The 60,948-nt window shown below is 39.7% G+C and overlaps 2 protein-coding genes across 2 annotated transcripts in view; both read left to right on the forward strand.

Moving 5' to 3' along the window:
- Nucleotides 1-10,133, forward strand: part of snrpa1 (small nuclear ribonucleoprotein polypeptide A') — a 13,418-nt gene extending 3,285 nt beyond the window's left edge. The window contains exons 3-9 of the mRNA XM_030725188.1: nucleotides 746-824; nucleotides 1,186-1,232; nucleotides 1,329-1,431; nucleotides 7,736-7,815; nucleotides 8,294-8,369; nucleotides 9,394-9,487; nucleotides 9,840-10,133. Coding sequence (XP_030581048.1) covers nucleotides 746-824; nucleotides 1,186-1,232; nucleotides 1,329-1,431; nucleotides 7,736-7,815; nucleotides 8,294-8,369; nucleotides 9,394-9,487; nucleotides 9,840-9,994 — 634 coding nt within the window. The 3' untranslated portion in view covers nucleotides 9,995-10,133. The remainder of the gene's footprint in view (nucleotides 1-745; nucleotides 825-1,185; nucleotides 1,233-1,328; nucleotides 1,432-7,735; nucleotides 7,816-8,293; nucleotides 8,370-9,393; nucleotides 9,488-9,839) is intronic.
- Nucleotides 10,134-30,163: 20,030 nt separating this feature from the next.
- On the forward strand, nucleotides 30,164-60,596 carry LOC115777281 (mucin-5AC-like). The gene is made up of 31 exons (XM_030725127.1): nucleotides 30,164-30,239; nucleotides 30,839-31,097; nucleotides 31,586-31,700; nucleotides 34,203-34,287; nucleotides 35,117-35,223; nucleotides 36,007-36,217; nucleotides 36,315-36,440; nucleotides 38,135-38,281; nucleotides 41,349-41,466; nucleotides 41,929-42,067; nucleotides 42,257-42,367; nucleotides 43,338-43,407; nucleotides 43,725-43,862; nucleotides 44,056-44,220; nucleotides 44,370-44,464; nucleotides 44,546-44,672; nucleotides 45,717-45,953; nucleotides 48,801-48,910; nucleotides 49,009-49,160; nucleotides 50,627-50,765; nucleotides 51,048-51,158; nucleotides 51,430-51,606; nucleotides 51,799-52,038; nucleotides 52,400-52,556; nucleotides 52,697-52,825; nucleotides 55,316-55,463; nucleotides 57,299-57,486; nucleotides 57,845-58,158; nucleotides 58,947-59,127; nucleotides 59,783-60,192; nucleotides 60,369-60,596. Exons 1-31 carry the CDS (start codon nucleotides 30,164-30,166, stop codon nucleotides 60,594-60,596), a joined length of 5,010 nt encoding a protein of 1,669 aa, XP_030580987.1.
- The last annotated feature ends 352 nt before the right edge of the window (nucleotides 60,597-60,948 follow it).

Below are 60,948 nucleotides of genomic sequence, written 5' to 3' on the forward strand. Positions count from 1 at the left end.
GGTGTTGGAAAAATTCTGTAAAACTTGGTGTCAAATATACTCTTTCCTATCTATTAAACATTGTATTGTCGCACTAATAAAAATCCAACCATCCATTCTCTTCCACTTATCCTTTTCAAGATCAGGGGAGGGCTGAGCCTATCCCAGTCACCATAGGTGAGAGGCAGGGTACACCCTGTAATAAACAGATGTACCTGTATACTGGAATTTATAGGGTGCAATAAACTGAATTGAATTAGAATGTGTACTGCACTGCATGCATGCAAAATGTACATGCCACCACACTGTACAACAGTGGCAGTGGAGCAATTTGTCATCTGAATAGCTGGTCTTTACAAAATATCAGCAATAATTTTTTTGTAAAATACCGGAAATCACTTTTTGCCCAAAAAAATTATTGCTGATATTTATATTGTTGTAAATGACTTGTTGACCTGTAATCTGTCAAGCCATATCTCAAACATCTCTTATGAATGATATCAACTCATTTTGAGTCATAAACAACATTCCTGTCACATGGTAGAAGCTGCAATCAGTTTTTGGCAACACCAGCGGCCCCTCCCCCGGTGTACAGTTTGTACGCTTTGGAAAACATTGATAATTGTGAATAATACCAAGTCTAAAAATGCTTGATAAAAGCATGCTTGAGTCTTGTAAGTCCAAGTCTTATGTATTTAAGTTTCATCAGATAACACAAAAGTTGCCTTTGCTAATGCTGGTGTGCCGACGTGTTCCTTTCTTCTAGTCGCATAGGAGAGAATCTGGAGCAGTCTTTACCCAGTCTGACAGAACTCGTCCTCACAAACAACAACATTCAGGAACTGGTGAGTGCCTTTCATTAACACAAACCATCTAAATGTTACAGGCTGTTGTATTTGTGATCGAAATGGCGATCACCAAGATACAAGAAATCATAATTCTTTAGTCTGTATAATTCTTAACTCTTTGAAGATTATTATAGTAGTTTTTGTTTTAATGTAATAATATAATAAATTTACATTAATGCACAGTCAACAAATTGAAGCCTTGAGAATAGATTTCATTGTATACATTTCTCAGCCATTGTCCACAGAAATGTATTTAGCTGCTCTTAACTTCACAGGTGTTTATTGTACCATAAAAAACTTTAGAAGAATAGGCTTTGGTTTACCAGTGTTCCTCTGTTTTTGTTCTTCTCCTGTGCAGGGTGATCTGGACCCACTGGCCTCAGTGAAGACACTGACCCTGCTCAGGTAAGAATCAACAATGGTAAAACATAATCTGATTATTGTACTGCATTGTTCATCACAGATCTCTTATACATTTTTTAATAATCACTGAAATTCCAGCTTATTAAGAAATCCAGTGACGAACAAGAAGCATTACAGGCTCTACGTCATCAGCAAAATCCCACAGATCCGAGTACTAGACTTTCAGAAAGTAAAACTCAAGGTAAGTCATGACAAGTTAAACTTAGTGATGTGCGATACTGTCATCAGTGGAACTGTAAAGTGTTTGCAGACCTCACATAATGTGTTAGTCATGGCTGATATGTGTAGAAGATAGAAACTAAAGATAATGGACATTACATATGGTTCCTGCAGGTCCTTTAAAAGTCCTAAAGTCCCCTTAAATGTACTGGATTAGATGGGTAACTTTTAAAAAGCTCTGTTAACTGCACTTCATTAAATGTGTGTTTGGAAAGAGTTTTTTTTTTCTTTTTCTTTTTTTTGTGCCAATATGCAGGCACCAGTCGGCAGCAGTGTACTGCTGGGGAGGGTTGCATCCAGTGTAAAATCTTAGCCAACTCAAACATGCAGCTCATAAAGAGGGGAGTGTGTTGAGGAGATGGAAGGAGTGCTTTGAGGAGCTGATGAAAATGAGGGACAGATGGAGGACAGTTAGTGAATCATGAAATGCATAAGAAGTCGTGAGGGCAGTTGGTCCAGATGACATACCTATGGAGATGTCTAGGCGAGAGGGCAGTGGACTTGATCAGACTGTTTAACACAGCTTTGAAGACTGAGAGGATGCCTGAGGAATGGAGATGTGTACTGGTACTGAAATTCAAGAACAAGGGTGATGTGCAGAGCTATAGTAACTACAGTATCCCTCTGTACTTACTACAGCTCTGCACATCACATCAGGTTGATGATCTATACCATGAAGCTATGGGAAAGAGTTATTGATGCTAGGTTCAGAAGAGAGGTGATGAGAACAGCAAACAGCATTATGGCTTCATGCCAAGAAAGAGGAATAAAGATGTAGGGCTGCAACTGTTGATTATTTTAGTAACCGAGTATTCTGTCGACCTTTGGATACCAAACGATCGCTAGTGCTACTGACGGCGCCCGCTACCAAACTGTGGTTATAGCGATCCGTTCTAGTAGCTAACAGCTGAAGTAAAGAAAAAATAACAGATGAAATTCTCAGCACAGTGAGCACAACACACACACACAGCAAAGAGCAGTGGAGGAGTGGAAAAACGTGTCAGCGATGAGCCACTAGGTCGCTGCGACAGAGAACTTTATTGCTGCTAATGTGGGTGAAAAGCTCCACTTACATGGAGACACCTTAGCACTGCAGAGTTTAAATGAAGCATTGAAGCAACAAATTTGTGTCGAGGATTTTTTTATAATCTAATTATTCAAGTTACTCGAGGAATTATTGTAGTCCCATACAGATGCGATGTTTACTTTGAGTGTTGATGATGTGTAGAGGAGGTCAGAAGGAGCTTTACTGTTTCTTTGTGGATCTAGAGAAAACCTGTTAAATGGAAGTGTAGTTAGGAAGATTGTGATTGTAGAGAGCAGGTGGAACAGAGGTGGAGGGATGCTCTGGAGAGAAGAGGAACAACAGCAAGACAGAATATGTGTGTAAATGAGAGGGACAGATGGAAAGGTGAACATGCAAAGAGTAGAGAGTGAGATGGATTTTAAATACCTTGGGTCAACTATCCAAATCAACAGAGCAACAGACAGGTGAAAAAGAGAGTGCAGGTAGGGTGGAGTGGCTGGAGACCAGTGTCAGGGGTGATTTGTAACAGAAGGATAGCAACAAGGGTGAAAGGAAAGGTTTACAAGGTCACACCTACATCTTAAGTGCTTTCTAGCTAACATTCACACTGCGCATTGGGAGCAACTTGGAGTTCAGTATCTTGCCCAAGGTTACTTTGGTGTGCAGACAGGAGCAGCCAGGGATCGTATCACCAACCTTTCAGTTAGTAGATGACCTGCTCTGCCTCCTGAGCCACAGCACTCCTGGAGTACTTAGTGTTTCCTGTTGGTCTCCCATCCAAGTACTACCCAGGCTGCCCCAATTAGTTTCCGAGGTCAAACAGGCTCAGGATGATATGGTCGTAAGCCAACAGGACTCTACTCATATTAAATAATAATACTTAAGTCAGAATTCTCTAAAAAGGATCAAGGTGCAACATGACCGTAAGTTTTGTCGTATGGCAAAGTTTGTTCATGATTGAAGGAAAAGTATTTGACTGAGTGTGACAACATTGGGTAGTACCTATTGCAGTGTAGTATTGGCACATGGAAAATTTGGGGTGGGCAAGGTATGCATTCTGAGTTAGGGGTGTGCGATATATGTTTTCTACGATAATATCGTAATTGCAGTGTTAACGATGTGCGAGCTGACATTGAGTATGCTACCGTATTTTCCGGAGTATAAGTCGCACTTTTTTTCATAGTTTGGCTGGGGGTGCGACCTATACTCCGGAGCGACGTATATGTGACATTTATAACACATGAACCAAAATACTCCAGCCACTTGACATCTCCGTGAACTGCAGCTTTAAGGCAGTCTTGCGTAACCTGTGGGCGCAGTGGATGATGGATGGAGAGCACATCTTAACGGCAACTGGGAGAATGCGCCACCCAACTTTCCTGGAAGTCATTGGATGGATCAAGAAAACATGGGCTTCAGTGACAAACCATCCTGTTGGGATTCAGAAAGGCTGGAATAATTGGAACTGCAGCTGACGACGAGTCTGACTAACGCGACACAGAAGAGGAAGCGGCGCTTCGTCTACGGAGTGTACGGAATTGTTTAGAAGTGACACCGAGGATGAAGAATTCAATAGATTGATGGTTTGGTTAACTTGTTAGTATGTTCTTTATGCTATGGTTATCTGAATAACTTAATGTTACGTTAACATACTGTAGCGATTCTCTTAGAGAGCGTGTTGATGTTGTGGGATTTCGGACTGTTCGGGAGGTTCGTGAAGGCAGCATGGAGAGAGAGAAAAAGACCGAGAGCTTGCCTGTGTGTGTGTTGCTGTTCCGCTGTTGTAGTTGTGGTTGGCGTGGCTGTGGCCTACAGCAGCCGTTTTTCTGTTAATAAAGACGACCTTTGTTGTGAATATCGCCGACTTTGGAAGTGTGTTTACAACGTTACAATACCGAACACGTGTTCGTTGTGCGTCATGTAGCTGAATGTGCTACGTTAGCATAACGTAGGTGTAACCGTGTTCGTCCTGTTCTTTAATCCATTATTATTTTAAATTGCCGTTCAAGATGGAATTTGTGCTCTGAGTCTCGGATTCTATCAACCCCCCCCCCCCCAAAAAAGTGCGACTTATAGTCCAGTGCGACCTATATATGTTTTTTTCTTCTTTATTATGCATTTTTTGGCTGGTGCGACCTATACTCCGGAGCGACGTATAGTCCGAAAAATACGGTAATTAGGAAAAAAAAAAACAACAAACGCCTTGGCTCCACGTATTCACTACTTTATGCCTTAGTATAGGCTGCTGCGCGTGCACATTGAGAGCGCCCGTACTGTGCGCTAGCATAGCTGCCTAAACAACACACCTAAAGCTGGAAATGAGTGAACACACTGCACCAGGGGAAGAAATTCTGACATTGCCAGCCTCGCAGTCTACCGCCTTAATTCCTAGGCGAGGAGGTGGTTTGGAGTTTGCAGACTTTGTAAGAAAGCGGATAGCTCGACAGCTACCTCTTCCATCATCAGCCAGTATGAGGAATATGAAAAGTTTCGGGAACCCGCTGTCCAAGATAAACCACGACTAGCTGAATAAAGAGGAAAATAGTGGATGGATGGATAGATATATGTTAATATCCTTTAAGTTAAAGTAGGTATGTTACAATCACTGCATCATAACCCAGCGACATTCTCGGAGCTCACCTGTTTGGAGCCTCGGATAAGTGGTCTTGCAAAAAAGCGGGTTTCTGATCAGATGAAGGTGTGTAGTTTCTGTGATTTATTGTGCTATAACATAGGGGGAATACCCCTGGACAGCCTCTTATTTTATTTTTTCCTCCTTCTGTCAAGTCTTCCGTATTGAGCGACTGCTTTTGAAAAACTCACCGAAGTTTTGCTATTTACATTTGTCATGCCAGGACACTCTTGAAAAAGAGATTTTGATTTCAGTGTTTTTTTTCTGGTTAAATAAAGGTTAAATAAAATAAAAAAATAAGTTAATGTCTCAAAAACACTGATTTAAGTCTTATATTTTACCAGCTTGCACTTCTTGTATGAACACATTTTTAAATAATGCAAAATATCGTTTATTATCGTTATCGAGAAAATTACAGAAAATAGATATTTTTTTGTCAATATTGCACACCCCTACTCTGAGTGCCCTCCTAGTTTCAGTTGTGTGGTTGCTGATGTGACCATCACAGACACAGTGCACTGTGTGCTGATTTTGCTGATCAAAAATTAATTAAAAGTAATAGGATAAACTGCTTTTAATAGCATTATTTTAGATGCACGTTCAACTCACAAATGATGCATGTAGTGCTTGGATAAAACCTGCTGGATATTGGGAAAGAAAACGCTTAGTTTAGAAACTAAGTTAGTTACGTTACTTAGTTATGTGGCCATTAGCAATAGCAAGCAGTTGTTCGCCCCCTGTGAAAATTTTCTGGCTAGAAGCCTGGAGATTTATGGCAGGACAGTGGTGCTTAAACAAGAAGTCAGTCACTTCATTAGACAGTCAACATAAGCATTTCTATTTTATTCTAATTTAGCATTATATGTTACTTTTCTTGTTTATCTGAATTTTCTGACTTGACCCTCTTGAATCATGCAGATCTTTTTAGAATATCTTGTGTTGGGTATGCGGATTTGAGGACATATTATGCCATTTTATAGTTTAATCTTATTAATATCTTTGAAATGGTGGATAAAACATGTACAGCTCCAAGCCCAAGTACGATGTGGGGGGTTTCAGTGTAATTTCTTGTTCATTGTTGGTTTAAGATTTTTATTTTTCAAGATAAAGTGCATGTATGCATTTTTTCCCCTTCCCTCCCACATGCTGCACTTGTGCTTAATGGAACAGCAGTGGGTGGATTGCATTTCTAAGCATTTCACTGTGTGTTTGTCTGCCCTCAAGTTATACAAGTTATGCCTGCCAAGCTGAGTTGTATTCAGTGTTTGACTAGCAGAAACGAATGTTTATAAAATGGAATTGGAATTGCTGGCACTCACAGGTGTGGGGTCCATTCTCTATCTTTCATAATTTTAAAAAATTTTTTTAAATAGCTTAAATTACAGTGATGAACTTAAGTGACCAGCAATGTTGGGGCGCTTACACTTGTGCAGGTGCACTGTGTGATGATTACCATTAATTATCGAGCAGGAAATCTACGCTGTAATCTGACCTGCACCTCCTGTGAAATATCAAATATCGCCCGTTATGTCCCTACCAATCACAGAGCATGATTAGCAGGGAGATGTCCCTATCAATTTTCACTCTGCAGGTGTAATTAGGACTGCACTGGACCCTGATTTCCCCACCCCCTGGAAACAGATAAGACTTACGTCCCTACCAATGTTAATACCAAACGTTTGAATACATGTACAGGATCTGTCAGTATGGTGTGGCACTAAAATGTGAGCAAATTCATTTGGTCTGAATAATTTGGCTGGGGTGGGTATCCTTGTATCCCCTCAGCTTGCTGCCTGTACATCAAGGTTCTCACCGGTGAACAAGGGGGTTGTTTCTCTGCGTGTTTTGTCGAGGGAACCGGTCCTGATTGGTGTTTGTGCTTGCACACCAAGTACAGTTGAGAGTATCCAGCCTTCTTGGAGTCGCTGGGTTGTTTCTCAAGGGTGCTCCTTCTGGTGACTCCGTCGTCCTACTGGGAGACTTCAACACTCATGTGGGCAACAACGGTAAAACTGGAGGGGCATGATTGGGAGGAATGGCCTGCCTGATCTGAACCCAAGTGTTGTTCTGTTACTGGACTTGTGTGCAAACCACAGTTTGTCCATAACGACAACCATGTTCAAACATAAGGATGTCCGTAAGTGCATGTGGCACCAGGACATTCTAAGTTGCAGGTTGATGATTGATTGATTTTTGTAATCAAGAGAGGAGCTGAAATATCAACTAATCACCACCTGATGCTGATTTGGATCAGGTGGCGGGGAGGATGCTGGACAGACCTGGTGCACTGGGAACGCCTAGCAGAGGCCCCAGTCTGTGAGATCTTCAATTCCCACTTCCAGCAATGAGAAGAAGAAGATAAATGGGTGGATTCAAACCAAACTTGTTAAAAGTATAGAACCCCTTGTTACAGTGTCTACTGAACCTTTACACTGCAGTTAACAGTGTGACAGACATTTCTACCTTAAAGTTAATGTTCAACATCGGAAGGAGCTTTGGTTAAACAAAATAAATAAATAAAATAATTCTGCGGTTGGATTAAAGCTTTTAAAGGATTAAAATTTGATTGACAAAGGTTTTCACTTTAACTGTGTGATATCGCCATAGGAACGCCAGGAAGCGGAGAAAATGTTCAAGGGCAAACGGGGTGCTCAACTTGCAAAGGATATTGCCAGGCGAACAAAAACGTAAGATGGTCTTTGTTAGACAGCAGCTCCTCACAATCACTGGATCCTGGCTGATGACACGGTTCAATACTGCAGGGAAATGAGCACTGCAGTATATCACCGTGCATTACAATACACATAGTGATATATGAAAATTTTTGTTAGCTCTGTGCAGTTATTCACAATTCTGTGTGTGCATAGAAATATCAATACAAATGATAATTTCCTAATGAAAGGAAACCATGTGAAAACATAGGATCTGCACAAAAAAACCTGCCAATTGTCTTATCTTACTGGAGCTCATACAGGAAATCTTTAAATGAGCCTCAACAATTTAAAACTCAAGCCAGAAACCTTACAGTGTTGGTAAGGACTGCTGTCTTTGGACAATGTATCAGTTTATTTGACCCAAGAAAAGATACTACACATGAGATTGACTACACTGGTTAAGAAGCCCCTTTTGTGTATATTTGGTCTCAAAGCAGTGTGTTCCTTTCAGATTCACTCCTGGAGCGGCAGCACAGCTGGAGAAAAAGAGGATAGGGCCATCTCAAGCTGATGTGGAAGCCATCAAGGTTCAGTTCTGTGTGGTGTTTTTGCTTTGTTTTACAGTGGATTATACAGAGAACCTGGAGTGGTTAACATACTCCAGCATGCAGCCTGACTAGGAAAGTGAATGCTGCATTATTTGGCATACACTGTTTATTTTCTGGAAAAAACCTATGGTACTGTTTTTGTTAAGGTTTTAAAGCTGAACCTTAAAATGTTCATAAGTGCATATAGAGGGGGATATACAGAGTCTGCAAGATCCCAGATGTTGTATCAGGGCTACAAGACTAAATTGTGTAGTGTTGATAAACTCTGACTTATTATTTTGGAGATATTTAGTTTTCAGCTGCCTAGATTTTAGTTTATCTCTAACTACAAGCTGGTTATAGATAAACTGACCCCCAACTGGTCAAGTATTGATGTGCCACACTGTCCTCCCAACTGTCAACATACCCATGCTCATAGGGGATGTTCTGACCTTATAAAGTGCCTTGACAGCCATTAATGTGAATTGGCACAATAAAAAATAAAATTTAACTGTATTCTTTCATCTGATGTGTTAAGTATAATAGCAGCTTAGAGCCCACTTAATGAGTTAATTATATGTACATATATTAACCAGTGTTTCAGCTAGGAATGTTGTTAGACCCAGTGGTTGCTGCAGAAGGTGGAAAGTGGGGATTCAATACAATTATAATGTTGTACTTGATTTGTGGAGTGCTAGCCACCTGCTACAATGCTAATTGCTAAATGTGCAGTGGCCATAACAGAACCGCAGAGCTGCTTCTTTGCAGATATGAGGAGGGAGACTGAGACAGACCAGTGAGTTTACCTTTTCTCTAAGCTGAATGTTGGCAGTGGTACTTGAAACATTTTTATAAGAAAACTGCAGGGTGGAAAAAAAAATAACTTGGATGAACATATTGAGGGTTTTTTTTTTTTGCACATGCTCTTTTCTCTTGTTACATGAGGCTTGAAGAATTTAAAGGGACAGTATATAATATGTCCAGACTGTAGTAGGCAAATGTTCTGTGTGTGCTTGTATTTCAGAATGCCATTGCTAATGCTTCGTCGCTGGCGGAGGTGGAGAGGTTGAAGGGGATGCTGCAGGCTGGTCAGATTCCTGGCCGTGATCTCAGACAAGGTCGGTATGAACTAAACAGTATTTGAAAATTGAGTTTTTGGAAACCAATCACAGAAGCATTTTCTTAATTCATGGTTGGATGGATATTTGTTTTTAATTCACCCATTATAATGGAAAAATACCAGACCTACAAGTTGGTCTTGCTAACTCGCATTATGTCTCCAAAGTATATCGATGTTTGTTTTGCATTCCACTAATGTTAACACACACACACACACACACACACACACACACACACACACACACACACACACACACACACACAAAACAATAATATAAGGCAACCGCAGCTGCCCTTACATTGTATTACATTGTGAGCTATATTTATGAATATATTTATTTATGAAATCAGGTTCCACTGTGATGGAGGAGGAGGAAGAGGAAGAGGATGACTCTGCACAGAATGAGGCACATATGGGTGGCACTTCTGGAGAAGAAATGATTGAGGAAGATCAAGTGGAGGATGATAAAAATATGGAGGAAGAGGCGCATATCAATGGATCCTGAGTTTGCTGAAAGCATTTTTTTTTCTTACATATATTTACCATGGTTTTTATTTTGTGAAATTAGATTAAATTGATTTTTTTAACTGTTTTGAATTGGACCAGTTTCTACTAGAATAAAATAAAGTAATTCTAACACCTAACCTGTTTTTGCTCAGTAAGCAGCATGAGCTGTGTATACATCTACAATGTGTGCCCATGTACAAACAGATCAGGGATTCAGATGAGGTCCAGATCCAGTTCAGGCTCCAGTCATTTCCCAGCTCATCCAGCCTGGATCTGTTCATAATGGATTCATTGTCTTTTTATTGGTAAAACTTCACATTCATTAGACTTGGAAAGCTGCTCTGAATGTTTTCAGCTAAATATGAAACTATGAGTGACCTCTGACCTTTAACACTAACTCAGTGAAACATCTCTGCTGTGGTTGTCAGAGAGCCATCGTCTATCAGTGAAGCTGATCTCAGATCAGAATAGAAACGCTTAAACTGGAAAATATTAAAGTAGATTTTTTGTAAATCTCATTGCTCATTTTTATCCAGCAATGGCAGAAATAATGAAATTCTCCATTGAAAAAATAAAGTGAGGTTGTTATTCCATCAATAGATAACATTTTATGAATAATCATTCAAACAACTAAACGTCATAAACTGCAGCAAAAACAGTTTTTATTAAGTAACAAACTGACCTGAGGTCAGCTCCCCCGGGGTCTGCTGCTGTCTCAGTCTCTAACACACAGGTCGGTCAGTAAACTCTGAGCTGTTTCTCCACAGTTTTGTCTTCACTTTCTGTCTCCTGCAGTTTGTCCGTCAGGCTGAATAATTAGATTTTAGAATCAAATGTAAAATTAGGATTCAGCTTCATCTGATGGAGATTCAAGTTGTGTAAATGATGACAGCAGACATAAAGAAATCATATATTTTATAACAAACTTTTATTCTGTCTATGATGATGTCAGAGTGAGTCAGGCTGATAAAAGTGACTCGTCATGCTCCACACTGACGTGCGATCCTCTGCCCTTTATTTACCCGTTGCCATGGTGAATCCTGGTATCAGAGCCCCATTGATGATGGCTTTCATTCCTTACTCACACACGCACTAAATCAGGGTGAACACACTCAGAGTTTATTGAACAAACTGATCAGCTGTTCTCGAATGGGAAACTCAGAGTTGATCAACTCAGTCTGTTTTTAAAATGAGTTTGTTGAACCTGCTTCCTGGCCGTGGGCCCTGCAATGGCTGCTGTTGCTTAACTGTAAGACGCTTGTTAGACTCTGAAACAATATACATTCATAGATGTTATAAGACAACTAATAATGGTCATGAAGAAGGGCAGGGAGATGTTCTTTAGAAATGAGACAAGATTAATATATATGTGATCAGCACCTCTAGATTTAAAATATAGTTCTTAAGGCATATTTTACTAAAATGTTAGAGGTCAGTATTTAGGTCCACTAGACAGTATTTATTTTGGTATGAGTTTTTTACCACCTTCCAAGATTGCTCCAATGTAAATTAATGAACAAATCAATCCATGCTTTACTTCAATCTTTTGAAATTATTTAATATTGATAGTCTATTTATAGCTAAGCACTTTGTCAAAGTGCTTTAAAACCCTTTTTTAATAGTCTTTTTAAAATTTTTTTTATTAAAGAACTCTAGTAATTGGCAATTTCCAAAATAAATATTAATTGCAGTTAAATTAAAGAGGAAAGGCAGTTATAACACACTGGAGCTGAACCATGGTGTCATCAAGTACACTGCCGTTCCAATTGTAGAATGATCACTCTGTGTCCTCCCATTGTTGGGAAATCTGGACTCCCAAATGAACTTGCCAACTATGAACTTGAGTACTGAGAAACAGGCCATCCATCCATTCCCCTCAGGCACCTCATCCAGCTTATTTGGGGGAACACTCAGGTCAGCCGAGAGATAAAATCTCTCAAGTGTGTCCTGGGTCTGCCTCGGGGCCTCCTCGTGGTAGGATATGCCTCACCCAAGAGGTGCCCAGGGTGCATCCTAGTCAGATGTTCGAACCACCTCAACTGGCTGCTCTTGATGTGGAGGAGTAGGAGCTCGACTCTGAAAACAACCACCTGATGAAGCTAACAGTCCCACATCATCTGCAGCAAGCAGAAGTGAGATTCTGAGTCCACCAAGGCCAAAGCGCTCCACCGCTTGGCTATGCTTAGAAACTTTAACCATAATAATTATGAACAGAATCAGTGGGGCAGCCCTGGCAGAGTCCAGCACCCACTAGAAACAAGTCTGACTTATTGCTAACAATCCAGACCAAGTTTGCTGCAGTTGTACAGGGACTGAATGGCCAGATACCCCATACTCTCTTTGAGAGGATAAAGACTGCCCAGCCTTCTGTGACCAGGACAAAAATCACATTGTTCCTCTTGAATCTGAGGTTTGACTAATGGACAAACTCTCCTTTCCAGCACCCTGGCAGAGACTGCGAAGTATTCTTTCCACTGACTGACTATATCCTCTGTTGAAGTAAGCAGAGCTCCACCTGCACTATACACTCTGAGCAGAGCACCGCAAGTTACAAAACTCATTTGAGTAGCTCTTCTTTGCTGTGTATGTTAATATTTCCTTAGAATTTAATCTAACATTACAACAGTATTCTAATATGATTATTGCATTCAAAACTGTCTATAAAACTGATGCTTTTGTTAACATGAGGGTACTATATAACATGAAATAACATACGATTAAACAACAGGACATTTTTTTAAGCTTGTGAGTGGCTACTTAGAGTTCCAGCAATTATAGATTTGAGGCAATGGCTGTATCTCAGAAAGAAAAGCAGGTCATCTACAAATCGGAAGGTTCAGTTGATCGATTCCCCAGCTACTCCTGTATATATGTCAAAGTATCCTTAGACAAGAGACTGAACCCCGACTTGACTGGTGTGTTTGATGATCCTGGCCTGCAGTGCTTCTACATGCCAGTTGGTAACCACTGCAGTAACAAAATATTCAAAGCTGTAGCCACACAAAGTGCACAAGATTTAAAACAGCACACTTGTCTAATTATTACTTGCTAGCTGCCATGTCTGCAGCATTTCCATGGAAGACAAAGGTCTTCAAGGCCTGAGAAGCATAATCCTCTTTGTTGGCATCTGGTGTGAAATCCTGTCAAGACATGAATCAGCGCTGAATTAATATACTGTATATACAGTTGTGGTCAAAAGTTTAAATACAGCCATCATGGGCACTAATGGCATGGTAATTTGGGGCTTTTAGTGATCTCTGATTTCTTTAACGGGTTGGGATGGTTGTACAGCATTCATTTATAACGAACTGGGTGCACAAGTTTTTATTTTTTGGGGATTTCATCTAATCCACACAGGGTCAAAAGTATACATACAGGCTCAAGTACGTACAGTGCAAATGCTTGCAAATTTATTCATACCCCTTGAACTTTTCCATGTTTTGTCACATTACAACCACAAACATAAATATATTTCACTGGAATTTAACATGAAAGACCAACACAAAGTGGAAAGAAAATTATATATGATTCAAAACATTTTTTACAAATAAAAAACTGAAAAGTGCAGTGTGCAAAAGTATTGAGCCCCCCTGAGTCAATACTTTGTGGAACTACCTTTTGCTGCAGTTACAGCTGCAAGTCTTTTAGGGTATGTCTCCACCAGCTTTGCACATCTAGTGACTGAAAGTTTTGCCCTTTCTTCTTTGCAAAACAGCTCAAGCTCAGTCAGATTAGATGGAGAGCGTTTGTGAACAGCAGTTTTCAGATCTTGCCACAAATTCTCGATTGGGTTTAGATCTGGACTTTGACTGGGCCGTTCTAACACATGAATATGTTTGGTTTGAAACCTTTCCATTGTAGTCCTGGCTTTATGTTTAGGGTCGTTGTCCTGCTGGAAGGTGAACCTCCGCCCCAGTCTCAAGTCTTTTGCAGACTCCAGCAGGTTTTCCTCCAAGATTTCCCTGTATTTGGCTCCATCCATCTTCCCATCAACTCTGACCAACTTCCCTGTCCCTGCTGAAGAAAAGCAGCCCCAGAGCATGATGCTGCCACCACCATATTTGACAGTGGGGATGGTGTGTTCAGAGTGATGTGCAGTGTTAATTCTCCACCACACAGTGTTTTGCTGTGTCCCCAACATGGCTTCTGGCAAACTGCAAACGGGACTTTTTATGGTTTTCTTTTAACAATGGCTTTCTTCTTGCCACTCTTCCATAAAGACCACATTTGTGCAGTGCATGACTAATAGTTGTCCTGTGGACAGATTCCCCCACCTGAGCTGTGGATCTCTGCATTTGGTCCAGAGTCACCATGGGCCTCTTGGCTGCATCTCTGATCAGTGCTCTCCTTGTTCGGCCTGTAAGTTTAGGTGGACGGCCTTGTCTTGGTAGGTTTACAGTTGTGCCATACTCTTTCCATTTCCAGATAATGGATTGAACAGTTCTCCGTGAGATGTTCAAAGCTTGGGAAATCTTTTTATAGCATAAGCCTGCTTTAAACTTCTCCACAACCTTATTCCTGACCTGTCTGCTGTGTCCTTTGGACTTCATGATGCTGTTTACTCCCCAATATTCTCTTAACCAACCTCTGAGGCCGTCACGGAGCAGCTGTATTTGTACTGAGATTAGATTACACACAGGTGGATTCTTTTTAGTCATTAGCAGTCATCAGGCAACTTCTGAATGCAATTGGTTGCACTCAGAGAAAAGGGGGCTGAATACTTTTGCACACCGCACTGTTTTTTATTTGTAAAAAATGTTTTGGATCATGTATAATTTTCTTTCCACTTCACAATTGTATACCACTTTGTGTTGGTCTTTCACAATAAATTCCAGTGAAATATATTTATGTTTGTGGTTGTAATGTGACAAAATATGGAAAAGTTCAAGGAGTATGAATACTTTTGCAAGCCACTGTATATACACTCTGCCAGCACAACAATGATTTGTTTGACAGCACTCGTTGGATTGAGAAATACTCAGAACAATGGGTAAGTCCAAGGAACTGTGAAGATCTAAGAAGAATTGTATTTGTACATGCGTTGAGAATGGCTCCAAGAACCATTTCTAAACAAGTGCAGATTCTAAGATTCAGATTCAGTTCAAACAACTGTATGCAAGTATAAGTTGTTCAGTTGTGTTACCACTTTGCCAAAGTATGAAAGGAGACCAAAACTGTCACTTTCAGATGAGAGGAAATTGTTTTGGCTGTTCAGGAACAACCCAGGAACTGGAAACTGCTGGAATACCAGTGTCGCTGTCCACAGTGAAGTGAGGCTTACAGTTTTCACCATTGACTGTGAGAGTGCTGACCAAGAAAGAAGCCCCTGCTCCAAAAGTGACACCTTCAAACTTGAGTGAAATTTGTAACCACCCACGTGGACAAGCCACATGCCTTCTGGAAGTTTTATGGTCAGACAACACAAAGATTAAGCATAATGACAAGAAGAATGCTTGGAAGAGTAAACGTGAGTCTTTAAAACCTACAAACACTAAGGTCAAGCATGGTGCTGGTAGCAAAGAACAAAGAACTTTGAGGATATAAAAGTTAGATGGAATAATGAAGAACGAGGACTACCTCCAAATTCTTCAACCTGAGTTAAAAATAAATTACATTTGTATAGATAAAGACTAAAGGCATATGAATGTCCATTCAAATCCATTTCTCAGTCCAAGCTACTACCTTCTTTTGCCTCATGTATTATGTTAATCAAGGCTTACTGAGATTTATATTTAAATATATATTACCCCCCAAAAAACCCAAACTTTTTATTACACCCAGAATTTGAACATATTGTAAAAAAGGAAAAAAAAGTGTTATTCAGCAACCTTTGGGATTGAGTCAATCAATTAAGAATGTTTATCATTCCCTAAGGCTAATTTGTTCCACAGCCAGTAAACATAAAACATATAAGCAACCTAAGCTCATAGTGGAGTGGGTGGTCTGAATCTGCCAGGATCAGTCTGGCCTTTTTCATTCGCCTTCTGCAAGTCAATGAGGTTGTTTGGGGCTGTGCCAGCAATTTTTCTGCACACCTTTATGTTCCTGTAAGAACAGGAACAAACTGTTGGACATTCAACAATTTGAAGTTAAAAGTAAGTTCAGACTCAATAATATAAGATTACAAAAATTCTCATAAAGGTAGAGTTAAACCACATTAAAACCACAGAGCTTCTAAGAAAAATGCATCCTCTGATGAACCCTTTTACAAAGCAAATCTGCTCGGGCTTCAAACGTCAGCCTATTGTCAAAGATTGTTCCCAGGTATTTGTAGCGTTTCATGGCCTCGCCATCTTCACCAGAAATAACCACAGGCAAGGTGACTGCACTGTCTTTTCTAAAATTAGTAACCATCTGCTTTGTTTTAGAAACATTTATCCGGTAGGACATGCCCAGAACGCCTCACTCAGGAGGCGACCAAGATTCAGATTCAATGACTCACACCAGTCAGTGAAATCCCTGATCACTGGCCCGTGATCTGGGTCATCTCTGCTGAGGAGGGACAGAATAACAGAGTCATCAGCAAATTTTAAAATGTGCTGTGGAGACTGGCTGTGATGATCATTGGTGAATAAAATAAACAAAAGGGGTGAAAGAACCCAGCCCTGAGGTAAAGAGGACGTCAGAAAGTTAACTCTCACCCGCTGAGAACGTATATCTAACATATGAGGCCAGAGTCAATACCATAAAAACAAATTACGTGTCATATTTTGTTTTATCGTTCAGGGGGCTGCCCAGGCCAAGGGGCAGAACTCATAGGCCAGGGAACACAAGGTTCATCGGGAGGCCGACCGCGCTCCCAGTGGCAGCGAGGAAACCAGACGGGAGGTTCAGACTGAGCCGAACGCTCTGACCGAGCGTGACCCATGGGCTCCAGACGCGGCTCGGACTGAGCCGGACCCTTGGGCTGAACGGGACCTTCAGGGCGAGGTCCCGGATGCGCAGGCTAGGGCTGCGGTGCAGGGCACACAGCTGTCTCCCTGGACAGCTGGGGCTGCTTTGGGGATTGCTTGGGTGCAGGTGATGGAGAGGATGATGGTAATAAGGGCTCTGACTGAGAAGCTGCTGTAGCTAATGCTGAAGGCTGTGACTGAAGCCATGGGGAAGCCACTGCTATGGCTGACTGACGCTCTGACGTAAGGGACTGGGGGAAGCTGCTGCAGCTGACTGAAGCTGAGGGGAAAATTTGTGGTGCTGACACTCGGGGCTCTGACTGAGGTTGCTGGGAGGCTGCTGCAGCTGACTTGGACTGCGGGGAAGCTGACGAAGTTGACTGAAGCTGAGGAAAAGCTGACCCTGGGGGAACTAAGGGGACCAAAACTACAGAGGGAGCAGGAGCTGAGGGCACTGGGACCAAACCCGAGGGAACTGAGACAGGAACTTGAACTGAGGGGACCGAGGCTGGAACTGAGGGAACTGAGACTGAGGGGACTGAGACTGAAACTGAGGAGACTGGAATACAATAATGGATCACACTGAGCAGTAGGGAATAAATTTCATTACAGTAGATGTCTCTCTGAAAGTGCTGTAACCAAGCTTAATTATATAATTACTCCTGTTATTTTTAATGCCATGTCCCAACTCTGTGCAGAACAGCTACTTAAACTCTACTCCCACAGAGGTTGATTATCTCAGTACTTTTACATCCTCACCTCTGAAAAAGAAAGCTTCAAATCAGAAGTGCTTGACTCCCTGGTGTAACTCACAAATGCACAGCTTAAAGCAGATAACCCTGGAGAGGAAATTGCATCTTACTAATTTAGAAGAACTTTATTTAGCCTGGAAAAAGAATTTGTTGCTCTATTTGTTGCTCTGGGGTGGCTGTAGCTCAAGATGTAGCGCAGATCATCTACTAATTGGAAGGTTGGTGGTTTGATTCCTGGCTGCTCCAGTCTCCATGCCAAAGCATCCTTGGGCAAGATACTGAACCCCAAGTTGCTCTACGATGCAACCGTCAGATTGCAAATAGACTGACAAGTCACATGCAGACGGCCAGGTGGAGAAATTTTAATTTTAGACTTTCTGACTCATTTTCTTTCTCCATCTCATATGCCACTGTTCACATTTTGGACAGGGAAGACAGAGGGTTTGAAAGACGAGTAAAAGAAGCATCTATGTCCACTGTGAACAACCATCATTGAACAGAGGAGGTGGATTGTGTCACCAACTTTCCCCTGCTTACAGTGCTGTCCTGAGCTCCCTCCCGGTGTCTCAACCCCCATTCACACCTTTGTTCCAGTGACCTCAATAGGTCACTTGATACAAAGGAGCGAAGTCCCAAATTGGTTTCACCTGAAACCACTGATATGATATATATATATATATATATATATATATATACACACACACACACACACACACCACTGCAAGTCAAAGCAGAGTAGATTGATAGACGGAAGAAAATTAAGGTAATGTATATTTTAAAGAATGTTGGAAATATTAAAATACAGAAAAACAGTGCAGAACATCACAGTCATAAGAATCAATGGATAATGAGAATGAATAGATGGTCTACGAATGGCATGGGCAACGAACTAATACAAAGCCTGTCATACAAACTTAGACAAAAACCTACTAATGAAGAATCGGGCCCTAAAGTTCAAAGTTTACAAGAAAGGACTCAAATCAAATTCTTCATTAAGTCCTAAGGGGGCTAAGGTCTTAAAGTATAAATCCAGAATGCTTCTGTCTTTAATAAATGAGTATTCACATCACTGCCCTGTATCTAAGAGAAGAAACATTGTGTGAGGGTTGATTAAAATGAGCAGCTACATGGCTTCTTGAGTCATGCTTGCGTATGTTCAATCTATGTTCAGAGATTCTAGTTTTAAGTGGTCTGGCAGTTTTACTAACATAAGCCAGATCACGTGACTTAAGTAAATAAATAACAATATTAGTTTGGCATGTGATCACATCTTTGATAGTAAATGCTTTACATGAACAGGGATGATTAAAAATAGTATACTTGTGTGTAAAATTGCTCTGAGGGCAATTGCCACATCGATAATTGCCAGAATGTAAAACAGGCGAAGATTTTGATGCGGGAATACAAGCTCTAAAAAGTTTCTAAAGTTGGATGGTCTTTTAAACACAATGTGGGGTGGATCAGAATTAATTAAGTGCCAGTGTTTTTTTAAATGATGATTTTAAGATCTTTAGCAAAAGGTGAATACTGAATAATGCAAATGATATTAGAGTATGCCCTTTTGGATTTTGTATTATGCAGGCACACCTTTAAAACGGCCACGTGCTTGTGCAATCCAATCAAATTTGTATTGTCTTTTTGAAAAGTGTTTTTCTAAATCGTCTGTTTGTGTTTGATGATCGTGATCCGGGCTACAAATGCGACAGATCCTACTGAACTGAGAAAGTGGCAGACTCTTCTTAATAGCCAACAAATGGAAAGACCGCCCGTGAAGGATCGTGTTTCTGTCCGTGCTCTTATGAAAAAGATTGCTGCCCAATCGATTGCCATTCCCATTAACAACATTATCAAGGAAATTCATTTTTAATTCAACATAATCCATAGTAAATCTCAAATGATAGTCATTCATGTTCACAAAATTATAAAAATCAACTCATTGAGCCTCAGAACCAGACCAAATGAAAAAGATCATTAATGTACCTTTTCCAGTGGGTTATATACAGTAGATAGGAATTAAAAATTATATTTTTTTCAAAGAAGAGGCAAAACTCGGAGCAATTTTTGCTCCCATACTCGTTCCCAGGATCTGCAAGTAAAAATCAGATCTGAACATGAAATAATTATAAGTTATAATGATTTCAATAAGCTCTGTAATACAGTCAGTGCTGGGTATGCTCAGAGTGACTACTGAGAAAGAACTGAGCTATCCTTAACCCACCTTGAAAAGGTACATTAGTAAAACGTGACTCAATATCCACAGTGACCAAGAGACAATGATCATCTGATAACTGTATAGTCTGGATCATTTTCAAAAATCCCATAGAAGTATATTAAATAAACCTGTGTGTGCGTGCGTGCATGTTTGTTGCCTCAAGTTTCCTCCAACTTAACCTGTGTTAACACTCCCCATAGTGCACTAACCAAGCAGCTGTGTTAGAAGCCTGTCACCTAATACATAAAAGCTGTTGACAGATCCTGCTTTCCATTTACTTCCTAACCTGGGATATTTGCCCAGGAGATACAGATATCACAGAAAGATCTGGGCAAAGCTGTAATGACAGTGAAGCCAAACACACTCTCTTGAAGCACAGAGAGGTACACACTGTTGCTAAGAACACCTCCATCAACACTCCCAGTGTGTCACCATGCCTATAGGCAAGGCAATACCACACAGTACACATTCCCAAGTCAGATCTTTCACAGACAGGGTGGAGAGGACAGGTATTCAGTCTTGGTAAACAAGGATGTTTACTCAGTTTAACATTTGTCCAACTTGATACGTCAGTGAAGGCAAATTATCGTGACTGACAATACTAAGGTGTAAACAGAGTGCAGAGTGCACCTGTAAAAGACTTCATCAGTAATTATCTCATCATCTTATATTACAACTATTAAGTAACTTTTTAAGCCAACTTTTATAAAGCAATAATTTGAAGACGAAATTGTGTAAGTTGTGACTGCAAATGAAATGTGGCTGGTGATGTTGGTAATATATGACCTGCAAATAAAATGAACAGAATCATCTTGGCTCATGATGGAGAGAATAAATATGTAAAAAACTACAAGATGAGTTAGAGCAACAGATTCATGCAAATTATATTAAAAAGAACCCATACCAGACCCTCAAATTCAGCATGTATCAGTCAAGCTGCTGTTCTCTTTCTTTAACACATCTGCTTTTACATTATATTGCCACACCCAGGCATTTTTAGCTGCTGCAATAAGTGGATCAAAAGAAGCAAACCTGATTTCCATGTAAAAACCAGTACTAGTTAATTTAGTTAAGCTTGTATGCATAGACGTCATGATTTTCAGTTTCTCAGCTGAATGGAAAAAATTAATCTAGTGGCATTTCAAACTTAACCAACAGTTTTATCTAGACCTCCTTTTTGTTGGGCTGAGTGCTATTTCTGCATAGCACTTCTGAACAAAAATGAATGCCAAGTAATGTAATGAGAAATATGCAACTGGTTTATGCTCTTGAAAAAAAGGGCCTGTAGGATGACTTCAAATTCACAACAAGAGAAGCTTTTTCTGCCAGACATGTTTGTGGAACTAATATGCCAATCTACCTGGCTGAGCCTGCAGCCCATGCACTAAAAGCATGGTCCTTCCCACAGCAACCTCTGTTAGAGTCATTCAATTGGAGTCATCCCTGCTCTCTGACTCCCCACCTTCCTATCTGTTTCTATCAGATAAAGGCAAAAAAAAAAAAGTGTTCATACTAATCAAAAACATGAGTGTTAAAATAAGGTGCATTATATTTTTGACCCAAAGCAATCAGTCAGAAAAGTCTTAATGCCTAGACTGTAATTATAACCAAACTGCTGTTGAGATTTTAAAAAGTGAAACCACAATCATCCTTTTATGATAATCAGCAATCGGTGGTCAAAGTAAACTACAAGAATAACTTGTTGAATTTGCATAAACTGCAGAATAATGCTTACATCATTCTATATTTTTTCTTATTTTTTCTACAAATTCCAAGAGGACCCACGTAATTAAGAACATTTCCTTTTTTTCTTTTTAACCTGTCCAGTCTGGTAGCTTAAGCAAGCAAAATTATAGACTTTGTTGTGCCGAACACATTTGATTGTTGGGTTTTCTCTGTAATTATTGTAGGGTCTTTACCTTATAATATAAAGCTCCTTGAGGTGACTGTTGTGATTTGGCGCTATATAAATAAAAATGAATTTGCCTTGCCAAGAGGAGTGCCATATAGGCCCCTGTTAGTCTTTTTCTGGGGGGCACAGTGGCTTTTATTGGTAGCAGGGAGATGGGAGTGGACACGTGCGAAGGTTGGTGATAGGCCAGGACTCAAACCCGTGCCACCCGCATGTGGTTACCTGCGCCACCATTGAGCCACCCAGCCACCCCTTTCCTTCTATGTTGATATTGGTATGATCAGGGTTATTATAGTTAACGAAAACGAACGAAATAACGAAAACTGAAATTGAAAAAACATTGTCGTTAACTGAAATAAATAAAAACTAAAATTAAAAGGAAGAAACGACAACTAAGTAAAACTGAATTGTGAGTTTACAAAACTAACTAAAACTAACTGAAATTATAGTTATTGTTATTTTTTCAAAAGTCTTGTGGATTGATATGAAATCATTTTTTTCCTCTCTCCGAGTTTAAGCTCGGAACGCCGTCGGGCAAATGGTTGCGCATGTGCGTGCGTGCGCACACCGCGCTGCTCCTCAGAGAGTCCCATGTGGACTGTTTTTTTTTTTTGTTTTTTTTTACTATGATAGCACAGATAGCAGCGAGTGTCTTGTTGTGGATGATGAAAAATGTACGGAACACTTCTTAGTCAGGAAAAAAAACACCAACATCAAAGTAGACCTGAGAAGCGCACACAAGGCAGCTACGGAAACCGCTGTCATCCTACAAGGCAACCCGGCCTGCACCTCCAGAGAAACGTGACTACTCGTCGGGTCAACGCAGCCACAACGTTGTGTTTAGTCCTTGTGCGTTTCCGGCTACTTTATCAGTCAGATAATAACAATGAGGACTAATAATCAAAGCATCAATATAAGGACTCACAAATGTCAGCAAATTCCTGGAGGGAGCTGCTGAAACTATGGGAATGGACGTGAAGAAATGAAGAAAGTGAAAAAACGGGGACAAATATGTTTGCACCCTAAAAACTGAGCACAAAGAGCAAGGACCAAAAAAACCCCAGCACACAACCACAAGGTAATTAACACACGCAATCCAGCTATACATGCATAAATGCGGACATGAGGTCGGACACTTCCGTAGGCTACATAGGCCGCAAAGACCCTGCAAATCTAATCAGCGAGCATCTAACCAAGCTAGCTCCAAAACAGAAGCAGCATCAGGTGGAGAGAACATCAGGATGCAGCTGGATTTGAGCTTTGACTCCTTCAAGGAGTTTGTTTTTGTCAAACACCACATGTAGCTGTTATTAATCTGCTGCACTGAGGCTGAACTTTATTGGGAGTTTATTGTAGAATTTATCGAGTTTTGGAGTTCATATTGTTAGCAGTTTCTCGCCGTTGATGTTCATGTGTGTCCTTAATATTACACACATTTAGCATGTAGTTCTGCTGTCTGTGAACAGCTGGTTGCTGAATATATTTCTTTAAAGGGTACCTGATTAAGTATGAAAATACTAAAACTAATACTGAAACTAACTAAAACTAAGCATAAAACCAAAAATAAAAACTAATAAAAACGAGCAAAACCACTCTGAAAACTAATTAAAACTAACTGAATTAGAGAAAAAAAAGTAAAAACTAATTAAAACTAAACTATAATGTAAAATCCAAAACTATTATAACCCTGGGTATGATATAGTTTTATTATGCCAGAGCTGACATGGGGAGGGGCAGATTAATGAAAAGAAAGAAGTGATAAAGAGAAGAAGAATAAGATAGAAAAAAATAACAACCAAAACAACAACCAGTGGGGAGCGGTAGACCCTCCATCCTCCATGACCATGTTCAACAGGGACCAAGGCTCAGCATGTCCCAGACCCAGGTCCATATTGTGAAAAAGTATTCATTTGTCTGCCTTCAGTTGAGTGACAACCCATTCTTAATCCATAGTGTTTAATATCTACCCTTTGCTGCTATAACAGCTTCATCTCTTCTGGGGAGGCTTTCCACAAGGTTAGGGAGTGTGTTAATGGGAATTTTTGATCATTCTTCTGGATCATTCTAATTTTAATTCTAATTCTAATTCTCTAACTCTCATCCTGCAGGTTCTGTCAGGTTCACATCAGGACTCTGTGCAGGCCAGTCAAGTTCTTTCACATCAAACTCACTCATCAATGTTTTTATAGACTTTGTTTTGTGCACTGGTGTGCAGTCATGTTGGAACAGGAAGATGCCATCCAAACTGTTCCCACAAGGTTGGAAGTATGAAAATGTCCAAAATGTCTTGGTATGCTGAAGCATTAAGAGTTCCTTTAACTAACTAAGGGGTCAAGCCCAACTCCTGAAAAACAACCCCCCACCATAATCCCCCCCTCCACCAAACTTTACACTTGGCACAGTGCAGTCAGACAGGAACAGTTCTCCTGGCAAATGTCAAATCCACACTTGTTCATTGGATTGCTAGTCGGAGAAGTGTAATTAATCACTCCAGAAAACATGTCTGCACTGCTATTGGGTCCAGTGACAGGGTGCTTTACACCACTGCATCAAATGCTTTGCATTGTGCTTGGGATATAAGGCTTGGATGCAGCTATTCAGCCATGGAAACCCATACCATGAAGCTCTCCACACACTAACGGTAGACTGTGGAATAAGCAAGCAAATTTCACAACTGGACTTGCTGCACCACGCTGGAATTCACTGAGCTCCTGAGAGTGACCCATTCTTTCACAAATGTTTGTAGAAGCACTCTGCATGCCTAGGTGCTTGATTTTGTACCACTTGGCCACGGAAGCAATTGGAACACCTGAATTCAGTGGTTTGGATGAGTGAGTGAATACTTTTCACAATATAATGTATACAAAGACATACTTGCCACACACACATATACAAACAGACACACAGGCCACTCACATACACACAGACAAAAATAAATGCAGAAAGCAGGAACATTTTCTATATGAACATCATGGTCTGGTACTGTTTTGTTTTGTTTTGTCTTTTTAAATTTGTAATTGGCTGTTTGCTGCACAAGATGGCACCCAGGAAGTAGATTTGAATAGATTTATTTATGTACTTATTTTTTAGTAGAAAGAGAATTTGTTGTTTTGTCCTGGAAAATTAACACTCACTGCTGAAGTCATTTATGAGTGCACATGAAATGCAGACTTTTGACTGGTACTGTATTTGAGGTCATAATAGGCATTTTTGGAAAACTGGTTGTCACACATTAAACTGGATTTGGGTCATTCATATTTAGGGATGACAGAACTAACAGGGCCAACTAAAGTTTATGGAACTATATTTTTGTTCAGCTAAATGCTTGCAAAAGTGGATAGTGTTTTAATGTGCACATTTAATGATGTACTGTAAAATCAACCCCATTAGTTGTCAAAATGTTTTGTTCTGAATTACATGTTCATGGGACCTGGCCATGAGTTAACTGGCTCAACTGCATTTGAGCATGCTTCTCACTGAATGGACTGGTTCTTATATAGCACTCTTCTGCTCTACTTGAGCACTCAAAACAGTTTTTTTGAACACGTCTCCATTTATACAAGTACTTTTTGCTATATCTAAGTATTTTCAGTCACACTCAAATGAACATGTTGGGAGCAACACAGGGTTCAGTATCTTGCCCTAGGATACTTTGGCATGCAGACTGAAGCAGCCTGGAATCAAACCACCATCCTTCTTGAGCCACAGCCACCCGGTATTCCCAGGCAATCTCCCTTCCAGATACTAACTAGGCCCGACTCGGCTTAGCTTCCAAGATCAGATGAGATTGGGTGTGCTCAGGGTGATTTGGCCATAAGCTACTAGTAGACAGAACAGAGAGCAGAAAGATTCACAAACCAGCATGTGTAAGACAGTTGCAGTAAAGGCCTAAAGCAACTTCATGGAGCAACCTCAGCTTTTGTTGATATTCAGGGTTTGCACACTTGAGGGTGTTACTCCAAACATCAGAAATGTCTGTCACTGCTAAAAAGATTGGTGCAATATTTTTTGTAACTATCATTTCATATATTTCTTTGGTGGTGTACAGAGGAAAAAAGGCAACTACTGTCACAGCCCAAATATCTAAAAAAGGATACAGGCCTTCTTAAATCCCTCTAAGCATAACTCACCTCATGATACATTGCTCTGCGAGGAGCCAGGGCCTGGCCTTGTCTGGTCCACCTCAACTGTCTTCAGCACTGGTTTCACTGTTCACTTTATGTGACATGACCAAAACCAGGAAAAGATGAGGGAGAAGGGAGAGCTTCACAATGTATTCATGTCTATCTGACCTTCAGAAAGAAGAAGAAAAAGGACTTTATTTCAAAGGAATAAAATTAATGAAAATCAATATTTTTGATAATTTAACAAAATGATTGCCAAATTTATCAAGAAAATAAGTCTAAACGAATAGCTGAAAGTTCAAACCCTATCTCTTAGACAGGTGTTCAAGAATTCTCTTTGTATTTTATAACAACATGAAATTTTCAGTGATTGCACATTCAATTAATGGCATCTGAACTCTTAAACATACTGTCTCTATTGACACAACCAAACACTTGAGTTAGAATAAAAAAATTTGAGTTTATTAAAGCTTGACCACAGGATGCATATCCTGGACTGGGTTAGCTGAGTCATAGTCGCTTATTTACGCAGGTCTCTCACATCAACACAAGTCCAAAATCCTCCTCCTCCTTAGAGCAACACTCGTCATATTTGCACCTGAACAATGTGCCATATTGTGTTACCTTTTTCAAAGTGATGGGTGTGGACCACTGGATATTGAGACATCTTGTGAACTGAATAAGCCACTGATAAGAAATCTAGTGTGAAAGAGCAACACAGCTGGGTTTGTTATTATTTGTTCCCATCAAAATGTCGTTATCCTTAATGTTTGTGGGTAATTTAAATTTACGTTTAACATTTAAATTTGCAATGTCTAATAGCAAAAAAAGTCAACAAAAGTCATATATACATATATATGTATATATATATATATATATATATATATATATATATATATATATATATATATATATATATATATATATATATGTATATATGACTGGGAGACATGCTGTGTCTACTCGTTCACTCAAAAAAATGCACATTTCCTTGTCATATTTTCTTTCACAGATCCCAAAGTCCATACCATAATTCAGCATATACACATCTACATATACAGTTACACAGATATCATGATGATTTGGTTGATGGTTTTATCATACAGCCACTATGACACAAACTACTCAAAACTATGCCAAATTGATATAACAATTAGCCCTCTTTGTCTGGTACTAATATGTATTAAGAATTCTTTTAGCCATTTACCTTTTGTTAGTGCCTTTGTTTAGAGGAGTGTGTCCCTTTATTGTGTAATTGATGTGTATTTGTTACTTATTTACAGTGGGGAAAATAAGTATTTGATTCACTGCCGATTTTGCAAGTTTTTCCATCTACAAAGGATGGAAAGGTCTGTAATTTTTATTGTAGGTACACTTCAACTGTGAGAGACAGAATCTAAAAAAAAAACTAAAAGCAGGTGTGGTATTGTAGGAGGGATATTCCTGCTGAGGTAAACTGTTTAACCCCTTTTGCCTTGTCTCAATCCCAGATCACCAAGCTGCTGCTTTGCTGGTGTGGATTTCAGCTGGTCAAGCCGAAGCCATTATTTTTTATGATTATTTGGTTTTAGAGGGTTTTAAGCTTAATGCTGGAGACCTTCTGGTGGTATGATTTCTGTGCTTTTATTTAACCATCAGAATTGGTCGACATGGACTTTGGGTACCACAATTAAATTATTGAGCCTAACCGTGTTTTAATTTTGTTGCTTTTTTTTGTCAGTGTTAGCACTGTGGGGAAGTTGGCATGAGCCTTTTTTTCACCGCCTTTTGCATCTGTTGCAGTGGATTTTAGTGGTGGTGGGAATAAAATATTTTTTGCATGTATTTTCTTAAAATAGAGCTAATATAGAGCTTTTTGGTATCAACTCCACTTGCTGTGTTTAGAGGAAGAAGAAGAAGGATGACTACAACCCCAAGAACACCATCCCTACCATAAAGCATGGGGGTGGAAACAACACACTTTGAGGGTGCTTTTCTGTAAAGGGGACAGGATGACTGCACTGTACTGAAGGGAGGATGGATGGGGTCATGTACTGCGAGATTTTGGCCAACAACTTCCTTCCCTCAGTAAGAACACTGAAGATGGGTCGTGGCTGGGTCTTTCAGCATGACAATGACCTGAAACACACAGCCAGGGCAACTAAGGTGTAAGAAACATTTCAAGGTCCTGGAGTGGCCTAGCCAGTCTCCAGACCTGAAGCTAACAGAAAATCTTTAGAGGGAGCTGAAACTCATTGTTGCCCAGTGACAGCCCCAAAACTTGAAAAATCTGGAGAAGATCTGTACGGAGGAGTGGGCCAAAATCCTGCTGCTGTGTGTGCAAACTTGGTCAGGAACTACAGGAAATGTCTGACCTCTGTAATTGCAAACAAAGGTTTCTGTACCACATATTAAGTGCTGTTTTTCTATTGTATCAGATCATACAGTGGGATTTTCTGGATCTTTTTTTAGATTCTGTCTCTCACAGTTGAAGTGTATCTACGATAAAAAAATGAAAGACCTCTCCATCCTTTGTAGGTGGGAAAACTTACAAACGATGGTGTATCAAATACTTATTTTCACCACTGTATATAATGAAAAGGAACACAAAATGTAAACTTTGTGTGTCAGAAGATCAACTGGTCATCTTAATATGCTGAAAAAAAGTCAACAATTTCAATAAAGAAAATAACTATTGTTACAGGTTTGAATTTGTATTCCAGTCATAGTGCAACAGCACACACAAATGAACAAATGAATACTTATTGATATTATATGAGTTTAATAACTCCAAGGTAAAATTCAAGACCTTAACAGGCTATTAAAACTTCAAAGGTCACTACACATGCTTCCCTTAGGCAGTATTATTAGAAAGCACTGAATAAATTTTCATTGTTATGCAGATGATACCCAGCTTTATCTATCCATGAAGCCAGACAACACACATAAGTTAGTTAAACTGCAGGAATGTCTTAAAGACATAAAGGTCTGGATGACCTCTAATTTCTTGCAAAATTGCTTCTAAATTCGGATAAAACTGAGGTTATTGTAATTGGCTCCCGCAGGTCTTGGCAGCGTGGTGACTAGCCAGATATTTACTCTGGATGGTATTAACATTGCCCTCCAGTAACACTGTGAGAAATCTTGGAGTCATTTTTGACCAGGATTTGTCCTTCAATGCACATATTAAACAAATATGTAGAACCGCTTTTTTGCAGTTGTGCAATATTTCTAAAATTAGAAACATCCTTTCTCAGAGTGATGCTGAAAATCTAATTCATGCATTTATTACTTCTAGGATGGATTATTGTAATTCATTATTATCAGGCTGTCCTAAAAGCTCCCTGAAAAGCCTTCAGCTGATCCAAAATGCTGCAGCTAGAGTACTGACAGGGACTAGAAAGAGAGAGCAGATTTCTCCCACATTGGCTTCTCTTCATTGGCTCCCTGTTAAATGTAGAATAGAATTTAAAATCCTTCTCCTCACATACAAGGTCTTGAATAATCAGGTCCCATTTTATCTTAACGACCTCACAGTACCATATCACCCCAATAAAGGATATCGCTCCAACTGCTGACCTACTTGTGGTACATAGGCTGTGATCAGGTGACCTGTGCTTCTGCTGCTATGAGATTCACTACTCTCTGCGGATTTAACCAACTGAATTCAACAAGACATAAACCAATATTACATGAACTATCATAACAGCATTCCAACCCCAAACCAGTATAAATCTATTATAAAACATAACAGTATCATCAGCCTAAATTTAAGATGATGATTGCTGCTCTCAACATAGCAAAAATGAGAAAAATAACATTTAAAAAAGACATAAAAACAGCAACAGAATGTATATTCTGTTTTCGCTGTGCTAATTTGGGTGATGGATATTGTTACTATGGATATTGTTACTATCATACTATGTTCCAGGTGCTGTTCAGTTTAGTTTAACTTAGTAAAACATCCAATTAAGGTTAAGTAATAGTTGAAAAACTTTTAAAGAACTCTTGTTTCTTGTCAGCCCTGAGTTTTCCATTTCCATTTTCTGGCTTGTTCATATTTCAGTGCACTGAAAGTCAAGAAAAGCCTCCTACTGGTTATACAGTAGATCAGATGGATATGGAGCGAAGAAGCTGCTCAGTGCAGTGGTGGAGGTGTTTGCTGAGTAAATACATATGACCATTTGCTTCAATATGAAATATGACGCGGTGTAGTGCCGCCTTCAGAGGCACATTATAAAGGAGCTTGCCCCACAGGTGAATCCTATCATAGCATGTCAGTCCTCCTGACCAACATGGGGGCCAAAGGGCTTGAACTGACATTTTTGCTCATCTACCTGGCGCTGATAGTTGGCTCACTTTCTCAGACTGGTAAATGGACACCATTTAACTCTATAAGCTCTTTACAATTTCACACTCACAGGATGCACTATAAGATGTTGGGAAGAGGTCACAGTTCTTTTAACCAATCATGTGAATCACATCTAAATTCATGATGTGAATTTAGATGCATTATATCATGCTTGGATTTCCTTTTGTTTTTACAGACTATTTCATAGCTTCACTACTACAGCTAATTAATGCATATTACTGTTATAATCTGTACTGAAGATTGCTGAAAAAAATATTGCTTGAATCAATTACAGCCTTTTCTGGAGATAAAGCATATGTTTCAGATATCTACAACAGTTAACTGTCTTGGGCTTCTTTGGTTTCATTATATTATCAAATTTAATATAAGTGATTGTCAGTTGATTATCCTCTGAGAAATGTTAATTTCCTACATTTTAATTAATAAGTAGTTTTTTCTTCTGTTTGCTTCAGTGACCATTGTTCCTTCTACAAATATACTGACCGTGACTTCAGGTAAATTAACAAATGTCCAGTATCTTTTGTTTCTTTTTGTTTGGGTCTTCAAGTCAATTTGAAAAGATATCTCAAAAATAATTTGTAATTCATTCATTTTATAGCCAATGCATCTCACCTCGGCAAAGTGTGCACAACTTGGGGACACTATCATTTCAAGACCTTTGATGGAGATTTCTTCCAGCTGAACTCAAGCTGTAACCATGTCCTTGTGTCACAATGCAAGAGCAGCTATGTAAACTTTTTCATCCAGATGAGGCGGAGTGTGGTCAACAACATTCCCACAGTCAGCAAAATCATCATGGTGCTCGAAGGTTCTGAAGTGGTGCTCTCCAAAGGCTCAGTGCTTGTCAATGGCAAGATGTAAGTTGAGGCAAGATCTCTCTCTCTGAGACAGCACAGTGCAGCTCACATATTCTGTGGTATACTCTGAAATGTTGCTGTTTTGGAAATTTCATTTAAATTAAATTTCACAATTAAATTTTTTTGACATTCACTATTGCGCTGCAGCATTTGTTCTGTGGACTTATTCTAAGGTATCCCATGAAGGTTTTCCTGCATGGGATACCTGTCTGGTATTTCACTCACAGGACATCTTGGATGGAGTTAATTCTGCAATGTATAAAGGATAAACTGACTGTATATCAGGAAATAGCAGTAGTACAAAGGTCATATAAATTTGACTTGAGATGAGTATGATGACTAGTCACTTCTCTCAGCAGCTCTTTATTACCTCTGTGTGACTTTCTGTCAAAGACTTGGCTCTCATTTGCTTCTCATTAGTAAATTACTTTCTGTGTGGGCTGCTGCTTTTATCTAACTTTAATAATAACACTCTTTGTTTGCACCAGGGAGTCGCTACCATTCACTGAATCAGGAGTGACTGTCAAGGGAACCACGTCTAGTATCTCTGTTGAAGCTATTCTAGGAATCAAAGCTATCTGGAACCTGGACGACTCCCTTGATGTATGAAGCATACTCTCACATATGCAAACTTGTCTGTCCTTTTTTGATCAGCTGATTGGGCTTTAATTATATATTGATAAAGTTACACATTTAAAACCTCAGGAAGGCTTATCCAGTATCCAGTATCCAGATCCTGTTGGATCTGACAACTGCACTGCTAAAAAAAATAATAATAAAGGAACACTTTTTAATCAGTTTAGCATCAAGTCAGTTAAACCTCTGGGATATTGATCTGGTCAGTTAAGTAGCAGAGGGGACTGTTAATCAGTTTCAGCTGCCTAAGTGTTGAAGAAATTAAGAACTGGTGTACGAGAAGGACAACAATGAGACAACCCCCAAAACAGGAATGGTTATACAGGTGGAGGCCATTTATATTTTTCCCTTCTCATTTCTGTTTTTTCAATAGTTTTGCATTTGGCAAGGGCCAGTGTCACCACTAGTAGCATGAGGTGATACCTGGACCAGGTTGCTATCCTGGCTCCTCAGGATCGTACATCAATACGTGCCATTGCCAGAAGGTTTGCTGTGTCCCACAGCACAGTGTCAGGAGCATGGAGGAGATTCCAGGAGACAGGCAGTTATTCTAGGAGAGCTGAACAAAGCCATAGAAGGTCCTTGAACCATCAGTAGGACCAGTATTTGCTCCTATGTGCAGGGACAAGCACTGCCAGACCCCAAAAATGACCTCCAGCTGGCCACTTATGTGAATGTCGCTGATCAACCAATCAGAAACACACATATTACATATATATATATTAGGGGTGGGACTTTAACGCGTTAATTTCGATTAATTAATTATGGGGAAATTAACGCGTTAAATATTTAACGCATTTTAATCGCACTTTGCACCGTGGAACGTTTCTCAGTGCGCGAGTTCCCGGCATACAGATTATATCGACGCACAATGTCCAAATTAGGGGCCGCATCCTGCGAAGGACCCGGCCCACGTCTTTCGCAGCCCACGAACACCACAAAGGCCGGAAGTGAGCAGCTAGCCTTCATATCAGCTGCCGTCACCTCTGCGTAGCTCATGTCGCCTAGCAACCGTGAGTGCGAAGCACAGCTGTGTAACAGCAGCTGTTAAACGGAGAACGAACTTTTTCTCCTTTTTGTGGTTTAATTTTAACTCTTTAATTCAAAATAAGCTATTAAAACAAGCATGACACATTTCAACATCAAGGAATACAGCTGAGTGAATGATTAATTTCCAACTATATTAAGTGAGACATTAATGTTGAATAAAACTATCCAGTTATGATGCTTAACTTTAATTTCAGGAGTTTGCTTATCACAGGAGCACTTCCACCCTTCGTTGGTCTGTGTAGTAGACTGGTGGGAAAATAAGCAAAATTTTGAAATTTAAGCTTATGTATATTGATTCATTCATTAACCAAACTTAAATTAATATCTATCATGTTAAATATTCAAATGCGATTAATTTAGATTAATTAATTACAAAGTGTCTAAATAATTAGATTAATTTTTTTAATCGAGTCCCACCCCTAATATATATATATATATATATATATATATATATATATATATATATATATATATATACACTGCTCATACACACACACACACACACAGACACAGATTTTTCAAGCTGTTTTATTTGTTGAAGGCTAAGACAAATGTTTTATTTTAGTTTATTATAGTTGACAAATTGCATGAAAAGACAAAAAGAAAGATGAAAGACAAACTTCACTATCTAAATAGCTTCCATAACTAGGAAAAGCCTGACAAAGATTGACAAAAGCTCACGGCACAGCAGCAGTGAGTCACTAGGTGAGTTTGTACTGGACAGATTAGCAAACAAAAAGAATAAACCAAGCCTGAAAACCACAATGCAAATGTAGCCACTAAAAGTAAACACGTACATGAGCGCATTACTTCAGAAAGATTGATGTCATTCAAGGTTTTGATTATGCATTATTATGATTGGAATAGTAGAAACATGTGAAAGTTTAACTCAATTCAATTCAATTCAATGTAGCACAAAAATACTCCAGTTCATCTCACTGCACTTTACACAATATGGTTAAGACCCTACACTATTATAGAGAGAAACCCAAAGGATGGATGGCAGGCAGTACTCACCAGAAAGAACTGATTACTGATCTAACAAATCACTTTTATTCATTTCTCGACTATATAATAGGTCATGCATTAGTCCAAATACAAAACTTTTTCTAACTCCCCAGACCAAACACTGTTAAGAAAGGCATTTATTGATTTCCAAGCTCACATATAGTACTCTATCCAGTGAGGCTCCTTGCATAATTTATACCAACTTTCTAACTCTTTGGCAGTTACAAGACTTTATTTAGATCCTGACATTCAGATGATCTAAGAAAGAGTGCAGGCAAATTGTCATGTGAAAGTCCTACTTTAGTTGCTGAATGGATTACAAGGGAAGAATGTCATTTTTTAGATATTAGTTCATACTGTCTTGTCTTGTGATTTTGCCACTTACCTACTGCATGTTTGGGTTATTCACAGATTGAAATAAATGAGAAATATCAGAACCAGTTATGTGGACTGTGTGGAAACTTTGATGGCATATCCAATGAATTCATGAAAGATGGTAAGATCATTTTAATATTTCAAGGGAAAGTATAAAGTATACTGTATTTGTTCCTTCTTAATTAAAAGCAATAGGGACACAGCTTAGAAGAACTATATATTCGAGAATAATACCTACAGTGAATCAATTAGGACTTTTTTATACTAAAACACACATCAAACTGGAAATTAATGTTTGAATTATGCTAAATAAAATTATTAATAATTTAAAAATCACAAATTATTGTCATGCAGAAGCATTTCTCTGCTAGAGTTAATATTTAGTCTACATCCCCATCATCTGCTCCAGACTGGCGATGTTTCACCATGATATAAGTGGCCCTGTCCCAAATTTTTAGAGACATATTACTCCCATCAAATTCAAAATTAGCAAATTTGTTTGTTAAAATGATACATTTTCTCAGTTTAAACATTTTCCATACAAAGAAAAAAGAAAATTAAAAAAAGATCTTGAAATGCTTTGGTCTGATCAATAAAAATTTGAAATTATTTTTGGAAAAATCTTGTTCAGCACACCATCTGTGATGGTTGGAGGGACATTATTACACATGCAAGCTTGGCTTACTCAGCTGTCAGGACCTCTTTACTGCTGAATAATATTTACTTGATTTGGAGCAATATGTGCTGCTATCCAGTTTGTATAATTTTCAGGGAATACTGTGCTTATTTCAGCAACAAACAACAAAAAAATAAGTCAAAGCAAATCTTGTATTTCAACAGCATGTTTCTGTAGTGACACTCTAGATGCTACATTATGAAACAAAAAACATAATAAAGGAGCCACCCAACAATCACAGTGATCACTGTGTTGTGACTGTGCTGTCCTGCAGGAACTCCATTGTCTGTGACAGACTATGCTGAGACCTGGAAGGTGAACGGCCCCACAGAGAGCTGTGAGGAGACTGACCTTAACCCAGTCCTGAGCTGTGGTGATAAGGTAAGGCTTCACTATTTAACATTTTCTAAACACACTTCAAAACTGTACTTAGGACGAGTGATGGAATATGGTGGTTATAAGGTAAGAGTACTTTAGTCCAGTACTGGGAGGACACCAGAAGGTCCAGCAATATTTCACAAGGGCCTGTGCCACCCAATACCCCAATAACCAAGTTAGGTGTGCAGCACAAGTTACCATGGCGATGTAGGCAGGTAAGAAGTGAGCCATCTCTGTAACCCAAAGAACCCAGGATTAAACCCAAAGGTACCTGACTAAGCCCCAAATCCTGCTTCACAGTGTAGGCCTTTGTAGGGTTGTACTTGTAATGGCTCAAAGTAGTTTCTAGTGGTTATCAGCTAGCTAGTAACATTAATGCCATGCATCCAGTCAGAATTTATTGTATTATTAGTGAAATATGTTCATTAGTGAAAGTTTAAATGCTTTTCTGTTAATTCAAATTGTGTAACATGTTGAAATGCAGGTTAAAATGTGGTAGCCCTATCATATTTGCATATCCAATACAAGGCTAGACTAACATACATAAGTTTACGCTGGCCCAAGATTTTTCAAATATGGCTATGACTTAAAACATTCAGCTACTGAGGCCTCCCTGTTAATAGTCTGACACAGGACTCAACCCTCCCATTCTCAATAGCCTGTAGATAAAACTGTAAAATTAAAAAGGTGTTGTCACACTACTCTTGGCCCCTTGATGCTTCATCTTTGTGTTTTCTTTGTTACATTCAAAATCTAAAAATTAATAGCTGTCCTTTTTTTTCCCAGCAATTCTGTGACCAGATTTTCTCCAGTGCTCCATTTGGAGATTGCCAAAACCTTCTTGATGTGGAGTCCTTCAGTAAAGCCTGTGTGGTGGACATGTGTGACTCTAACAACGACACTGACATGGTCTTCTGCAAGACAATCTCAGAGTTTTCCAGACAGTGTGTCCATGCAGGTGGCAAGCCTCAAGAATGGAGGAATGAAACATTTTGCTGTAAGGGTGCAACATTTATAGTTCTGGATCTCAATTATATACAGTGTTGTTTGCCTTGTACTTTGCAGAATTACTTGATTGAATTTTGTCTCCACAGACAAGAAATGTCCATACAACATGGTGTTCTTGGAGTGTAGCAGTTCATGTCCTGACAGCTGCTCCACCCCTCATGCCAGCCAGACATGTGACAGCCACTGTCATGATGGCTGCAGCTGCCCTGCTGGTATCCACATTTATTTTGTACTCCCTCTCTCAAATTCTGAATTTGAAACTCTCTCCCCAGAAATATTATTTATATATATTAGCCTACATGTATATCCAACAGGTCTATGTGTCTCCAAATGTTTTCATGAGAAAAACATGAACAGAGATGTCTTGACACAGTTAAATATTGTATTAATTTTATTGTATACTTAACAGGCAACAGACCTGGGCAGCACCACCTACTGAGTTGAATAGGGCATGCTACTAAACAACACGCGTTACCCAATTGACTAGAGCAACATATCTACTAGACAGTACCTCTGGGTGCATTCCAAAAGTACCTCCTAGGTAGGGGATTGATAATGATAAGGAAAAAAGAAGAGCTGTGGGCTGAAAATCCAAACAACCTTACTGTAGTCTCCTTAACTGTGTGACACTGGATGTCCAACACATTGAAACTACAATGTGCAAAAGATGGCCTACAAAACACGCATCTTACTTCACCACAACACCCTGTTGATTTATGCAGGTCATATAAACAAGAACAACCTGTAAAAATATCACTTCATTACACAGACTGGAATTTTAAAGAAAAAGGAACAGGGCAGATTTAATTATGGTCTACTGCAGCGCAAAACCTTCTTTTAAAGTTAAGAAGCTACTTGAATTATTAAAGGGGCACGGTGTCAGTTTGTCAAAATCTCCCTGTATAAAGATTTAAAATATACCAACTAAGGGGCTGAGCCCAACTCCTGAAAAACAACCCCATACCATAATCCCCCCTCCACCAAACTTTGCACTTCACACCATGCAGTCAAACAAGCAGTTCAGAAAGGTGGCTGGATCTAGCAGGCTTGATCTGAGAGACATGAAAAGAGTTATGAATCTTCATGTGATTCAAACAAACAGAGACAGGGTTTATCACAGAGCTGATTTCAAAAGGACCGATATAACTGGGTGATAGTTTCTTAGATTCAGACCGGTGGTTGATGTTTTTAGTGGACAGCCATACCTGTTGTCTGGGGACATATGTTGGTATGGGAAGGCGACGCCAATCAGCCAGTTATTTGTTCTGTGAGGAAGTAGAAGAGCAGCTCGGGTAGACCTCCACATCCTCCTGCAGCAGCAAAGATGGTGTTGGACCGATGGAACGCTCAGTTCTGTTTCTTGAGATGGGAACAGTGGGGTTTGATAACCCAGGCTGGCCTCAAAAGGCGACAGTCCGGTAGCAAAGGAAGTCATAGCATTGTGAGCATACTCCTCCCACGCTAGTTGAGTGCTCCAAGTGGTCTGATTCGAGGAGGTCACACACAGGAGAGATGCTTCTAGTTCTTGGTTCATGCTTTCCATCTGGCCATTGGTCTGTGGATGAAAACCAGAAGATAGGCTGAGCTGAGCACCGAGCACAGTGCAGAATTCCTTCCAAATGTGAGATGAGAGCTGAGGGCCTCGATCAGAAACCACGTCCAGGGGAATCCCATGAAGGCGGTAATGAGCAGGCAAGTGGTTTCCAGAGCCACCGGGAGCTTAGGCAGAGCAATAAGGTAAGCAGATTTCGAGAATCGATCAATAATGGTCATAATGACCATGTTACCCGAGGATGGAGGCAGACCTGTGACAAAGAGAGAGATGTGGCTCCATGGACGACCGGGTATGGGCAAGGGTCTTAACAAACTGTTTGAGTGTGTCGAGAAGATCTTATTTCAAATGCAGACGGTGCATGCGCCTATGTATTCTCGGACGTCCTGGGCCAACGAGGGCCACCAGAACAAATGTTGGAGAAACGTGATGTTCGAAACACTCCGGGATGGCAAGGAAAAATGGGCCGTGTGAGCCCAGTGCAGCTTGGAGTGGACCGAGGTAGGTACATACAAACAGTTGGCAGGACCAGTCCCAGGATCAGGTTTGTCCCATCAAATACTCCAGCTTCCAGGTTAGGGATCATTTACCATCATATTTACCATCATTTACCAATGCCTGGAACATTGCAGGGGCGTTGGTTTAGGCCAAACAGCATCACCAGGAATTCAAAGTGGTCCAGATGGGTGTTAAAAGCCATTTTCCATTCACCTCAGCCAAGTCACGTTAACAAGCAGGTATACTGGAAAGATCGGGTGAATCTAAACCAGGGGTTTTAGACTATGAATGGGATGGAGGCTGGGCTGAGAGAAGACAGTTCTGACTCCAGGTGGAGATTTTGTTTAGTGACCAATCTATTGCTGGGTTGTGTTTTTCCAGCCAGGGATGTCCAAGGACCAGAGAGGTCTGAGGTGAGTAAATGATTAAAAAAAAAGGAGAGGTACTCACGGTGGTTGCTGGACAGTAGTAGTGAAATCTGTTCGGTTTGATGCGTGACCTCTGCCAGCCACCAGCTGTCCAAAGCTTGGACCTGCAGGGGTTCAGGGAGTCGAGTGAGAGGCAATTTTAATTGTTGAGCAAGATTTGAGTCCAGAAAGTTTTGTTCAGCGCCTGAATCCACTAGAGCCTGAAGAGGAAAAACGCCATCATTACATAAACAGAAGATGGCAGTGTGAGGCTTGCTTCCAATAATCCCTCGGCCAGACGACGCTCTCACCCTCACTTCCTACATCTCAATTACCAGTGGTCAGAAACGGGCTTGGATCTCCTGTGACGCACTGTGCTGCACACAAACGATTGTTAATCCATACGCCACAAAAAAGGCTTGTCCAGAGGGGACTGAAGATTTCCCACAGCTTAAATGCCTATCAGGTGAGCATTCAGGAAGGACAGGTGAGTGATTAGAGATTACAACCCAATGTGCAGATTGCTGCTGGAAGAGGCTGGCCAGGGGGCAGAATAATCACATAACCTGCCCAGGAAATGACACACCCATACACAAACAAACACAAAAATAACAACACAGGAGAATGCCAGCCCGGAGAGAGCGGGGATCATGACAGTTCCATTCTCCTGACCACTGCCAAACCCAGACTCGTCCATTGGATTGCCGGATGGAGAAGGGTGAGTGGTCAGTCCAGAGACATCTCCTCTCTAGAGTCCAGTGGTGGTGTGCTTAACACCACTTTACATTACACACTTTGCATTGCACTTGGTAATGTAAGGCTTGGATGCAGCTGCTCAGCAAATGGAAACCCTTTCCACGAAGCTCTTGACACACTGTTCTTGACTTAATCTGAAGGTAACATGAAGTTTCAAGGTCTGTAGCGACTGACTCTGCATAATGATGATGACCTCTGCGCACTTTGCGCCCCAGCATCTGGTGACCCCACTCTGTCATTTTACATGACCTACTAGCTTATGGCTGAGTTGCTGTTGTTTCCAATTGGTTCCACTTTGTCATAATACCAGTAACAGTTGAATGTGAAATAGTAATATTTAGTAAATTGCCCCACTGGACTTGCACAGTTGGCATCCTATCATGGTACCACTCTGGAATTCACTGACCTCCTGAGAGCGACCCATTCTTTCACAAATGTTTGTAAATGCAGTCTGCATGCCTAGGTGCTTGGTTTATACACCTGTGGCTGTGGAAGTGACTGAATTCAGTGATTTGGATGGGTGAGTGAATATTTTTGGTGAACCATGATGTAGTAATCCATTCTGGCAGCCAACAGCTGAAATTCTCAGCCTGGTGCGACAGTACTTCAGCCAGGTACATCGCTGGGCGATCTACCACCGACTTGTGCTTAAAATTCTACTTCCTTTGTTTGTTTATTGGTTTGCAACATTTAGGAAATGATATATGGTATATGGGGATTTTAAATATTACATTATAGTGAGCATCCAAATATCATGTCACATTTGACCTCTGATCTCATATTTACATTTACATTACATCTACCTTTTTTTCAAGCTAAGCCCCAGTAGGCTACCTAGCTACTGATCTAACCTGGTGTTAATAGTCAGACATTATCAGAAGTGTTTATTTCATTCAGATGCTGATAACAAGTGACTGCATATATATAAGGGGTGAGTTCACGTTCATTGTTACATGCTAACTAACCTCGGAATGCTGAAGACATTGATAGTTAACCTTTTATTATAAAATACCATTCTTGATGTCAATCTGTAGTTAAAAGCAGTCATGCTTCAGTCTAAGAAAAAAGTAAACAACAAATAAGAAAACAGCAAGCACTTTGCACAAAGGAGACAAGAGCCAAAGGGACACCGAGCAGTGCTGATAAATGTTGTGCTTTAGACAGAGTATAAATGTCAAGTATATTAACCCCTTAACTGGCAGCAAATAAAATCACCTGAAACAACTACATAACACCCTCTGGTTATTATTGGCTCTGAACAACCCATTTCATAGCCTATTAACTGGCTGCGTCTGGTCCGCAGGCCGAATGAAGTGCATTTATATGGCAGGCTAGACCCGCCCATTTTGACTGACACCTCATTCGGCCAATCATGTTAAGAAATGGGTTTCCCAGAGCCAATAATACTCAGAGGGCGTCACGTAGCTTTGTCAGGTGATTTGGTGCAGCCAGTTACATGATTGGCCGAATGACGTGTCAATAAAAATGGGAGGGTCTAGCCTGCCATATAAAAGGGACTACAAACGGCCCGTCACCGGGCCCTTGCCAGTTAAGGGGCTACAATGGGTTTTAACTGGGCAAATAACCCTGCACTTGTTTTTATTGCACTAGAAAAGAACAAAGAAAATGAATATATACAAAATACAGTACTATTCCCTTAAAAGTAAATATTCTAATATCCTAAAAATTGCAATAGTGAGCAAATGTGATGTTCAGAGTTCAGCTGTGGGTTTAACAGTCTGTTGGTGAAAAACAAAAACATTTTAACAGGTTATGGAGTAAAATGTAAGATGCTATTCTTTTGTATATTCATTATCAACTCAACCTTGCGTGAACAACAATCCCTAATGCATTGTGTTGGTGATGTCATGTACTGACATCATTATTACTTTGCCTCTCTTACTCAGGAATGGTCTTTGATGACATTGGGAACAGTGGATGTATTGCAGTCTCTGAGTGTCCGTGTCTCCACAACAACCAAATGTACAAGTCAGGAGAGTTCTACTCCCACCACTGTGGATCATGGTAACATGTGAACTTTTAACTTTGTTGTGGTGTTTAAAAAACAAAACAAAAAATAAACTTTTATTTTGTATGTGATACTAAAAATGGTAGAGACATTAATCAAAGTGCAGATTTTAATGGATGACCAAGTGCTAAATCCATTTGTAAACTGCATGACTATGACCTTCTCCAGACTTATTGTATATACCGTATGTCCTGTAAGGTAAAATATATTAGCAGTCTTCTCACTTTTAGAGTTTGCACATATCATTCATTTCACAGTTTTACCTTTTCCACAAGCCAGTGAGCTTTTGTTTTAAGGCAAAGCAGAAAAATTGAATGTTGCAAAATAATTTCCCTCGATATATTTTAAGTTAAAGTACAGCAGCATAATTATAGTGGAACTAAAGAAGCGGGTTGATTTTGACCATATGAATAATTATGTTAAATAAATTAAACTTGTTTCTGTGTGTGTTTTAACAGTGTGTGTGAAAGCGGTCAGTGGAGCTGTACAGAGACGAATTGTCCAGGAACCTGTTCTGTGAAAGGAGGCGCTCATATTAACTCCTTTGATGGAAAAGTCTATACCTTCCATGGCGATTGCTCCTATGTTCTGGCTAAGGTTATACACACTGCTAGTGTACCTCACATACACATACCTGGAGCATAGACTTTCAAACCAGCTCAGACAATGATCAGAAAATAATATGTCATATGAGTGCATACATATACTGTGTAATGTATTTCATTAAAATTTCCTAAATTTGTTTTTTGTCGCTGGTGACATGTTTTGTTTTAATGTTTGCTGCAGCAGAGTGATGGCTTATCCTACACTGTGCTGGTGGATCTGGTCAAGTGTGGACTAAGTGACACAAAGACTTGCCTCAGAGCTGTAACTGTGGCCTTACGCAGCAATTCTGTGGTAAGCTACACACACACACACACACACACACACACACACACACACACACACACACACACACACACACACACACACACACACACACACACACACACACACACACATACGTTTTTCCCTTACTCATCACAGCACCAGTAATACAACTACACTTACAACTACACACTCACACAAACTAGATTCGTAGCCCTAATCCAGGTAGAGACAGTAACTAAAAATAATGCAATAATTCAGGGCAGGAATTTAATTCCATCCCAGACCACTCTGTTCACAGAAACCAGAGGAATGATAATTTGGATCAGTAACCATATGTTTTTATTAGAGCTGTCACAATATTTTCAGTGTTTGAATATATATGCTATACTATATGACTATACTTATCATGCCAAATGTATTTACTTGAATATTATTTGAGCTCTTCATCAGGATGCTTTACAAAATAAACAATCCCACACTTTTAGTTCATTATTTATATTAGTATCAAGGCATTTAACATTTGAATAACATTTAAATATCACATATCACACTATCTTAACTCACTAGGCATATTGTGCCAAGGCTGAAATTGTTTCAAGTTTTTAAACAATTTTAAAGTTATCTAGATTAGAAATGCAAAAACTTGGAACAAGCTGGTCTGAGCACAGAAAAATCCACCCTCAAAAACTCACACGGAAAGAACCACTCATAGTACCTTGAGGTGACTTTTTGTTGTGATTTGGTATCTTAATAGAAAATTGAATTGAAAAGCACATACAAGTCCCAGACTCACAAAACAATTAGCCCTTTAAACAGAGAATAAGATGCAGAGTTAGATCAAAATTCCAAATGACTGTCATTTTTGTGAAGCATTAAAAAAAAGCAAGAAACTAAAGTTTTGTGACTGATAGCTTCCATAAAAAAGTCCGTTCTTACTAACAAGTACAATTTGTAAATACAACAGCATTCTAAAATGTTTCTTTCTACAAAATGACAGGTCATTAAAGTTCAGGCATCTGGGCAGGTCTATGTGAACCAGATTCTTTCTCAGCTTCCACTGTTTACAGGTGAGTTACTTTAAATTTAGCTGTGCAAATAGGGAAGACACATCTTCTTGCTATGATGATCGTAGTGTATGTATATGTCTGTATGTCTATGTACGGGGAACGTCCGTTGACTGTATGTCACTTATACATAACTTGAAGGTCACTAAAATTTGTATCCGAGATGGAATTGTGTTCAGCTCACTACTAAATATGAAAAGAAAAATTTGAAAAAGCATCACAGGCTAGTTTTTGTTGTTGTTTGTTTTGTTTTTTCAGTTTGTATATTTCTGATTGGATAAATTGCTGCAACATTTTTTAATGTGTTCTGACCAATACAGCTGACCTAAGAGTCTTTAGGCCATCTTCCTTCTACATCCTCATAAGCACTGAGGTGGGCATACAAGTGATGATCCAGCTGTCTCCTGTGATGCAGGTGTTCATTTCAGCTGACAAATCACTCAGTGGAACTACATCTGGTATGTCTCCACATTATTGTTAGATTGTCTGGAAGAAGCTTCTCCCTCAGTTTAATATGAAGTTTAATCTTGTGTTAACCTGAATTTTAAGTTGAAAGTTAAAATAAATGAGTTGGATAGGTTTTAAATGTGTTACCGTGTCTTCATGTGCCATGTTAGTATCCGTGTAACGGTGTAACACCTGATTCAACAGGTTTGTGTGGAAACTTCAACGATATAATGAGTGATGACTTTAGAGTGACAAGCGGACTGGTGGAGGGAACTGCTGCAGCATTTGCTAATACATGGAAAACCAGATCGAGCTGCCCAGACATCAAAACATATTTTGGAGACCCTTGTAATGACAACATCATTACAGGTAGAGATATGTCATGTCATGTCATAGCTTATAATAGTTGTTATGTCATTATCATATGAAAAATACCCTACTGCTTTTGCCATTTTCCAAGATGTGACAACAATAGATGTTTTATAACAACTTTAATTCTGTATGTTTCTGTGTTTTAGCAAAGTTTGCTAATTACTGGTGTTCCAAATTAACTGATCCCAAGGGAGTGTTTGCTCCCTGTCACTCTGTCATCAGCCCCAGCACATATAAAGATGTAGGTCTCTACACACAAAGTTTTAATGATAACTTAGCAAATGAACTCTTGTTAATCTGTGCATGACTACTCTCTCTACAGAACTGCATCTATGACAGCTGTAACTGTGAAAAAACTGAGGATTGCATGTGTGCTGCAGTTTCCTCATATGTCTATGCCTGCTCAGCAGCAGGAATCTTCATCAGTGGCTGGAGGGAAACCATCTGTGGTGAGTAAAACACCAAGCATCCCTTTTTTGATGGTTCAGAGAGGTTAATAATCAAAACTGTCTGTACTGTAGTGAATCATATCAAACTTGAAACAAGGAGAAACACCATCACATTACTATTGTAAACTACTAAGACTTTCTGGGCAGAGTATATTTAGAATTTGCACTTTCTGAAGACTTGCTATTGTAGAAACATCAGATTTATGATGCAGATATATGTACTATTGTACACTTATATATGTACAATTTTGGAGAAAAAATTCACGAGCTGATTTGTAATGCTGAAGAGTGCTTAGACCTATGTCACAAAAATGGAGCCTTTGGTGCATGCTTTGTTTTCATCGCTTGTCTGTGCAGAAATGTAATTAAAAACACAAAATACTATAAACCACTTAACTCACTGTATAAAAAAACAAGCTCCCTGTAATACATCCATATCCTGTATGAGTCTTGTACTGAGCAACTATTCTCCTTCTGATGGAGATGCTCATTATAATGGTAGTACGCATGGTTTAGCTTTAAGACAAACCCAAAGTTCTGGTCAAAGATGTAAATGGTAAACATACTAGGTCTTATATAGTGCTTTTCTACTCTACTGGAGCACTCAAAACCACACATTTGCATCCATACACTTCTTTCTACATTGAAGTGCACACACATTTACACTTCAGGAGCAAGTTCAGTACCTGCTCTACTTCCTGAGCCACAGCCACCCCTGTGAGATGTTTGTCTGTGGTGTTTACATCCTAGACATTCTTTTCATATCGTTCCAAATAAATGAACACATCTTGTGGCAACTACCACAGCTACGGCACAAAATAAGATACAAGTTTCTGGTTTTAAATAATTGCACAAATATCCATAAATTTCCCTACAGCAAAACTTTGTAAATCATTGTTTGATTAACTTATGCTATATTCCGGTTGTTTGTAAACCTAGCCCATAGTCTCATTCAATTCAATTCAATTCAGTTTTATTTATATAGCACCAAATGACAACAGCACTTGCCTCATGCTCCCACTTGTCTCCTATATCTCCTAACAGATAAATTCAGTACATCATGTGCAGCAGAAACAGTGTATGGCTACAACATGACCACCTGTGGGCGTACCTGCCGTTCCCTCAGCCAGACTGACTACTCTTGTCAGGTCAGCTTCACCACAGTGGACGGCTGTGGCTGTGCTGAAGGAACTTATATGAATGAGGAAGGCCAGTGTGTAGCCAGTGCAAACTGTCCTTGCTATGATGAAGACACTATTATTCCGCCTGGAGAGACTATCAGTAAAGATGGCACCACATGGTAAATAAAGTTCAATTTTACAGTAATGTTTATCATCACCAGGCCAGGTTTTGGATGAAAAAATGCTAATTTGCTAATGCCAGTTTGCTTTAAATAAAAAGTGAAACTTAGCTAATGTTGCAGGTCTTTTGCCACGTTTCCACTAGTACCTACTCAGCATGGCTCAATATCCTTCATCCATTAAAACATTGTAGGGGACTTATGCATGATGACTATAGTAAACTGGCATCAGCTACTGTTAGCTTGCCTCTATCTCATCCATTGTTGTTTTGTGTTTTGAGTTGCGTATGTCATATGCTTATATGTCAAGAGTCTACTACCTGCGTTGCTACATTGACTTCACCCACATTGATGTGGTACTAACTTGTAATGGAAACAAAACAAAACAAGACGGTAGCGAGTCACGTCAAGTGTGTCGAGTTGACCCACACTGAGTAGGTAACAGTGAAAAAGCAGCCTATATAACTATGTTCCCCAAAATTATATAGCACAAAAGAGGAACATGACAAACATTTTCCCTAGATCTGTATTCACTTAATATGATGCAAGTTAAGGACAGGAACAGGTTTGAGCTAAACAAAGCAGGAAGGTTAGCAAAATATTGACCAGGGGCACACAGGACCTTAGAAGCTTAGGATAGTGTAAATATACATCTACAAAGTATGAATCTCAAAGTTAGAGCAAAGATTTTGTGCCATTCCACAAATTCTTATTGTGAATACATCAGTACAACTGATGAATATTTGGTTAAATAACAAAGAGAATGGTAAGAAACTCCTCTGTTAAAGAATGACTGAAGATATCATGATGTAAAACTCATTCAATTCAATTCAATTCAATTCAATTCAATTCAATTCAATTCAATTCAATTCAATTCAGTTTTATTTATATAGTGCCAAATCAAAACAGTCACCTCTCACCAGTCACCTTTATATTGTAAGGTAAAGACCCTACAATAATTACAGAGAAAACAGTCAAAATGACCCCCTCTGAGCAAGCACTAGGCAACAGTGGGAAGGAAAAACTCCCTTGTAACAGGAGGAACGATTGATTAAATACAGAGTGGGGTATAAACAGAGTAAAAAGCAATGAATGAAAAGAAGCACTCAGTGCATCATAGGAACCTCCCCCTAGGCAGCATAACTAAGGGATGGTTCAGGGTCACCTGATCCAGCCCTAACTATAAGCTTGATCATAAAGGAAAGTTTTAAGCCTAATCTTAAAGTAAGTAATTCAAATCAATAAAACGACAAGGGTGCCCAGACCTACGTACCTGCCGAATTTTGTTTAAATAATTATTGCACACTTTTTGTAAATCCTATAAACTTCATTTCACTTCTCAAATATCACTGTGTTCATCTGCTATATGATATATTTAACTGAAATTCCTGATCTGAACAACCAATGATTTATAAAGGAAAATCATGAAAATTATCAGGGGGGCCCAAACTTTTGCATACCACTGTAGATAAAGCTGGGTATCATCTGTATAACAATGAAAATGCGTTCTAATAATACTGCCTAAGGCAGTGATTCTCAAATCCAGGCCTCGTGGCCCAGTGTCCTGCAGGTTTTAGATGTGTCACTGATCCAACACACCTGAATCAAATGGCCGAATTACCTCCTCAGTATGCAGTCAAGTTCTTCAGAGTCCTGCTATTTGATTCAGGTGTGTTGGCTCAGGGACACATCTAAAACCTGCAGGACACTGGTCCACAGGGCTTGGATTTGAGAATCACTGGCCTAAGGGAAGCATATATAATGTAAATAGAATTGGTCCTAGCACAGAACCCTGTGGAACTCCATAATTAACCTTAGTGTGTGAAGAAGACTCCCCATTTACATGAACAAATTGGACCCTATTATATAAATATGATTCCAACCACTGCAGTGCAGTACCTTTAATACCTATAGTATGCTTTAATCTCTGTAATAAAATGTTATGGTCAACAGTATCAAAGCTGCACTGAGGTCCAACAGGACAAGCACAGAGATGAGTCCACTGTCAGAGGCTGTAAGAAGATCATTTGTAACCTTCACTAATGTTGTTTCTGTACTGTGATGAATTCTGAAACCTGACTGAAACTCTTCAGATAAACCGTTCCTCTGCAGATGATCAGTTAGCTGTTTTACAACTACTCTTTCAAGAATCTTTGAGAGAAAAGGAAGGTTGTAAATTGGCATACAATTAGCTAAGACAGCTGGGTCAGTGATGGCTTTTAAGCAATGGTTTAATTACAGCCACCTTGAAGGCCTGTAGTACATAGCCAACTAATAAAGACACACTGATCATTTTTAAGACTGAAGCATCAATAACTGGAAAGACTTCTTTGAGCAGTCTAGTAGGAATGGGATCTAATAAACATGTTGCTGGTTTGGAGGAACTATTGAAGTTAACTCCGAAAAATCAACTGGAGTGAAAGAGTCTAAACAAATACCAGCAGTGCTGAAAGCAGTTCATGTCCTCATGTTCCTCCATATTTGTTCTCACAGTGTCTGCCGACAAGGAGTTCTTAGCTGCTCTGGAAGAACACAACTACTAAGTAGGTTTCTACATATGGACATACTCTAGTCCCTGAAATCAAGATTATGCACACAGTTTAAATGCTGTTGCGGTTAGTTGGTATTCTTAGTAGCCAAACATTTTTTCATTATTTTTTAAAGTTTTTAACATATTTCAGTCTGAAAGAAATTCATGCTGTAGATGTTTATGCTGAATTTCAATGAACTGTGCCAAAAATTAGAGAGACATTACAATTTTCATTATAATATTCTTTATCATGCCAATATAACTCTGTCAACATGAACTTGTTATAATTTGCTCCCAGTGTTACCAGTGTGTGTTGCCCCCATGGTGTACTTTGACTGTTCCACTGCTCAACCTGGAGTTACTGGCACTGAGTGTCAAAAGAGCTGCAGCACCCCTGACATGGATTGCGTAAGTACAGCACAGTCATATCAGTTTAGCTGGACAGTTAAATGTGTAGTACATGCTTGGCCTTGCTTGACTCACTCTTTGCTTTCACATTCATACAGATCCACACAGGCTGTACATCAGGCTGCATATGTCCAGATGATTTGTTTTCAGATGGAGCAGGAGGCTGTGTCAATGAGACCAGCTGTCCATGTCTACACAATGGACAAGTCTACCAGCCAGGAGAGACACTCACAGTTGACTGCAACACCTGGTTTGTACATTTTTTGTTTTTACAAGCACACAGGGATGTATATTTAGATACGAAATGGCAATAAATGCATTTATAAATGTTAGCACAGGTATGAATATGTACTCCCACTCACACTGAGGATGCCAGTTGAGTACTGTAGGTGACCGTTCATTGTGCTCGATGTCCATAAATACTGAATAAAATAATTTTATGAATGCGTTTAGGTACAGATAAAAACACTCTATGAATATATGTAATATATAAAATAATTTTATGAATGCGTTTAGGTACAGATAAAAACACTCTATGAATATATGTAATATATAAAATAATTTTATGAATGCGTTTAGGTACAGATAAAAACACTCTACGAATATATGTAATATATATGAATATATGTAAATTACAGAGAAGTGCCCCATCTAATCCCTTGCTGTTGCTCATTCAGATGTCTTTTTCAGGGAAGGCCTTGCATATTTCAGCCAGACAATGCTAAACTGCATACTGTGCCTATTGCAGCAGCATGGCTTTGTAGTAGCCTGAACTAGCCTGCCTGAAGTAAAGACCTTTCACTTGAAAGCATTTAATTCATCGTAAAAGTAAAACTATGGCAAAGAAAACCTAGGACTGTTGAGCAGCTAGAATCTATACCAGAAAAGAATGAGATAATATTCCTGGTCTCTTCAGTTTCCAGACATTTACAGACTGCTGTTAAAAGAAGCGGGGATGCAATACAATGGTAAACATGGCCCTGGCTCAGCTTTTGTGTTTTTTTTTGTGTTGCTGCCTTCAAATTTAAAACTACCTTATTTTGTTCTTAAAATTGTACATTTTATGAGTTCAAGGATTTTATGTTTTCTGTTTTATTGTGAATAAAATATAGCTTTCAGATATTTGCATTCTTATTTTACTTACATTTTATGATGTCCCAACTTTTTTAGAGTTGGATTTGTATTATAAAACATGTTTACAGGCATCACATGTATATTGTCTGGATACATAAGATATAATAATGCATTTCTGCTGCCAAAATTGTTAAATGAAATGTTCTATATTTTTTCAGTGTTCTGTTATGTTTACTCTACAGTCTGCTAATTGTGTCATTACAGTTAAACCTGTCTGGTTTAACAGTATGAGTGACAAGTTTTCCCCCATCTTGTAATATAGTACCAATCCAGGATTAAGCTGTGTTTAAATGCTACAATTTGACAGTGTTTTCACTTTATGTATTAAGTACATGTGTTCAAAGACAGACCAGCAGGTAGTTGGCATGTAGCTGTGGTATGCTTTTATAAGATCTCAACAGACCAACTTGTTTTAATTATATTCGTAAAAGGTGTTTAATCAGAAATGCAGTGCATCAAAATGGTTAATCAATATATTTACATCAACAAAGAGAATGCCTTTTGTACTCTAGTATACACAGATATTATGCATAATTTTGAAAAAAATAAGAGCTTGTGTCTGGTGTATGTCGTTCTCCTCAGTTCCTGCAGTGGAAGGAAGTTCACATGTACCAACAACATTTGTGATAGTGTTTGTGGAATCTATGGAGATGGTCACTACGTCACCTTTGATGATAAGAGGTTCGACTTCAGTGGACAGTGTGAATACACGCTTGTCCAGGTAAGGTGGCTAAAAGTTACAGTTGAAAACTTGGAAGCCTTGATAGGCACACAGTTGTGCAGCTTGTCTTTTGTAGCTCTTCATCCTAAAGCTCACTGTGGCTGCTCCTTCCTGCATATTACTCCCTACAGTATTTAAATGTAATCCCTCACAAACAGTATCGAGTAACAGAAAAAAGGCAGACTGGTATTTATGAATACAGGGGTTTGATTTCATGCAGCTCTTAAGGATTCTGACTTTAACACTGGTATCCAGTAATTACATCCACTGTGCTTTACTCAGGACTACTGTGGAAGTGGTAACAGCAATGGAAGCTTCAGAATTATTACTGAAAATGTTCCATGTGGAACCACGGGAACCACCTGCTCTAAGACCATCAAGATCTTCCTGGAGGTAAACACAACACACTTTACTGTAATTGTGCTCATGTTCTGTCTCAAACACCAAGACCCTAATCCTAAACACCAAGAAACACCACGTTTTACCATGTAGTCAGTTTTTGTCATTTCCTTTGTGAGCAAGGCTGCAGTTTCTTTCACACTATCAGGCACCTTTTTGATAAAATAGCATTCAACTTTTCAGGTATATTGTTCAAGTGTGTTTTCCAACTAGAAAAAATTGTACAGAAATAAAATCCTTTTTAACTTAATGTTGTTACCCACAGGATAATGAATTCCAACTTAAAGATGACAACTTCCAGGTGGTGAAGGGCACCATCCAGGTGCTCCCTGCTCAGATACAAAAAATGGGTGTTTACATAGTGGTGACAATAAAGCCAGGACTTGTGCTCATGTGGGACCAGAAAACCAGTCTTTTCATTACACTCAGTCCACAGTTCCAGGTAAAAGAAATAAATTTTGCATGTCTGGATTGACAGTTTGATATCACTTTTTAAAAATAAAAAAAAAAAGCAAAAAGAACCCCCAAAACATAACAGAACATTGGTATTGAACATTAACAACATCAAAAGAAAATTCCCAAAGGGGAAAAAACAAAGGAATTTAATCACTATCACTGTTTCCTTTCCTCTTAGGGTCAAGTCTGTGGTCTGTGTGGAAACTATGATGGTAACAGTAAGAATGACTTTACCACACGTTCCCAGGAAACAGTGGCAGATGTTCTACAATTTGGTAACAGCTGGAAAGTTTCCTCTAGTTGCCCCAGTGCCCAGTTAATCAGTGATCCCTGTGCCTCTAATCACTATCGGGCAGCATGGTCTCAAAAACAGTGCAGTATCATTACCAGTGTCACCTTCCAGAGCTGTCATTCACAGGTCAGTATATTTGGTGGTGGCAAACATACTGAAATGGGTACACACAAAAATGGCCACTTTGATTTCCCCTTTGACTACTTTATTCTTTTCTGTCCATTGTCTTTGGCACAAAGACATTGGCATTCTATATGAAATCATCTGTATATTTAATACATAGTTCAGTGAAGATAACAATTTATCAGACTGGACTAGATAATTATAGTCCCAAATAAGATTATGAAATGATGATTATGATAGCTCAGCCTAATCCATTATTACATTCTATCCCCATCACTTTAATATTTTAGCCTGGATTGTAAGTAGTACTGGTACATAGCTAGCAGTTATTCTGCTAAATAGTATATTACTTTGTGTGTTCAAGGTTGATCCCGGTCCATATTTTGAATCCTGCGTGAGAGACTCTTGTGCTTGTGATACTGGTGGGGACTGTGAGTGTTTCTGCACTGCTGTGGCCGCCTATGCCAAAGCTTGTAATAAAGCCGGAGCCTGTGTTAAATGGAGGACTCCGAAGTTGTGTCGTAAGTGTGACCACCATCTTACCAGAAAAATATGAGCAACAGGATTTTAGAAACTCATGACTGCTGAAACCATATCAAGAATTATATCATCATCCAACAGGCTGTAAAAGTCTAATAAGTAATGCCTTTTTTTCTTGAAGCTATTTTCTGTGACTACTATAACTCACCTGGTGAATGTGAGTGGCACTACAAGCCTTGTGGAGCTGATTGCATGAAGACATGTAGGAATCCATCCGGAAACTGCTCCAGTCTTATCACCAACCTGGAAGGTACATTAGGCACATTGACTGGTGATTTTTGTTTTAAATGTGTAACTCAAGTCAGCAGACCAATAGGCTTTTTCTCTGTGTATAACAAATAATGATCAGATTTGCTTTTGAGTTTTTAGACATACAGTTAAATCAATAAGTATTTGGAAAATGACAATTTTTGTTAAACCTTCAATTAAACTTAAAATGCGCAAGGAGGTCCTGGGTTCATATCCAGTCTGCGACCTTTCCTCCTGGATTTAGCATGTTCTCCCCTGTCTGCGTGGGTTCTCTCCAGATATTCTGGCTTCTTCCCATGACATGCATGGGGTTATCTTATTTAGTAATTCTAAATTGGCCATAGGCCTCTGGCCTCCAAGGATTATTGGAAGATGCCACCACTGTGTGTTGCTTGCCATCAGCTGTTACCTGTTTTGTTTATGGTTGCTCTGTTTACATCTGTTTTCTTCAATAATGTCTTTACTCTTCTGGTTTATAACCACCAATTCCTCCTAAATATCTAAGCCATTGTTGGTCACTGGAACTCGCTTATTAGTGAATTGTACCTGCAGCTCCACAACTCACTGCCAGCCAAGCTGGCTCTGGTTAATCCTAGGTCACTAGCTACTTGACTTACTGTATGCCTGATGGCTACCTGTGGAGCATAAGGCCACAACAACACCCCACCAGCGAACTCAGTTCTAGGCGATCCCCCTCAGCTGACCCGGTGTCTTTAGCCTCCTTCTCCAATGACCTCCTCCAGGTCTGTCTTGGTCTTCCCACCTTTCGCTTTTCCCGTGTGGGTTCCACTTCAGGGCTTGTCTTGTAATGTCTCCATCTGATTTGCGTATAGTGTGGCCACTCCAACCCCATTTGTGTTTCTTAATGGTCTGGCTGATGGTTGTCTGATTGGTTCTCTCCCATAAGTCAGCAATGGAGGTCATTTCAGGCCACTAGATGCTGAGAATGTCGCAGACATCTGTTGTAAATGTCTGCTGTTTCCTGGTGATGTTGGTTGTAACCAATGTAACACTTTCAGACCTGCTATGGTGTCCAAAGCAGCCACATTATATTGGACCAGTGTTTAGGTTCAAAGGTAGGTGCTAGAATGTGTGAGATAACTGGAGAAATAACTGGACGCTTGACGGATTTTTTTACTATTCATTCAGTTTGACAATGCAGATGCACAATGAACAACAAGGTTGCATTCACTATATACTGAAATAAAACATTTACCATTGTTATTGCATTTTGGCATACATTACCCCAGGGTATCACTTTGGCTCAATACAAAAAAAGTCCCCCCTATTCAAGCTTAAATAGAGTTCTGGATTACATTCAATTGTGTTGCAGTCAACAGTTATATAGTCTGGCAACCGAGCAGAGGTTAGTCAGAGCTGCATTGCTACCTGTGTCTCGAAACCGAAGAGTAGTTAATCAAGTCTTAAGTCAAGGGTCTCTTCCTGAGTTCACCCAATGTTGATAGTCAATGACAGTATGTGGCCATATTAGTCCTACCACATTTGAACAGTTCACCATTGCGGAATAGGTGAGTTCCTTCGTTTGTAAATGCATCGACCGGGTCGTTGGGCAGCCTGCCACCTCCTCAGCCAAGGAGGAAATCCAGGGTCCAAAAACCCAAGCTGCATAACAATAAAACCCTTATTATATACAGTCTTGGTATCACAATCGCCTGTGGCCATCATTTACATTTGTGTCTACCACTAAACATAATATGACTGCTTTATGTATGACACTTGTCATTTTCTTCTTACTACCATAAGGCTAATTTGCCTTTTCAGTAGATAAGGAATCTTTCTGCATTATGAACAATTTTAAAACATTAAATCCTAATTATTTTAAGACCTTTTAAAACCATAAAACTCACATGACTCATTTTGTGTATTAAATCATGTACTGAACTACATTCCCACCTAAATCCTATTATTGGGAGTATAAGTATACATGGCTTCTCATACACAACTGATAGCAATGAATAGATTTTTGTTAAACTGCTTATCTACTAATCAGATGGTTAGTGGTTTGATCCCTGGCTGCTCCAGTCTGCATGCCAAAGTATCTTTGGGCAGGATCCTGAACCCTGGAACCCCAGGATACTGTCACTGTGTGTGTGAATGTTAGATAGAATGCACTTAGAACATCTTGTATGAATGGGTGTAAAAATGGGTGAATGAGATAAGCTGTATAAAACAGTTTCAGTGAGAAAAGGGCTTTATAAGAACCAGTCTATTTACCATTTAACATTTGAGACAAGGCCCAAAAGCAGTACAGAGGCTTGTTTTGTTAGTGAGACCCATTTACAGAACACTGTTTGATTTGGTGTTAAAGAAGATTGCTTGTTTACACATTCTGTGTGTGTCTATATATATATATATATATATATATATATATATATATATATATATATATATATATATATATATATATATATGCCTTTTTACTTGTACTTGTAATTCTACTGAAGTTAATCAGTATTATAAAATATTGCAGGCTGCTATCCACAGTGCCCCCCAACTCAACCCTACTTTGATGAAGACAGTATGAAGTGTGTCACCTGGGACCATTGTGGATGTTATGATGACCAAAGCACCCATTACAGCATAGGTGAAAAGATTCCATCAGAAAACTGCTACAGTTGGTATGTCTCATACTATACATCATCCTATTCAGAGCTTTGCATACAGTATTTTGTGAAGCATGCATAATTGAACATGTGCTCATTTGATGTAATATACAGTGCCTTGAAAAAGTATTGTCCCCTTCCTGATTTCTTAGTTGCACATTTGTCAAACTTAAATGTTTCAGATCATCAAACAAATTTTCACATTAGACAAAGATAATGCAAGTAAATACAGAGTGCAGTTTTTGAATTATGATTTAATTTTTAGGGAAAAAGTTATCCAAACTCTGTGTGAAAAAAATCAAACTAATAATTGGTTTCAAAAATGGTGGTGGTCAATTACAATTAATTCATGATTTAAGGTAAGGGGCCATTACTTTTTATACAAGGCTAGGTAGGTTTGGCTATGTTTTTTCCCTAATAAATGAAATCATCATTTCATAAAAATTGCCTTTTCTATTTACTTGGGTTTACTAATATTAAAATTTGTTTGATGATCTGAAACATCTGAATGTGACAAAAAACAAATAAATCAGGAAGGGGGTAAACAATTTTTCATGGCACTGTATTCGAAATATTCCATTTTTAAGGCAATTACATCTGTTCTTTGGTCTTAATGAACAGATACATTTTTATGAGACTTTCTCATAAAAACATTCTCATGTAACATAAGTATTTGGAATACTTATGTTACAAGAGTTTTGTACAAGTCACTTTTATCTGAAATTTCAGCCACACTTTATTTTGACATATGTAGGTTATATGGCACAAATTTAGTTTGATATTTGCCTTCATATAATGAAACGGGAAGACATGTAATATTTAACCTCATGCATGCAACAGTCAGTGTAACACCAGACACTAGTAAAATAACCATAACCTTGTTTTATTTCAAAGCTCCTGTACAATTTCGGGGATAATGTGCAACTACAGTGTCAACTGTAAGTATACTATAGGATTATACATGTATATGTATGCAAAAAATCTATTTATTGCAAAGTATAAAATGCATATGTAATATAATCAGTGTGTTTGCATTTATATGTAATTTTGTGTTTATAAAGATGCAAAACTCTGTATTTTTAGCTTGCACATGTATCATTAATGGCAAAATATACAACTATGGGGACACTATCTACAACACAACTGACGGCCTAGGAAACTGCATCACAGCTCAGTGTGATGCCAATGGAATTGTAACAAGGAACGTATACCCCTGCTTAACAACAACAACACCTGGACCTACAACAGTTCCCTTCACATTTAGTACAATACGGAAGACTACTTCAGGTACAAAAATGTACAATGTGGTTTCATGGCATATTGATCCTAATGATAACTACAGATACTTAATTTATCAATTGCAAACAGATATATGAAACATTGTGAAAAAGATATTGATTATGTACCTATTTTCATAACATACATTATCTTTATCACAGTTGCTAATGCTACATCACCATTCACCACTACATTTGAAACTGAAACCACAAGTATAAAAATGACCACATCAGGAGCCATGTCAATACAAACTGAGACAACATCTCCTCTTAAAGAACTGACAAGTGGACCATTGACATCCTCAGCCTCTACTGTTCTTGAAAAGACAACATCGGTTCCAGGGGTACAAACAACAGTCCAAGAAACTAGAACAACTACAAAAGGCTATTTCAGCACAACAACAGTCAGAAAAACTTCTATAGGACCTATAACACAGACACTTCCAGGCAGCACAACCGTTTACATGACTGGTGTTACAACATCAAAGACTGAAACAACTACAGTTGCTACAGCAGTTACATCAGTAACACCCTCTACGAATGCTGTTGTTGAAAAATCTACCCCAGTTCCAGGTGTTCAAACAACAGGCCAGGGACCCACAGTTGTAACATCAAGACCATCTGTCAGTACTTCCACTACAACAGGGCCTTTCACCAGGACAGAGGGAACATCATTTACAACCACAGAAAGGAAAGCATCAGAAGCTACAACACTGACAATTGCGACAACAAAACCATCAGAAGTAGTTACATCGGGACCAGTAACATCCTCTACCACAGCTGTTGTTGAAACCACCAGCCAGGCTCCAGGCGTTCAAACAACAGGCCAGGGACCCACAGTTGTAACATCAAGACCATCTGTGAGTACTGCCACTACAACAGGGCCTTTCACCAGGACAGAGGGAACATCATTTACAACCACAGAAAGGAAAGCATCAGAAGCTACAACACTGAAAATTGCGACAACAAAACCATCAGAAGTAGTTACATCGGGTCCAGTAACATCCTCTACCACAGCTGTTGTTGAAACCACCAGCCAGGCTCCAGGCGTTCAAACAACAGGCCAGGGACCCACTGTTGTAACATCGAGACCATCTGTGAGTACTGCCACTACAACAGGGCCTTTCACCAGGACAGAGGGAACATCATTTACAACCACAGAAAGGAAAGCATCAGAATCTACAACACTCACAATTGCGACAACAAAACCATCAGAAGTAGTTTCATCGGGACCAGTAACATCCTCTACCACAGCTGTTGTTGAAACCACCAGCCAGGCTCCAGGCGTTCAAACAACAGGCCAGGGACCCACAGTTGTAACATCAAGACCATCTGTCAGTACTTCAAGTACAAATGTGCCTTTCACCACCACAAGAGAAGCAACATCTACTCCTTCAGAAACGGCAGCACCAGAAGCTACAACACTGACAATTGTGACAACAAAACCATCAAAAGTAGTTACATCGGGACCAGTAACATCTTCTACCACAGCTGTTGTTGAAACCACCAGCCAGGCTCCAGGCGTTCAAACAACAGGCCAGGGACCCACAGTTGTAACATCAAGACCATCTGTCAGTACTTCAAGTACAAATGTGCCTTTCACCACCACAAAAGAAGCAACATCTACTCCTTCAGAAACGGCAGCATCAGAAGCTACAACACTGACAATTGCGACAACAAAACCATCAAAAGTAGTTACATCCGGACCAGTAGCATCCTTTACCACAGCTGTTGTTGAAACCACCAGCCAGGCTCCAGGCGTTCAAACAACAGGCCAGGGACCCACAGTTGTAACATCAAGACCATCTGTGAGTACTTCCACTACAACAGGGCCTTTCACCAGCACAGAGGGAACATCATTTACTCCTTCAGAAACGGCAGCATCAGAAGCTACAACACTCACAATTGTGACAACAAAACCATCAAAAGTAGTTACATCGGGACCAGTAACATCCTTTACCACAGCTGTTGTTGAAACCACCAGCCAGGCTCCAGGCGTTCAAACAACAGGCCAGGGACCCACAGTTGTAACATCAAGACCATCTGTGAGTACTGCCACTACAACAGGGCCTTTCACCAGGACAGAGGGAACATCATTTACAACCACAGAAAGGAAAGCATCAGAAGCTACAACACTGACAATTGCGACAACAAAACCATCAGAAGTAGTTACATCGGGACCAGTAACATCCTCTACCACTGCTGTTGTTGAAACCACCAGCCAGGCTCCAGGCGTTCAAACAACAGGCCAGGGACCCACTGTTGTAACATCAAGACCATCTGTCAGTACTTCAAGTACAAATGTGCCTTTCACCACCACAAGAGAAGCAACATCTACTCCTTCAGAAACGGCAGCATCAGAAGCCACAACACTGACAATTGTGACAACAAAACCATCAAAAGTAGTTACATCGGGACCAGTAGCATCCTTTACCACAGCTGTTGCTGAAACCACCAGCCAGGCTCCAGGCGTTCAAACAACAGGCCAGGGACCCACAGTTGTAACATCAAGACCATCTGTGAGTACTGCCACTACAACAGGGCCTTTCACCAGGACAGAGGGAACATCATTTACAACCACAGAAAGGAAAGCATCAGAAGCTACAACACTGACAATTGCGACAACAAAACCATCAGAAGTAGTTTCATCGGGACCAGTAACATCCTCTACCACAGCTGTTGTTGAAACCACCAGCCAGGCTCCTGGCGTTCAAACAACAGGCCAGGGACCCACTGTTGTAACATCAAGACCATCTGTCAGTACTGCCACTACAACAGGGCCTTTCACCAGGACAGAGGGAACATCATTTACAACCACAGAAAGGAAAGCATCAGAAGCTACAACACTGACAATTGCGACAACAAAACCATCAGAAGTAGTTACATCGGGACCAGTAACATCCTCTACCACTGCTGTTGTTGAAACCACCAGCCAGGCTCCAGGCGTTCAAACAACAGGCCAGGGACCCACTGTTGTAACATCAAGACCATCTGTCAGTACTTCAAGTACAAATGTGCCTTTCACCACCACAAAAGAAGCAACATCTACTCCTTCAGAAACGGCAGCATCAGAATCTACAACACTGACAATTGTGACAACAAAACCATCAAAAGTAGTTACATCGGGACCAGTAACATCCTCTACCACTGCTGTTGTTGAAACCACCAGCCAGGTTCCAGGCGTTCAAACAACAGGACAAGAAACCACTGTTGTAACATCAAGACCATCTGTGAGTACTGCCACTACAACAGGGCCTTTCACCAGCACAGAGGGAACATCATTTACTACTTCAGAAACGGCAGCATCAGAAGCTACAACACTCACAATTGTGACAACAAAACCATCAAAAGTAGTTACATCGGGACCAGTAACATCCTTTACCACAGCTGTTGTTGAAACCACCAGCCAGGCTCAAGGCATTCAAACAACAGGCCAGGGACCCACAGTTGTAACATCAAGACCATCTGTGAGTACTGCCACTACAACAGGGCCTTTCACCAGGACAGAGGGAACATCATTTACAACCACAGAAAGGAAAGCATCAGAAGCTACAACACTGACAATTGCGACAACAAAACCATCAGAAGTAGTTACATCAGGACCAGTAACATCCTCTACCACTGCTGTTGTTGAAACCACCAGCCAGGCTCCAGGCGTTCAAACAACAGGCCAGGGACCCACTGTTGTAACATCAAGACCATCTGTCAGTACTTCAAGTACAAAAGTGCCTTTCACCACCACAAGAGAAGCAATATCTACTCCTTCAGAAACGGCAGCATCAGAAGCTACAACACTGACAATTGCGACAACAAAACCATCAAAAGTAGTTACATCGGGACCAGTAACATCCTCTACCACTGCTGTTGTTGAAACCACCAGCCAGGCTCCAGGCGTTCAAACAACAGGCCAGGGACCCACAGTTGTAACATCAAGACCATCTGGGAGTACTGCCACTACAACAGGGCCTTTCACCAGGACAGAGGGAACATCATTTACAACCACAGAAAGGAAAGCATCAGAATCTACAACACTGACAATTGCGACAACAAAACCATCAGAAGTAGTTTCATCGGGACCAGTAACATCCTCTACCACAGTTGTTGTTGAAACCACCAGCCAGGCTCCAGGCGTTCAAACAACAGGCCAGGGACCCACAGTTGTAACATCAAGACCATCTGTCAGTACTTCAAGTACAAATGTGCCTTTCACCACCACAAAAGAA

This window comes from Archocentrus centrarchus, unplaced genomic scaffold (assembly GCF_007364275.1).
Source record: "Archocentrus centrarchus isolate MPI-CPG fArcCen1 unplaced genomic scaffold, fArcCen1 scaffold_48_ctg1, whole genome shotgun sequence".
NCBI lineage: Eukaryota > Metazoa > Chordata > Actinopteri > Cichliformes > Cichlidae > Archocentrus > Archocentrus centrarchus.

Coding starts and splice junctions, on each gene's coding strand:
- LOC115777281 (XM_030725127.1), top strand. CDS start 30,164: ATGGGGGCCAAAGGGCTTGAACTGACATTTTTGCTCATCTACCTGGCG. Junction 44,465..44,545: donor GCCCCAGCACATATAAAGAT/GTAGGTCTCTAC, acceptor CTCTCTCTACAG/AACTGCATCTATGACAGCTG. Junction 51,607..51,798: donor CACTCAGTCCACAGTTCCAG/GTAAAAGAAATA, acceptor CTTTCCTCTTAG/GGTCAAGTCTGTGGTCTGTG.